The sequence below is a fragment of the Acanthochromis polyacanthus genome, chromosome 10, assembly GCF_021347895.1.
Source record: "Acanthochromis polyacanthus isolate Apoly-LR-REF ecotype Palm Island chromosome 10, KAUST_Apoly_ChrSc, whole genome shotgun sequence".
Classification (NCBI taxonomy): domain Eukaryota; kingdom Metazoa; phylum Chordata; class Actinopteri; family Pomacentridae; genus Acanthochromis; species Acanthochromis polyacanthus.
In genome coordinates, this window is record NC_067122.1 from 11,622,723 (window position 1) to 11,683,670 (window position 60,948).

The 60,948-nt window shown below is 39.7% G+C and overlaps 4 protein-coding genes and 1 long non-coding RNA gene across 7 annotated transcripts; 3 read left to right on the forward strand and 2 right to left on the reverse strand.

Annotated features, from left to right (window-relative positions):
* The first annotated feature begins 4,084 nt into the window (after nucleotides 1-4,084).
* On the forward strand, nucleotides 4,085-5,174 carry LOC127535767 (uncharacterized). The gene is made up of 2 exons (XM_051954464.1): nucleotides 4,085-4,534; nucleotides 4,743-5,174. The coding sequence occupies exons 1-2, from the start codon at nucleotides 4,183-4,185 to the stop codon at nucleotides 5,138-5,140; spliced, it is 750 nt and encodes a 249-aa protein (XP_051810424.1). The 5' UTR covers nucleotides 4,085-4,182; the 3' UTR covers nucleotides 5,141-5,174.
* LOC127535769 (uncharacterized) lies at nucleotides 5,174-6,242 on the forward strand. The gene is made up of 3 exons (XR_007944606.1): nucleotides 5,174-5,298; nucleotides 5,454-5,509; nucleotides 5,877-6,242. It is a non-coding gene; the product is annotated as an uncharacterized LOC127535769 (long non-coding RNA).
* Nucleotides 6,243-7,743: 1,501 nt separating this feature from the next.
* On the reverse strand, nucleotides 7,744-14,785 carry LOC110963369 (uncharacterized). Of its 2 annotated transcripts, XR_007944605.1 has the most exons (7): nucleotides 14,714-14,785; nucleotides 14,209-14,553; nucleotides 13,770-14,114; nucleotides 12,208-12,324; nucleotides 11,597-11,661; nucleotides 9,702-9,893; nucleotides 7,744-8,593 (listed from the first exon to the last, which is right to left on the reverse strand). XR_007944605.1 is itself a non-coding variant. In XM_051954457.1 (6 exons), exons 1-6 carry the CDS (start codon nucleotides 14,754-14,756, stop codon nucleotides 10,029-10,031), a joined length of 942 nt encoding a protein of 313 aa, XP_051810417.1. In that variant the 5' UTR covers nucleotides 14,757-14,785; the 3' UTR covers nucleotides 9,760-10,028. The 2 variants fall into 2 exon arrangements, 1 of the variants encoding a protein (XP_051810417.1); XM_051954457.1 differs by lacking the exon at nucleotides 7,744-8,593 and having other exon boundaries at nucleotides 9,760-10,055.
* An 11,505-nt stretch (nucleotides 14,786-26,290) lies between these two features.
* Nucleotides 26,291-44,488, forward strand: LOC110963370 (integrin alpha-6-like). The gene is made up of 26 exons (XM_051954455.1): nucleotides 26,291-26,466; nucleotides 26,548-26,669; nucleotides 27,242-27,321; nucleotides 27,407-27,677; nucleotides 28,353-28,472; nucleotides 31,159-31,372; nucleotides 33,147-33,343; nucleotides 35,159-35,247; nucleotides 35,320-35,438; nucleotides 35,579-35,587; nucleotides 35,893-35,982; nucleotides 36,066-36,130; nucleotides 36,426-36,565; nucleotides 37,222-37,368; nucleotides 38,524-38,645; nucleotides 38,726-38,882; nucleotides 39,017-39,100; nucleotides 39,176-39,255; nucleotides 39,350-39,424; nucleotides 39,988-40,090; nucleotides 40,354-40,530; nucleotides 40,624-40,725; nucleotides 40,932-41,042; nucleotides 42,198-42,302; nucleotides 42,497-42,622; nucleotides 44,219-44,488. The coding sequence occupies exons 1-26, from the start codon at nucleotides 26,291-26,293 to the stop codon at nucleotides 44,303-44,305; spliced, it is 3,168 nt and encodes a 1,055-aa protein (XP_051810415.1). The 3' UTR covers nucleotides 44,306-44,488.
* Nucleotides 44,489-45,351: 863 nt separating this feature from the next.
* Nucleotides 45,352-60,651, reverse strand: gpc2 (glypican 2). Of its 2 annotated transcripts, none has more exons than XM_022211713.2 (11): nucleotides 60,123-60,651; nucleotides 58,225-58,383; nucleotides 56,464-56,598; nucleotides 54,953-55,128; nucleotides 54,767-54,847; nucleotides 53,848-54,013; nucleotides 52,940-53,070; nucleotides 51,613-51,759; nucleotides 49,901-50,037; nucleotides 48,742-48,914; nucleotides 45,352-47,298 (listed from the first exon to the last, which is right to left on the reverse strand). In XM_022211713.2, the coding sequence occupies exons 1-11, from the start codon at nucleotides 60,298-60,300 to the stop codon at nucleotides 47,021-47,023; spliced, it is 1,761 nt and encodes a 586-aa protein (XP_022067405.1). In that variant the 5' UTR covers nucleotides 60,301-60,651; the 3' UTR covers nucleotides 45,352-47,020. The 2 variants fall into 2 exon arrangements, with proteins under 2 accessions (XP_022067405.1, XP_051810597.1); XM_051954637.1 differs by lacking the exon at nucleotides 60,123-60,651 and adding an exon at nucleotides 59,733-59,883.
* Between the last annotated feature and the right edge of the window lie 297 nt (nucleotides 60,652-60,948).

The following is a 60,948-nucleotide window of genomic DNA, read 5'->3' on the forward strand; positions in this document are numbered from 1 at the left end:
TCAACCATTGAAATACTAAAATCAGGTTACTGGAACCGTGCTGCATGTGAAGCACTTCTATGCTTCGGGATTTCCTCTCTCTTTGTTGATCCTACATGCACTCCACGTCAGATGATGGTATCATTGACCTCATTAGGTGCTTCAAAAAGGTGGTAAGGATCAAACAGACACATCATTTGGCAACACAGCACTTCAAGTCACTGTTTAACCTGAATGGTGGAATTGAAGATAGAAGGAGAAGGTAGGTTGAGTACGATAAGTTAATGTCTGGGGGCTGTCTGTGTGCTCTTGTCAGGGAGTTTGTAGTCCGTGAAGATGATTACTTGCAAAGTGCCAGTTAGCCTTGGTGGATGTTTATGGGGCCCATTTCTGTCTCGGATACCCTAACAATTGGTTTTCATTCATTTGAGGGGAGCCTTATGGTTTCTATTTGCTGGATTTGACCAGTAGCTTTGGAAAAGTGTGATTTTGGGAACACAAAGAAGCAGGGCATCTGTAACACTTAGCAATGGTTTGATTCAGAGGAAGTCATAAAGGTCAGGTAAGCTGTGTAAGTCTGAGTATGAGATAGTGTTGGCAACAGGTTCAGTGAGATAGCCGATGAGCTTAAGTTTGGCAGCATCTGACTTTCAAAGGATGCTATGTTGGATGAGGATATTTGGGGAGACATTTTCAATATTGCTGAAGCTTCTTGCATAGCAGGCACCTGATTTTGATGATGACTGACCACATGAAGTGCGTGGGTTGAATGGGTGGGTGAAACGGATTGGAGTTCCCATGTTTTTCCTGCAGGGCACCTGCTTTGACTGGTGCATCAGTGTGATCACTGAAGATCTTGTCAGATCCTTGAAGGCATGAATGGCCTTTGACTTTTTTCCAGTCAACTTGCCTGGTGTGTCGAGTGACAAGGCTATCGCATGCATGTGTAAGATATTGGTGCTTCACTGATTTGTTGCTGGATGTCTTGGAGACATTTTGTTTCCACGGTGGGAGGTGACGGGTAAAGCTGAGCTGTGCATAGCTTGAATCCTCACAGACTGGCAGTTTATGGATCCCATTTTTGGCTGTGGTTTGGAGGGTGATTAGGACTGCTGCCATTTCAACATATAATGAGATGTGGGGTTATTGGCAGGTGGCATGTTCAAATGATGATCTTTTGTCCTTCACTGTATTTGGAAAAATGTTTTATGGCCCACATTGAACATAGTGATTTTTGACAATCTAAGTATTTGTGTTCTCACGCCAGGAGCTCTTTACTTGCAAGGCAACCACTCTTTTTGTCTTGATAGGTGGTACAGTCTTGTACTGGGGTAATGTTCTGAGAAGCCTGCTTGTAGGTGAAAGTCTTTGTCTGGGTTTGGGTAGGCTAGGCAGGGTGCAGCACACAGGAGCCATTTCTATCATTCATGGCACTTCTTGATCACTTCACCACTGGAAGGGAACCTCCTCATTAGAGAGTGTGGTTAATGATCGGACAAAGTCTTGAATGCACTTGGATTGGAGCTCTGTGCCATTTTGGCCCACTAGAAGGACAACATACACCCCCTGTCAAACGTTTTAGGACACTGTCTCATTCAAATAAAGTAGAACCTGTCCTACAACTTTTGACAGGGGGTGTATTTCATCATATAGATGTGATCAGGGCAGGACTCTGATCATACATGTAAAGTTTCTGTCAGGCCAGCAGCTGCTGGGCCCTGTTAGTTTTGTTTTCCCTGCTCTCTCCCTCTGTCTAGGTTGATCAAGTGGCATGCTTGACAACAGGTGTTCCCTATCGCTGTAATCATTAGCTGGTGCAGGAGCAGCTGGGAGTGCTTAATCAGATCTCCACCTCTCACTATATAAGCAGTGTATAAGCACTATATAAGCAGCCATCTCTCGGTGCCGGATAGTAACAACCTCACCTGTCAAACATCTCTGTCAGTTATCTTGTCTCACTCCAGCCTGTCGGTACTCTAACCTCGCTCTCTGCTCTTTGTCTCAGCTCCTGGCTCCGCTGCTCCTGCTTGGTTCGTATTCCAAACCATCTCCAACCTCTCCGACCGGGTCCAAGTACGCCACCGTCACCTCTGGAAATCCCACCGTCAGACGTTCGTTCCACTCACCTGTTGTCGCCACATCGTACCCATCGCCAGCTTCCCCAAGCCGCAGCCATTCGTTCCGCCAGGCTCGCTGGAACCCAGTTCGAGCATCTCCATTCGTTTTTGTCTTGTTGTACTGAAACCTGATAGCTTAGTTTTGCTGACTAGTGTAGTAGGAGACTTGGTAATAGTTAGATTAAGATTGTACGGTTGCTGGATTATGTGAGTTTCGTTTTTGACTTCCTTGGTAAAGCTGATGGTTTAGCTTCGTTTGTTTAGAGAGCCTCATTGACTTAGTTCTATGTTTTCCTGAGTAGTCTTCCAGTCCTCTAGTGTCGCTGTGGTTCTCGGCCCAAGTGCCAGATTAACTACTTCCTGTTCTGAGTTTGCATTCTGGAAATTGTAGTCTTTGTGGGGAGAAATAAATCTCTTTCATTCTAAACCATCTGTCTGTGTATTCCCTGCACCTGAGCTTCCTTGTAAAACCCTGACAGTTTCAGGCAGATTGGAGCATGTTCAGGGCATTTACACAGCATCTGAAATTTCATGGCAAAGGATCAAAATTCCAGAGGCCACCACGGACACGCCCTTTGACTTTGGAAAAAGATTTTAATAACTTTGGATCATTAAGGCCTCCTGTATGTACTGGCCGAATTTGAGGTGAATTGGATTTTCCCCCTAGGAGGAGTTCGCTCTAGAAAAAAATGAAAAATTGGCAAAATCTGACATTCAACGCAAGATAGCTCACTTCCTGTTGGGTTTGGAATGTGGCTGTCACTGACTTTTTTGTTCAGCCTGATGTGCTGCATATGTGTACCAAATTTGGTAGATACACCCGCTGTCAAAAGTTGTAGGACAGGTTCTACTTCATTTGAATGAGAAAGTGTCCTAAAACTTTTGACAGGGAGTGTAGTTGTGGTGAGTATTCCACAATTGGCCTTTGTAAAGTGCAAACGTAGACATGGATATCATGAGGACTTGGTGTAACGGTGTTTATGTTCCAAGCCATCATATCCATTTTTCTGGAAGTAACTTCTCTTTGCTGTAGGGCCTTTTTCGGGGCACTGGGTGTTTTCGAGGTTTCTTCTTGTGGAGTACTGAAGACCGGTGTCTGGTCGCTGCCTCTGGGGTTCTCCAATCCAGTGGATCACTCCCAGTGCACCGTACAGCTGGTTGTGCCTGGGCAATGCTGTCCTGCTATGTGATGGTAGTGTCACTGACCAGTACCTCAGTCTTTCTTCACCTCATTTGTGATAGGTGTTACTGAGATAGACAAGGCATCTGGTCAAAGAAAGTAAGGCAGAACAAACAAAGGCAAGTAGCTGGAAACCGTGCAGAGCCTGAGGTTTTTGATGTGTCTTTGTCAACAGTCTTGCAGAGAATGAATGTCTGGGCCCATGTTTTATAGAGTAGGTAGGTAACTGGCCACAGGTGAGCCCACAACTGCAGTTGTTTTTTCTTCTGTCGAACACCCACACAAACACCTAAGAGAGGGGGAAGAGTGGGAGGGAGAAACTGTTATCTAGACAGAGATGTAACCACTTGGCTACCAGAGGGTTTCCCAAATTCACTTTAACAATATGCTTGATCAAACTAATGCTTATGCACTCACACTTTCATAGTGGAAACATCACGGTTAGTCTCTGCTGTCTATAGTTGCTGGTTGTGTGATTAGCTGTGCAGCTAAAAGTGAAGGCAGAAGATAGACTTTACATCAAGACAAAGATAAAGAAAAAACATGTAAAATGAAAGAAAAGAGATTTAATGTCAAAATTCAAATGAGTGATTAAATGAATAAGTAGAAGGAAAGATGTCCCTCAAAGGCCTGGGGAAAATACTGTGTGACAGGAAGTGCATTTATAAATCTTTAGTCTGTGACAGCCAATCAGATGTATTTGTCAGTGTGACGCAGAGGGTCTTGGGCAAGTTATATCCCCTCCTACACTCATTTAAACAGCAACAAGGTCCCTGACAGGAGGCAATGTCAAGATGATTGTGTTGTGGATTACACTGCTTGTTCTTCATCAAGGACGTAAGTGCTTTCTAAATTATATATATTTTTGCAAGCTGTATTTCCTATATTAGTGTGATTTACTGTCTTATGTTTTCTTTCAATTCAGATACACTCATTCCAGTGATCCCAGTTCAAATTGGTGAATCTACAATGTTCACATGTGCACTGTTTAATGTTGAACTCAGCCATGCAGAAGTCCACTGGTACAAGCAGAGTGTTGGAGATACTCTGAAACTAATTGTGTCACTGTGGAATTCTGTAACACCTAAATATGGGCCAGAGTTTAATAACTCAAGATGGCAAGTTAATTATGATGGCAATTTTGCCAACCTGACTATTTTAAGGACAATCCAAGAAGACGAGGGAATCTATCACTGTGCAATCGTTGCATTGTATGGCATGAGATCTCAATGGAGTGGGACATATCTGGTAATAAAAGGTAATAACCTATTTTCAGAAGAAGTGCTTCACCTACCAAAGCTGTACTGTGTAAAAGTTTAAGGAGAATTGAGTGTGTTTTGAAAACTTTTTGAAATTCCTCTTTTAATGTAGGATGCATTCCATCCACTTATTTTCAAATTGTGCTTTGAAGTATCATCCTGTTAACAGTTTTTATTATTATTATTATTATTATTATTAATACACAGGAGACAGTCAGAAGACATCAGACTACACTGTTGTTCAGTCCACAGCATCACATTCAGTCCATCCAGGAGAATCACAGACTCTCCAGTGTTCAGTCTTCTCTGACTCTGACAAGAAAACATGTTCAGGAGATCTGAGTGTGTTCTGGTTCAGACCTGGATCAGATAAATCTCATCCAGACATCATCTACACTGATGGAAACAGACCTGATGAATGTGAGAAGAGATCTGACACTCAGAAGAGCTGTGTTTATCGCTCCCCTAAGACCTTCAACTCCTCTGATGCTGGGACTTACTACTGTGCTGTGACCACATGTGGACAGATACTGTTTGGAAATGGAACTACTCTGACTAATGGTATGATTTTATGTTCAGTACTGAAGATATACAAAATATGTTAATAACATCATCAGTAATTATTCTATTTCTCCTTCAGAAACAACACGATCAGAAATGATTGCTCTGGTGGTGTTAATAATCTGCTTGGCCATTTCTGTGATTGTGAATATCATTTTCATCTGTTACCGAATTCCAAGAGCAGCAGAAGAACAATTCACAGGTAAATGTTGTTTATTGAGTATAGCATTAAATATTGCTGTAATTTTAGCCTAAACATTTCAAACATCTGGTCTAATTTAATAGATCTGTGTACATAAATAATGTTAAGTAATTCTAGGACATAATATTCTTATTTTTATCTGTCATTTGGAATAGAATTCACCTCTTCACAAACAGGACAAGACAATGTAAACCAACTAGCGGTTGATGTGGTAAGTAATAATCCCAAATCATACTATTTTTAATTATGACATGAATAGTTCCCAACAGTTCAATATAACAATTTGATCATGGAAATATGTAAATAACATGTGTATGCACAGATACACATTCACGCTTTGATGCACAATACACATCCATATTCCCACACAATTGCACTCCTGCATAATGCACACTGCACTTTAATATCAAAACCTTTACCTCATGATTTATAATATTGGTACTTTATTTTCTATTTTTCAATTGTTTTTAAAGAATGCTCTTTTATATCTTATTGTTATTGCACGGCCTCGGGAAACAGTCATTTTGCATTCAATCTTGAACCCCTTAACTTAATAAGGACTCTTTTTGTTTGCACAGACTGAAGGTGGACATGATCTGAACTATGCTGCACTGCATCTCTCTGGAAGGAAAGCTTCACGAGGAAAGAAGAAGACGGAGTTGACGCCTGAAGAAAGTGTTTATTCTCAAGTTAAATACCAAATGTGAATATATCTATGAAAAACTGATAATTTACTTATAGTACTGAGCTCTTAAATTGAAAAAATAATAATACACATCACTGATTACAGTCTTATTTTATTAAAAGCAACCTGTTAAATGGCAAAAGACAAAATCTCCTCCATTCTGTCTGTGATGAAGCCTCACTTGTCGAGGTTTGGTTTGCTTTACTTACAGTTTTATTTTTTTAAAAAGGATCCTTGTCACTGGGTGTCTCTAGCTAGTTAACTTCCTCCCTTTGTATATTTTCCATCCTCTTTTTAATTGGCCTCATTAGTTACATCCATGTCTTGTTTTCCTAATCAGTTATCTGTGTATAAAAAGTCCTGTGTCTTCCTGTCTTTTGTCAGTTTGTCCTGTCTCCAGTCCTGTTTGTTTACCACTTGTTCACCTGCCTGGTTCCTGCCAGATGGATTTTGCTTCGTTGTATTACCCTCTTCATTTATGCATGCATTTCTCCCCGGAGTACAAACTTCCTTTCATTTGTTCACATATAACCTTCCAGTAAGTTTCTTTATTAAAGTTGGTCATTTTGTCACAACCTGCAAGCACCCTGCTGTGTGTGTGTCTGCATTTTGTTTTGTTCCTGACATACTCTGACAATGTACACTTTTTTTTTTTTTTTTCCAAAATACAGTAAATGCTATGGGATCCAATGTGCAATAAGTAGGATAAAAACACCCGCCATCAGCTACAAAATTCTGAAAGGAGATCCATTAATCTGTCAAATCCAGAGTAAGGTTTTCTCCACTGTTCTGTCGTTTGCATTGTCATTGCAGTGCACTTCCACTGCAGCTTTTCAATTCACAATGCTGCAGATCAGAGTGGCAACGCTGTCTACTAGAAATGTAGTTAATGCAACAACAAATGTGTTTTGAAGAAAAGATAACATTGACTGTAAGACTTTTGGCAGTTATATTAGAAAAGCAATGATGAAGGCAGAATTGATGACAGAAAGTGTGCTTTCTCACGATTCATGCCAAATCTAAAAGTGTCTATGAAAAAGTGAAGCTCACTGCGCTGAGCTCTGAGGTTGAAAAAATAAATAACAGAAGACTTAGAAGACTTATCTAAACTTCATTTGACTTAGAGATGCTAAGCTGCATGTTGGTCAGCTGTTTTCCCTAAGATGTTTACTTACAGTAGTTTTGTAGCATTTTTGCTGATATCAACCTGCTGATCAGGTCCACCTGTCTGTCAGAAACGCTCCACTTCAGCAGTCAAACCAGAATTCACTCCCTGTTCATTTCCACGGTGAATAAGATTAAATGCATTCACCTCTGACTATAATTTGACTTGTCACCTTCACTTTGAAGACGGTTCAGTCCAATTGAACTGTGACTCACAAAATGATGAGGATCTCCAATATTCAGCTTGTTAGAGAGAGGCGGTCTGACTGACCTGTCAGTCACAAAATGTTTAAATTCTCATTTTGCAGCTGCTTAGCAGAATATTGTGCGCAGCAGGATGCGGTTTGGTTGTCGTGAATATAAGACTTACAATAGAGGTTTAAGACCAGAAGTAGTTTGATAAAATGCTGCAGAACCTCTAATTTTGTGGGCTGCTGTTGGTAGGCCTACCTACGATATTTTACTGGAAAAAATGGGGCCCTTTATGAAAAAAATGACAGCAATAATCCTCCTGGAATGTCACAAAAAATGTTGTGAAGCTAATTTTGTACTTAAAGCTATGCATGTCAGCCAAAATTGACAGAATCAGTCACCTGTATATTGAAATAAACTCCACACATTATTTATTTAATAGGTACAGGAAACTGGGGGGCTGCACAGTGGCTTGGTGGTTAGGAACTTTCATCTTGCAGCTAGAAGATCCCGGTTTGCGTTTCAGCCTTCCCAGGATGTTTCTGCATGGGGTTTGCATGTTCTCCTTGAGCATGCATGGGTTCTTTCTGGGTACTCCAGCTTCCTCCCACAGTCCAAAAATATGCTGAGGTTAACTGATTATTCTCAATTGTCCATTGGTGTGAATGTGAGAGTGATTGTCTGTATATGTAGCCCTGCGACAGACTGGTGACCTGTCCAGGGTGTCCCTGCCTTCGCCCAAGTCAGCTGGGATAGGCTCCAGCACCTCCGTGACCCAAGTGAGGATAAAGCAGTGTATAGAGAATGGATGGATGGATAGATGGATGGATAGGAAACTGGACTCATACATTGAGCCAACAGTTTATTTATGACAGGGTGAGTTTTGTAATTTTACTTTATTAATTTCACTAGCAAGGACCACACCATTAATCTGAAGCTTGAATGCAAAATAAAAGCAAATGGATGCTATATTGCTGACGACTTGGTTGAGCTGTGAGCAGTGCTTTGGAAGCATTCATCAGGGATCTGTGGTGGCTCCCAAAAAGCTGCCTTTAAGAATGGAAAGAAGACTTGGTGTGATGTAGGTCTTGATATGCTTACGACGACCAACAGCCCATGGCCTTGACTATGTGATGCGGAACCTCTTGGCTGGAAACTGCGTAAATATGGAAAGAGTGGCCAGCAAGTAGACGGGATTGTGGATGCTGTCATGCTCGAAGAGGAACCAGGATCAGGTCAATACTTGATGAGTCTCTGTAATAAACAGAGGGTGGAAAGGGGAAGCATTCTGAGATTTAATGTTCTCTATTCAATGTATTAAAGGTTTGTAAGGGCTTAGACATGAGTCCCGTTTGAAGTACACAATAGGAACTGGATTCCCTGTTTAATTGGTTTTGCTTCATTTGAGTGACTTGATAAGACGATCTTCAGAGATGGAGAAAGGTTGAATGCTTAATACGGTAGCGGTACAGTAGGATGGCAGTGCAGATCAAACTTGGTCAACATTGCAGTGAATTCTATGTACTGTAGGAAACCAAAGAAAGTCGGCAGAAACATGGATTCTCAAGTGTGGGCTAGAGGTTGGGACTTAGGATGTTGGAAGGTTTTGATGCAGCAGAACAGGAGGTCAGACGTCAGTATAAAATGACCATAAAATAATAAATCATGCTGCCAGTGTATTCTGGGTATTTTTTAATACCAGATTGAGGTGAGCAAATGAGATGAAGCTGGATAACGTAGTTACATAATGTCGACAATGTAGACAGTCCATTAGAATAATTCACTATTTCACCAAAGCCTGAAAATGTGAATTAATTTACTAGCCATGTGTTCTTTGTTGCAACCTAGTTGTACTATACCTTCTGTCTGAGGATACCTCAAATTTGGATTTACCATCACATCTTGATCACTGCCAAAATTTAGGTTCACAAACTAGGAATAGGGGAAACAAAAGCAGAACCCATGACATGGAGCCACTCTCACCAACACCCTACCTTGGATAACCCCAACTGATTCATGTTACACATTAAAATAAATATTCACTAAACAGCTTAATACAATATGAAGAAACAAGAATGTGTGTTTTCTTTTTAATGACAGTAAATTAATTTCTTGCATTAAACATATGTATTTCAGTTTGGAATGGATAGTAAAATCTGATCAGACATAACAGTAGTAAATACATACAAATAGTAGCAAACTCCTAGCACATGTTTTAGCTTCAATGAACAGCATGTGGAAAAACAAGCACTGTCACTATCCAAATCTATGATAAATGGCTACTTGCAATAATATTGCTGCAAAAATCTTATCTGTGCATACATTATATTTTCTGTCACACGTTTCATGTCTGTTCCTTTACCTCAGCAGGAATCACGTGGTGCATGTTCATATTATGTTGATGTTCATTCTTCTTCTGGACTGCACTTCAGTGGTATTCTCTCATGCCAGAGTACATACAGTCCTCTGGTAAATCCCGCTTATTCTTCCATCTTTTAGCTTTTCTTGATGAGAAATCCAGTGCCACGTAGTTTATTTCGACCTCCTCACCATCCTCCAAAGGAACAGTTGTAGAGTTGTAATATTATCACCAATTCATTTTGTAACATTCTTCCAATATATAGTAAATGCTATGGGATCCAGAGTGCAATAAGTAGGGTACAAACACACAGAACGCAACCTTCATCAACTACAAATCCCTCCGGCATTCACCCACCTGTAATGAGATCCATTGAGCTGTTAATTCAAATCCACTGTATGGTTTTCTTCTACTGCTATATAGTCTTTATGACTTATGTCTGCTGTTGTAAAAGAGCCACAAAGTGTGAGGACTGATAGTACACACATCTGATGCCTGTCTGCAGGTCAAAAAAGATGCCTTTGTGCCCCAAAACTATTACAAATCACAATGTCAAGAGTGTCAACAGAAAGAAAATTAAATTTCACTATTTGGTTCTTGAAGACATTTAAACACACATCCAAGACACTAAATGACTGATGGGGAGTTCCAGATATGTATATTGTCACCTCCCAGATCATGTGGTTAATGGCTTGTTAACGGCTTAAGACTTGTATGCGTCATAGAGTGAATGGCAGTGAAACTGTCAGGTGAGGGCTGACTCATGATGTTAATGGTGGTGAAACTTTCTGGGGAAAGGTTTCAAGACTGCATTGCATGTGTCTGATAAGCGGTGTTGTAGACCCCCTTTACTGCTAACAGGAAGTTGTTTCATTTTAACGTAGATTTCTTCTATCACTGCTGTCTTAAACCATCTGCCTTCCCTGTCCTGAATGTGAACATTGTCTTTAAAAGATCGTCTCTTGCGCTTGAGATACACATAGACAGCTGGGTCTTATCCTGAGAAGGTGGATTTCCTGTGTTTCGTGGAGCAGTTGTTTAGTTGTCTTTTACTCAAGTTCTTATGATTACTATGACCTGGATGACTGAGAACTAGACAGACACCATCTTATTATCTAATTCAGGTTAAGTTTTGATTAGGTTTAAGGAAACGTGCAATTCCAGTGAATCATTATGGTTGCATCAGGAAAAATAAAGCAATGTTAATTGCTGATTGCAAACCAGAAACAAACAGATGTCTCCTTCTGTTCAACTTCCATGTTTTGTTGACCCATCGATGCAACCCAGCTTTCTCGGTAAAGGGTTTCTGTTTCTCTTTAACTGACTTCCTAAGTTGCTCACAAAAAAAAGAGAAAAAATCCCTACCATGGCAGTTGATGATGGTGATGTTGTTCTTGTTATTACTCCAATCTTGATGAAGTCAGTCCCTTAATCCTAACAAGGCAGACATTTAACCCTAAACACTGACAGTTTGTGAGCCCCACCAAAGTTGTTTTTCAGCCTACCTCTAGGAAAATCTGTACCATAGCTGTCTAAAACAAGGAAACACTTAGCTGTATTGCTATGGAGGAAACCAACAATGTAATTGTAAGGGCGTATTGGATAGATGTCAAATGTGATTGTTACCACACCAGAATCAGTTGAGAAGTAATTTCTTTGTTTTCACTCTCTGCACCTGTACCTGCCCGTGTTTCACCAAAAGGTAACTCATCATCCTCCTGTTAGGAGACTACATGTCTCTCATGCAAAATGTGCAGCTTGTCAGTTCTGTGTGTTTCAACCCCTGAAAATCAACATTCACCTCGTCACCCATGATATTTTTTCAATGTATCATAGTCCCATATCGTATTGTGTCTGAAGTCTAGTCGTGCATTCAATGATATTTGTATTATATTTACCACATTGTTCCGTTGATCCTCAGCTGATCGATCCAGTTCAACACGATTGGAAGCTGTAACTTCTCCTGTTCATAAAAATAAGAACGTCAGTAAAACCAGTGACTGTCATTTCATTTTAACATCTACTGAAGACTGACAACTTCCTCATTCTAATACTGAGAAGCGCCTCCCTTTGTTCTCCAAGCAGCCTGTTTCTGTTTTTAGCTCTGCCGCTGTAGTTTGTTCTCCTTTATGCTGAGCATATTGTGCTTTCTAAGATGCTTTTTGGCTTACCAAAGTTGCAAATATTGGTGTTTTGAGTTGCTGTAGCTATTCTGTCGGCTCCAGCCAGTCTGGTTGGCCGCGAAAATCCTGTTAGATCAGCAGTTTAATATGTAGTCAAATCAGCCTCGTTGACACCAACAACATGCCACATTGATAGTCTTATTTTCTGCACTATACTCTTTGGTGTGAACATTAACTAAAGCTCTTTACCTCTGTCTGCATGATTTTATGCATGGCACTGCTGTCACATGACTGACAGATTGAACAAATGCATAAATAAGCGAGCAGGTGATCTTGATAATGTGCTTGTGAATATATCGACTGTATGTTGTACACAGTAAACCTACCTTTGCAATGTTCGCAGGCTTGCTTTGGTTTTCTGGTGAAAAACAGGGCACAATTCACAAGCAGGGAGCAGGCCAGCAGTGTCCCAATGACAATCACAAGCAGATGCTGTTCTTTTCCTGTAATCACAAAACATTCCAAAGAGACACTTAAAATGTTAATTGCTTTCATAGAGTTTCTTGAAGATAGTTTTAATTTGATTATACTTATTTTATTGGCCAGTTCATGCTTTTTGTATCCGTTGCCCCTCATATCGGATGCAGACACCCGTGGATGTTGACTTTACACTCTTTGAAGGATATAGTAGCTAATAATTATAGACTGAGCTGTAGCACCAAGTCAAAAAGATAATTCCTGAGGTGTGTCGAGTGAAGTGGGAAGAAAAAGCACAGGATTTCTGGACAATTTAGAGCTGCCCTCTGTGTTTTGCAATGCACAAATCGAAGCACGTCTAAAATTCGGCAAGGCTACCTCACTTACAACTCTTACTCCTATGATGATGAATTATAAAGGTTTGGATGAATCTTCTTGGACAGCGTCTTCTCATATAAGGCATTGGTTTTAAGCAGCGTTTGTTTTCCTGGCATATGTGCATTTGGAAAGTTTGTAGTCTGGACAATGGCGCAGTCACAAATTTTGTGGCGCTCATGGACGTCTAACAAGAGGTGAATGACAACACGCAATTCACATGTACCTTTTCAGAGCCTTAAGAAATGAACGCAGGCATTCTTTTAAAAAATTGCTAAGAGTGAAACCATTTTGGATTGCAAATATCATAACTGTCACTTGAACTTTCTGAGCACATTTTTACTCTTCTTTTCTACTTTCATTTAAAAAGAAATGCACACACTAAAATAATAATTGAGTCATAACTGACCAGGGGGTTTCAAAATACGTTGTCCCCTTAACAAAAAGTTGCAAATCCACTGAATTCAACATTGCTTTTGTATATTTCTAACACAATAAAAATTCAGTTCTCAATAATGTGCTAGAAGCTTGTGGATTCAGTTTTAATGTATTGTTAAAGTGTAGTTTGTTTCATATTCACATTAGACTGCATTATCTACAAAGGCCACATGTTAGTAAGACCTCACAACAAAACTTACTGTATAAATTGCACAAGAGAACATGAATGGAAGCAGAGGCCTCAGTGTGACAAAGGGCACTGCAGAAAAGGTCAAGACAATACAAACAAAAGAACACAAAGAACAAAGGGAGGAAAGATAGTGGAGGCGGCAGACAAGAAACCTCCTTATGCAACCTGTAAATTGCATAAACTAGTTCACTGCTTTCCAGCTATTATGATTTGCGGCCCTTTTAAATAACACAAAGCTGAATTACAGCCTTAGTTTGCAGGTTATATAGAATGTTTATAACTGTAAACACTTTGAGCAAATCTCATTTTTGAAGACTTGAAGAGATCTTTTTCTTTTTTAAATGTAGAAAAGAAATGAGATGTTTATTTTTTTCTCTCGGCTTGTTAAACATCTTATACCCTCTTATACTCACAAAACTAAAAAATCAGTGTACATCAACAATGATTCAAAAAATTTTTAAATCATACTTGTCTCCACTTTAGTTCCTTGACCAAACAGGATCTGTCCACACATGGCCACAGCACAGTAATAAGTTCCCGCATCAGAGTCCTCTCTTATGGTTTTGGACAGACTGTAGACGCAGCTCCTTTCCTCCGGTTTATCACTACAGGTGCTGTCAGTGTAAATGATGCCTGGATCGGATTCTGATCCAGCTCTGAACCAGTGCACACGGTGTTCTCCTGGACACCGACTTGTGTTTTCTTTGTTCTTGTAGAGAAGTGAACACCTCAGAGTCACTGAGTTTCCCAGTGGGACCAACTCCTCATCTGGACTTTGTTCCACGCGGACAAATTTCTGCTGATGTTTGGGATCTGTGTGATTCAAATAAAGGCATGAAGAAAAGAACGATAATTGTTTTGGTATTGATGCAGATTCAAAAAACAAAATAAAAGGAATATAGTTTACCATTTACAGCCAGAAGTGTGCCATTGAAATATGCCATTGTGTATGAAGATCCTCCTTGACAGAGATATGTTGCCTCATCTTCTTTGCTTATATTTCTTATAGTGAGAGAAAACACATCACCCGCTTTCGTGACACTGAATCTTGAGCTGTCGAAGGGACCTTCAAGTGCTGGGTAGTCCAGGTATCCTACAGCAACCCTTTGGAACATATTTCCAAAACTCAGCTTATACCAGTACAATAACCTGGGTTGCTCCCCAGAGACTGAACATGTCAGATTCAAGTTATCCCCAAGTTCAGCCACAATCAAAGAGATTTGCTGAGGAACCTCGTGACTCTGAATCAGAGCTGAAGAAAAGAAACAGACAATAACAGAGTTACAACACGACAGTGCGAAACACTTTTGAAAAGCCAAAAGTAAATCTAAAAATGTTACACAGTCAAGCACATTTTGTTAAAAATTGTTCATAGCTGTTCTCATCTTACAACACACAAAAAGTAAACTCACACAGAAAATTTAAAAAGGTCAAAGCAACAAATCTTCCGATCATTGTGGCACATCACTCTTCTGTTGCACAACTGATGTCTCACATGGAAAATCTGATCACAAGGGTTTCAAGGTTTACAAAGAGGAAATCACAGTGATTGGCTGAAACACTGAAAATGTGTTTCCTGTGAAATTTTCTATACCAGTAGCCCATTTTCAGTAAATCTGAGCTCTACTGTAATTTGTTTTTACATTGATCGATGAAGATCCCTAAGCAACATTTGACCAACAAATTGAATGAATAACTGTATTCTTTGTAGGTGATTATACAGTACAGTTCTCCGTTTCTACAAAAACACACTTGTATAAACGTGTATTAAAACTGGAGTTTAAGTTCTTTAAGAAGTTTTAGATCCAATGCAAGTCAATCAGTAACAGATGTGGTTTATTAAAGACAAGTAGTCTGGAGTTGTAGTCACAGATAAGAGATATCTGCTTTTATTAATATCGTATTCAGGCAAAATAATAATTACTTATTTTTGCAACTTTACAAAGTAATTTCACATCAAAGACAGCACAGAAATAAATTTAAAATCAGAATACATTAAAATGAAGATTTTGTTGGTGCTTCTTAGAATTTCACTTCTTGATAATGTTTATTTTTTAATTTCATGGGCTCAATACCTCCTGATTTGGACGCTGTACCACTCAGTTGGTTCGTATCCACACTGAGCACGACCAGATTCTTGAACAGACATTATTCTGAGTCCTATTCTGGAGCCATTTTTTGACATAAAACTCATAATTTTTCACTTGTTGTTTGGTTAAGTTTGGGCACCAAAATTACTTGATTATATTAAGAAAAGGATCCTGATTTGGTTTAAAATAAACATTGTCTCTACATTTAAATGTCTTACCAAGCTCCATTTTCATATGTTTTCAGGGTGACGACTGGACAAGAGATTTTAGATGCACGTAGTCACACAACTGCAAAAGGTTGGCTACGTTATCTGGGTTACTTTCTGTTTATCAATGATCAGAATTAATGATGACACGTTTCTGAGCAAACTAGGCGGTAATGGACATCCCTATTGACCCATGTGTATGGGAATGATGAGCGTTGATATGGGGCAAAACTGGACTGATGGTATCTAAATTGGGTGAACACAGCTTTATTGCACATTGCATTCATGAATACAGCTATTACAGGGGATCCTCAGCTTACGTTGGAGTTCCATTCCTATGAATTGATGTAAGTTGATTTTCGTCAAAAATCGGAACTCTGGCGAAAATATAAGCAAAGCCATTATGTGCATCATGTTATCGATCAGTTCTTTGGAAAAGTCATGAATACTAACGACTCTCATGCATGCATGAGTCTTTTCACAAGACGACAGTAGAATGTTGTAATGGACTGATATTGTCGTTGATGTTGAAGTTTCAATGTTTATCGTTCAGTTCGAAGTGTACCTAATGTCAGTGAACGTCTCATGTTTAGTTATCTCACCTCTGATTGGCTGAGAGTCAGCAGTTGTATGTGTGTGTGTCAAATGAGAGAGCTGGGAATGGGGGCTAATTCTGGTAAGTTATACTTATTAGGTTACAGGATTTTGTAGTTATTTTTGGTATTGGCTACAGCCCATAGTAGCCTGTGTGAAAGTTCAATAAATGTCACAAAGGGTCGCTACAATATGTTGCACTGTTTTTAAAACTTTTCCGATGTTTGTTGGTGTTTCGCCCCATTCTGAGCGGTCTATTATATGTAATTTCACTTCCATGGAGATAGCTTTCCTTTTCTTCAAAGCACAGCCAATCAGAAGAGTCTGACTTAAGCTTGGGCGTCATAATGAGGGCCAAAAGTTAGCGAATGTAGCACAATCCAAGGTGGCATACAGCCTACGAATGCAAACAAAGCTGTCACATAACGACGTATTCATCTGCTCTGCTTGCCAACTCGTTCCACATAACCAGTTCCAACGTAACGATGAAATGCCGTAGGTTGAGGACGTCATAAATTGAGGACCTCCTGTACAGCCAATAAAGTAGCTCATAGTCTCTTGCATCTTACTCTTTTCAGATCGGACAGTTGCTTTCTGATGCAGCCACCATGCTTCACATTAGGAAGGTGTTGCACACTTTGTGTCCCAAACTAACTTTGTTCTCTGTCTTTTTTTTATTATTTTGGTATGTGTTGCTGAATCCATGTCAGCACAACAATGATGGGTTGACCAGGTGTCCCACTATATCCAGGATTGTAGAGTTTTCATCCTTTGTTCTGCATCCCACATAATTAGATGATATTGACTTTATCAAGACAGTATCATCTGATTTGACACTTAGATTGACACTTTTCTGAAATGTGGCTGTGAAGAAATCAGTGAAGGTTGTCATTCCACAGCTGTGTTTGATGTCTATCTGTGTATACGTGAGTCACATGCAGGTTAACTGCCATTGCTGCCTACGTGCCACCCAACTAGGAAAATTGTGACTCACCACAAAGTCACAAGCTATTCCGCTTTCAGATAATGGAAAGCAGGCAAATTTATTAATGTAGTACCAAATCATACATGGAGGTTAGGCAACGTACGTTACAGGCAAGGTATAAAAAAAAAACAAATAAAGCATGCAACAGATAAAATACAGTAAAATCTTCATTAATTCAGTTAGGTAACTCTAAAACAGTGCAGACAAGGTGAACATTAGATTTTTAGAATAATAAAAACTGATTGACTAAAATGACCAGAAAAGAGAAAGGATACAAAAAAAAACATTGAAAAGATAAAGTGAAATAAAATTAAATGACAAAGTGCAAGTTTAATTACCACACAGTTCAGTTACTAGTAGAAAGAAAATAAACACAGCTTCAACAAAAACTGAGAAACACCTTCTGAGTGAATCAGGTGGAAGGTGGTTTTAAAAAGTGAAAGTTATTTTTTGCTTTTTAAATTTCACACACAGGGAAGAATCGATTGTAAATGTGGGTTCATCAAAGTTGGGAATTTTTTTTAAGTATAAAATATATACAGTCTTCCACATGCTAAAGCCCTAAAATGGAACCTGTGTAGTCTATGGTGTGCATTCGTTTTTAGTTAAAGAGACACTATATCAAGATAAAAACTACACTTGACCAGACAAACATACTATTCGCCTCCCATTTGGTTTGTTGTGATCTAGTCACCTCTGATCAATCTGCATTCATTTTACAGAGTGGAGTAGTAAACAGTTCTGCCATCCTGTGTTTTCGTGTCTGTGGAGGTCACGAGTTCAAGCAGAGATCATTTGCATGAAGCTGAGCCTTTCTAATCTTTCTCTTAGTGGCACTTCCTGTTACTCCACGTCTCATTCACACTGCAACATGGCTGATCACTCTCCCAACATTTGCCCCCATTGTGTGACAATTCTGTGTTATTGCTCAACACCCCCCTGGATAAATTAGATTTGTTTTTGAATTTCATCTCGTTTTTATCATTTTGTTTATGTCTTGGTGTGTAATTGTGGAATCATTACTTATCATGCCAAAATGAGCACTTCGGGGAAGCATAAAAGCTGCGCCACATATCACCGAAATATCAATTTATCCTTGTAGAAGTCAATCACAAAGATTCTTTCTGCAGAGGATTCCTTTTGAAACGGTGAGAAATGAGCACAAACAGGCGCGATACTCGTAACTTCCTCAGACCAAAAAGCACAACAGGTGGCCAACCGTGTGCTTTGGTGGTGAAAGCTCGCTGTAAGCACGCTTACTGGTCGGCCTCACCACTTCAGAGCACATATCGTCTCATCTCAGGAACTAAGACAGAGGCAATACGCTGCCTGCGCGTTACATAACAGAACCAGCCTGAAAAATAAAACCGTAGCACAGGTGTGCAGTGATTAAGCCAATATTTTCTATGTCTTAATTTACTGTGGAAGATCAGAGAGAAAACTCCAATCTGGAATTTCAAATTACACTTCCAGTTTAGTATCTACAGAAAGTGGCAATTGAGTTTTAAGTAGTTAATATAAAAACTTGTCACTTGGGTGAAAATATAACTTACTTCGACTTAGACCTCAGATCTAGATGAATTTATTAATCCCTGGAGGGAAAATAAGTTGTAGCAGCAGCATGGATATTCAATAAAGGGGTAAACAATAAGACAACACAGAATATTATGATATAAAGTGAAGGTAAGATAAAATAAAATAAAAATTAAGTGAAATAAGATTTTTTTAAAATATATTTAAAAATATATATAATATAGAAAAATCAGCAGAGAGTGCTAGCATTTTATTTATTTATTTATTTATTCATTCATTCATTCATTCATTCATTCATTCATTCATTTGGAGTATACAGAAATGTACAAATGAACCGGAAGAGTAAAATGTTAAGTTGCTACTGTGAGTATTCAACCAAATTCAAACTGGTGACTCTCAGAAGCCAGCAAAAAATGTAACATAAAAGCAAAACCTATATGCAGAAGTAGCTCCTTTTATCTACATTTAATATATAAAGGACACTTGGATGAGGCAGTTAAAGGGGAACAGTACAAAGAATGCAATTTAAAAGGTAATGCACAATGAATTAGATGGTTTTGCTGCATAAATGCAGAATAAAAACAATTCAGAAGCATGTAAACATAGAAGCAGCATCATTCATATATGTGTAAATATATCAGTGCAGTTAAAAATGGAATGCACAGTAAATTGTAGCATTAATGTAATGACTTTATATTGTGAAATTCATACACATTTTATGTGATAAAGTGTTGGAGGGTTTTAGGAGCAGCAGAGGGGAGGCGTGGGAACTTAGTCATTAACAGCCACTGTATGGGGAGGAGGTGTGTGCGTGTCTGATGGGGAGGGTGTGATGGACGCTACAGCTTTATCTGTGCTTTAATCATACAAACTATTTGAATACTGCACTAGTTTTTGCAAATGTGTGAAATAGCAGTTAAAACAACATGCAAAGAGGATGAAATTGTTTCTCTTCAGACATGCGAAAAATAGATAATTGTCATGCACCTGTGCAAAAACCGTTTGATTGAACCAGCGAAGGTCATTTTCATAGCGAAGCTCTGTGGTATTTGTACGTCACTGCCTGTGAAACAACAAGCAAAGCCACGTAGATAGCAGTTGAGCCATGAGATGCAGGCTGTGGCTGGCCATTTCTCTGCTTCTGACAGACCGCGAAGCATCTTTACTCAGAAAGTACATCACTTTGGGCATCAACAGGATATGTCGCTAGTTCACAAGAAGCGTCCACAGGCTAAATTTAGCAGAAACAGTTAACCTGACAGCCTTCCTGGAGACGGACTTGTTTAGTACAAAACAATGTACTGAATTAAACCACCCATGTTTAACCGCTTAGCAACCGTATCTGTTTTCAACAGTGAGCTGTAAATCAATCTATTACCATTTTAATAAAGTTTATGAAGTGACCTCTGATTGTTACATATATAACATTTAAAGTATATATTATAAAAGTTGTAATTTGGAGGTCAGGTTAAACTTCATTCGTCTCAGCACCAGCTTTGCAGACCACCACACGTTTGACTTGTGTGTAACTGAGCAGATAAAAGCAGCGACAAGATAAACACACCCCTAGCAATGGTTGAGTGTTAGCTACTCACTGCTCAGGTTGGTTTGGCGGACTAAAAACAATCTCCAAACCAACCAGCCACACCTCTGGTTAACGTGAACACACTTTGACTTCTATTTGCACTCTTTTCAAGTGAACTCAGGTTTGTTTATATAGTTTATATAGTTAGTCTGTAATGCGCTTGGACAAGGTTGCATCTGTTTCTAAGATATTGGCAGATGTTGTTGCAGACTGTTGACACTGTAGGGGAGCAAATGAGAGGCACTGTTCAAAGCCCCCCAGGAGTGACAATAAACCTCACATCCTTTGGATTTTAATGGAAAAATCTTCCCAAATCCTTTATGTAGAAACTAGTCAACAGATTGTTACAGGCATCTGAGGAACTTGCAGATGGTGTAGTAGATTTTAGATTGAGACTATTGTTATATTTGGTAACATTAATTTTAGAAAATAACCAAAATTCGAAAGACTAGCGAGGTTGGCTGATGGGGAACCTAAAGGTCAGAAAGGTCAAAAGATCTCAGACAGACAAACTCAGCATCCATCCATCTATTATTTATACACCACTTAATCCTCTGTAGGGTCACGGGGGGCTGGAGTCTATCTCAGCTGACTTAGGACGAAGGCAGGGGAGACCCTGCCTTCGGTCACCAGTCTATAGCAGGGCTACACATAGAGAAACAAACAACCAAGCACGCTCATTATTCACACTTCACACACCAATTGACCTCAGCATGTATTTGGACTGGGCTGCACTGTGGTGCGGTGGTTAGCATTGTTGCGTTGCAGCTAGAAGATCCCTGGATTGTGTCCCGGTCTGGGCCTGGCATCTTTCTGCATAGAGTTTGGATGGTCTCTCTGTGCATGAATGGTTCTCTCTGTGCATGGGAGGAAGCCGGGTACTCCCGTCCAAAAACATGCTGAGGTTAACTGGTGACTCTAAATTGTCCGTAGGTGTGAATGTGTGCTTGTTTGTCTCTATATGGCTATGTTCACACTGCAGGCTAAAGTGACCCAAATCCGATTTTTTTTGCCCCTATGCGACCTGTATCTGATCTTTTCACGACAGTCTGAACGACAGATCCGATTTTTTTAAATGCGACCCAGGCCACTTGGATATGTGGTCCTAATTCCGATACATATCGGATCTTTTGCCATGTGACTTCAGTCTGAACGGCCAGGTCACATTTATCAAACCTATGCGTCATTGGTACACGACAAACATCACTATTCTGCGTCTTCGGGCTGCCGAAGACGTGTCTTGCCGTGAGAGTGTTAAAAAGAGGCGCTCACATATGTACGTAAAGGTTGCCCTTGTCATTCGAAACTTCTGAATGAAGTCTGCATCTGTGAAGCCTCTCACATCACTATCCCACCACTCCTGGCTGCGACTTCGCACCCACACAGTTCTCTGGACAGACGTTGCTGCCACTGCCCCACAAAACGCCAGGGCCAAAATCCTGGCTCTCTTCCTTCTTGACCTTCTCCTTAAAACAATGAAGTTATAAATATGCTGGCTCCAGCTGGACCACAACTTTAAAATGGCCAGACATGCTCTACTGTTAGCGTCCATGTTTACTTCCGTAAACACTGAACACGCTCTCTGTGTGTGTCGTTGTTGTGTCCTCTTCTGCGCATGTGGGACACTTTTGGGTCATGTGAGGTTCACACAGGAGATCATATACAAGTTGCATTTAATTGGAAATGTGAACGAACTCGCAAAAAAATCGAATTTCACAAAAAAATCGGAATTGAGCATTAAGCCCTGCAGTCTGAACGTAGCCTATGTAGCCCTGTGATGGACTGGTGACATGTCCAGGTGTCCCCTGCCTTCGCCCCAAGTCACCTGAGATAGACTCCAGCTCCCCCGCGACCCAAGTGAGGATTAATTACAGATAATGGATGGATGTTTTTGACTGTGGGAGGAAGCCGGAGGGCCTAGTTAAAACATGCAATCTCTACACAGAAAGATCTCAGACCCAGGTCAGGACGCAAACCTGGGAGCTTCTTGCTGTGAGGCGACTATGCTAGCAACTGACCCAAACTCAGAATCATCTATTCAGTTTCTTTTTAGATTTCACTTTCTGTCACATCCAGCTCATCTGTCATCTTGCCATTGCCCCACCCCCTTTTTGAGATCTCTCTCTTTTCTGTTTCCTTTTTGTTTGCTTTCACTCTTTCCACGTTTATGGTTCTCTTGGTTTTTTGGTCATCTCTTACCTGCTCCTCGTACTTTTGGTTTCTCTCCATTGATGTTTTGTATCAGCTTTGATTAAAGCTCACTTTTTATTTGTTTTACTCCACTTGTCTGTGTCTGCATTTTGGGTCAGTTACTTGCTGTTTTTCACATGATGCTTTAAATGTTCAAAATTGTTCAGTTGTTAATATAAATTATATTATCTTGTTTATATCCTCAGTTCTGACTCTTATTGCTTTTATTATATCTTTTTATCATAAAGTACTTTTTAACTATATCTTTGAATGGTGCAACATAAAGAAAGTTTATTGATCTTTACTAATAAAAACTGACCTGTGAGGGGCAGCTTAATAAGTTTAGCACCTTGACTAACACATGGCTGCCTAAGCAGCACTTTTCCCTTTCCAAAAAACTAATGAAGAAGACGACCACGTCCCTGATTACAGTAACGGAAACCCCCAAAGCACAACCGTGTGTCTATTTTTGTAAAGTGTTACTGCAAAAATAAAAATGCAATTTTTTTTGTCACTTGTCTTGCTGGAAAAGGCTAGAAAAGGTGTTAGCCCGCTGCCCTGAAACTAAGACTTGAAAGTAAGATAGAAAAAAACTACCCCCGTAGACTCACACCTCATTTCAACCACGCGACCACACTGCAGCTGAATTTTCCATGCGTCACTGTTTGCTTCTCACACTTTGTGAAGCATCAGCAAAAGAATCTCACGAGAATTACTTCATTATTTTGCTTCTATTAAATTACTCAACCTAAACAGTCATATAGAGCATAAAATCTAGAACGTGAGATTATTGTGATGTTTTGCTAATAACGACTGCAGGGAGACGTGAAGCTGAACAGTGTTGATGTGATGCAGCAGAAAGTATGAGACAAACTCAAACCAACATATGTGTCATAAGTCTAAGCCCACTGACTCCCCTGAAATAAACCCATTTGTCATTCAGTTTCATTATAAATAACTTGTCTGTGTTGTTTTTTTATGGTCGGCTGTGACTTTTTTTTCTACTTTCCAGGGTTAAAACACACCTGTAACACCACAACTAGTGTCATTATAGCGACTGCAGATGATGACTGGTGTAACTCGCTGCTTTCTAATAAAATCACAACTGAATTCATCCAACTAAAACGATCATTTAGTTGCTGTTTCATCGAGCATAGCCGCTCTGGTGTCTCAACATGTGGAACCAGCAGTAACAAAGACTCTGATGCCACCTAGTGATTGGTTGTTAATAACCTGTATTGCAACATCTGTGTTCTTGTATAGAAATTGCCACTACATGATGTGTTGCATGAAAATTGTCATTTTTACTGTAGCCTTTGTGTTTTCTACAAGTGAGCAGCAGCGTTAATGGGCCATCTAAAGGATCAGTCCACCTTAAACCTGATGAGGCTGAATAGGCAGCAGGTGTAGCTCCTTATGCCTTCTGTTCACCAGGTGATAATAAAGACCTTGCGTCTCTTCCTTTGGGTCTGTGGAGAAGTTTATGTATTTATGGAGGTCTGGAAACCAACATCACCACAGTAAAAACAAAACCATGTGAATGGGTGGTCAAAAGGTCAAACTCAGTCTTCTTTTAACTGCCTTTGACGCTGGATATTTGATGTTTCAGATTTATTTATGTCTTTATAGTTGCAATCTATGTAAACTGGATGCTGCAGGTTTGGAAATAACCCGTCCAGGTTTCTCTGCTGATGCCTGAAGAGATGATCTGACCAACTATGAAGTTAAGTTATATTTAATGTTCCTTGATTAAGATTCATGGTAAATAATCATAGGCTGCTGTCCCTGTTCTGCATTCTTATAGATGCCTTCCTTGTGAGGATCTTTTGCGTTTTTGCTTAAAATGAAATCTTTTCCTCCTGCAGTATACTGAAACATTGCTGGTTTTAAAGATGATAATGCACACTTTTAAAATGCAGTGTTAAACTTCCTGCATTTTTGCCAAGGAAATTTGAATCTGACTTTTGTTTTCATGACAGTGAGGAACTGAGTAACTAACCTGGATGTACAGAAACACAGGGATGACTTTGTTCTTCCATTGCAACACAATGGTTGATTGATTGGCTTATTTAATGCTGTTGTCCCTTGACTTCCAGCTCATTAACTCCAATATTTTGTGGCTGATGATAAAGGTATTTAGCATGTGCTGCAGTTTGGTAAAGAAGCTGCTTCAGTCAACGATGCAGTTTGTTTCTGTAGATGTATATGACGGCTCCTGCCCTGCTGATTCAGCACTTTTAGTTACTGCTGAGACTATTTTTCAAGAAACTTGTTGCTTGCTATTTTAATTTGTGTGTTTTAAGACCAGTTTTCTGCAGACAGCTAAATATTTTGAAATTTGCAACTTTGTTTTTTATCCCTTGGAAACCTTGTCTCTGCTGATCCTTTCTTTTGGATTTAAATAATATTGTCTGGGATGTTTCAGTCTCCAACCTCATAACTTGTGTCACTGGGAGGCTTTTCGTGTGCTGTAAAACATGGCTTTAAAATGGAATGAAGACTCTAAATTCAAGCTCATCAGAGAGGGGTGTGTATATATATATATATATATATATATATATATATATGGAGCTGACATCGTGTATCTTATTTGGTAAAAGCTTAAACTGAAAGCAAATTTTCTGGTATGGAAGATTGTTTATGAATGAACTGTATATTCTAAGAAATGAATCATTTTAGGCTTTGACCTATACCTTAAATGAACTTCCAAAAAAAGACATGAAGCTACAACACAGAAGAAATATAATGGTATCTAAGCTCTGTGTGTCTAAACCACTGAGACATTTTACTGTTTTATGGGCAATTCACTGCCTAGGACCACACCCTCGATTTGAAGCTTCATTGTTTATTGGATGCAAATGAGTTGAGCTGATGCGGTGTGGGGACAAGTTTAGTTGGGGATCGGCAGAAGTCCTTTGCCGACGGACCCCCGAGGAAAAGTACAACACAGGATGAGGAGGCAGAAATAAAGGGAGAGAGGGTGGGGAACCAGAAATGTGAACAAATTAGTGGGAAGGGCAGAGTGGCTGAGGTGTGGTCCTGCTCCTGAACCTCAGCTAAAAATGTTATCTCCATTTAGATAAAATTGTCTGGGATGGTTTAGTCTCCAACCTAGTAACTTGTGTCAATGGGAGGCCTTTCATGTGCCGTAAAACATCACTTTAGAGAGGGGAGTGTGTATATACGGAGCTGACATCGTATCTTTTTTTAGTAAAAGTTTAAACTTAAAGAAAACTTTCTAGCATGGAAGATTGTTTATTTTTCAACTGTATCCTCAAAGTAGTGAATCATTTGAGCTTTAATGTGACTCCTCTGTGTCTAAACCACTGAGATATTTTTACGTTTTACTAATTTTACAATGTGTTCAGCTGCAAGGTCCAGTGTGGCCAGCAAACCTATCAGAGGAGCAACAAGCAAACATTCTCAGATCTAAAGCTCTATTTACTCCTTTTATTGTTTTCTGTAGAGTCAGTGAAAGGAGCAAGATGAACTCAAATATTTTAAATATTGGCACAATCCCAGCCGAGAAGACTTTTGCTCAGTGGGTGTGTCTCTCATTTAGCTTTCATCAGGACAAAAAGTGGTTAATATTAACTGACTTTATCAGCCATAAAGCTGAACAGTGCAGCATTGTCACCGTAAAGATAAATGTCTTGCCGCCACACCTTGTTTGTCTGCGTCCACAGTCAACCGCTCAGCACCTGCTCAGACCAACCTCTTTCCTATGAGGCTTTACACTTCCTCTGTGCTGTCCGAGAGCACACTGTGAGAACGAGCAGATTTTTCATTTTTTTAAGCAGAAAACCATGGCAAGGCAGTGGCACTTGGCGTGTCTGTGGATTGTCTGGCATTTTCACAACCCTCACGTTGCACCTTTCAACCTGGACACCCAGAATGTACTGCAGAGAAGTGGAGATCCAGGCAGCCTGTTTGGATTTTCTGTTGCTTTCCACCAGCAGCTGAATCCTGCCAGAAAGAACCTGTAAGTGACAGCAATCGATGTTTTAGTTTGATTGAAATTTTTGTCTTATCACGTGTTTTTTTTTTTCCTCCCCCCCATCAGGTTGCTGGTAGGAGCTCCACGTGCCACACATCAGAGCCAGGTGAATGTTACAGGCGTTGTTTATCAGTGTGATCTGGCTTCAACATCTGAGCACTGTCAGCCAATTGAGTTCGATGACGAAGGTTTGTTTACCTAAAGCTTTATTAGCTCTTGTTGTGTGTTTAATGGGTGGTAATCCTTTTACTACAATAGAAATTGAGTGTATTCCCAGGGTCTTTTATCAGATATCTCTGTATTCAAATTTTTCTGTTCTTATATAGCATTTCAAATAAATGTTATTTCACAAAAATGCAAAAGTTATGGGAAAAAAACTAATGCCAATTTGTGTTGAAACGCTTAGCTTTTTCCTTCCTTGCCATTATTCATCTTACATGCCCTCAGATTTATGACTTTTAGGAGTGGCCCACCCCTCTAGAATGCAAACATTAGGCTAAACTACCAAACTGTAGGTAAAGTAGTTAAAATTAGCTTCACTTCAACCAGCTACAACAATAAAATGTTGTTTAGATACATCACTAATAATATAACAATGCATGTTCATTTATCAGTCACTTGGCATTATTTGGCATTTTGTACATTAGGTATTCAAGCATTTTAAAGTATTTCTGAATAGTAATTTTATAATCTGGTGTTTCTGAATGTAATTTTACCACTATTGCAGCGACACAGTCAGTTTATCTTGTTGATGTTTTAGAGTTCCTCGACAGCAGGGGAATAAACAACCAGTGGATGGGGGTTCGAGTCACAAGTCAAGGTCCTGGTAAAAATGTAATGGTAAGGAAAAGCCCTCCATATTTTCAAGAAATGCATTTAAAAAGCAATCCACAGCTTTTGTCAATGTATCATCCTTCCTTTTCAGTCTTGTGCGCATCGATATCAGCAGTGGATCCCGAGTCCGAGCCCTCAAATCCCTCACCTGCTAACGGGTCAGTGTTACCTCTTACGTGACGATCTGCAGGTCGGGAAGGAAGACAGGAAGTGGCGAAGGGTAGTTTGCGATAATGAACATCTAACAAGACGTCAAAAAGACCAGGAGTGGTTTGCGTACTGCCAACAGGGCCACGGAGCATCTTTTGCCAAAGACAACAGATCCCTGATATTTGGAGCACCTGGAGCTTATCAGTGGAGAGGTAAAATACAACCCTGCAGGAAAGACACACGGATTTTTACAATTAGTGGCAGACAAAATAATTAGGTTTAGGCTGCCTTTAATGCATTTTGAGGAACAGACATATTCAAGGTTTTAAATTGTGTAAAATGCACTTTCACGTGTAAAATCTTAAAGACAGTGTTGGTGATATTGTATGTTGCCAAGACAGGACTAAAGACTGTTTTCTAAAGCTGCAAAATGTTCTTAAACATCTGCCAGCTTTAACAGTATTCAAACAGGACAATGTATTTGTTTTGTTGGGACTACTTATAATTGAAGATTAATGCATACTTTGTCATACTATTAGAAGAATCCATTTGTTCATAATTTTGATTTTTTTTTTCCATGGGATTTGTTGCCAAAAAATATCACCAATCCTTTATTCTTTTACAAATATATATGTGACACGTGGTAATGAAAAGCATAATGGTAGATAAAAATTATTTATACATACATATATATATATATATATGTGTGCGTGTGTGTATATATATTCCCTCATTAAATCCTTGTTTTTTCACTCATCTCTTGATCATTTTGGCCCATAGTGACCTTCATTTTGATTCTTTTTACATGTTAAAACATTAAATTATGTTTATTTTCCAACCTAAAATGTTTCATGTTGTTGTATGTTCTCGCATGCTGCTGCTCAAAGGAATTGTACGAATGGAGCCCTTGGACAACCTGGATATGAACAGTGAAGACAGTCGTGAGACCGGAGACGGAGACCAGTTCAACCCGAAGCTCATCCCTTTCCAGAGAAGCAGCTACCTGGGTCAGTTTATTCTCTGCTCAGAGTCAGTTTTGAGTTTTGTAGTTTCACCTTGTTTCATAAATCAAATGGCTAATTAACCCTTTTAAACAAGCAAGCAAGCAAAACAGTTCCTGCGTATATTTGGCCCCTGTCATATTTCTATTGACTGTGTTATTTTGTTAAAATCTTGTAACAACCATTGTTAGAGATAGGGAGAACTATAAAATACCTGTGCAGTAGACAAATGTTATGAGAAGTTATATCAACAATATAAAAGTTGCATTTCTTTGATTATTTATTTTACAAAAATTGGAAAAATCTGCCATCAACATATACACACGTGGACAAAATTGTTGGTACCCCTCAGTTAAAGAAGGAAAAACCCACAATTCTCACTGAAATCACTTGAAACTCACAAAAGTAACAATAAATAAAAATTTATTGAAAATTAAATAATCAAAATCAGCCATTACTTTTGAATTGTTGATTAACATAATTATTTAAAAAAAACAAACTAATGAAATAGGGCTGGACAAAAATGATGGTACCCATAACTTAATATTTTGTTGCACAACCTTTTGAGGCAATCACTGCAATTAAACGATTTCTGTATTTGTCAATGAGCGTTCTGCAGCTGTCAACAGGTATTTTGGCCCACTCCTCATGAGCAAACAGCTCCAGTTGTCTCAGGTTTGATGGGTGTCTTCTCCAAATGGCATGTTTCAGCTCCTTCCACATATGTTCAATGGGATTCAGATCTGGGCTCATAGAAGGCCACTTTAGAATAGTCCAACGCTTTTCTCTCAGCCATTCTTGGGTGTTTTTGGCTGTGTGTTTTGGATCGTTGTCCTGTTGGAAGACCCATGACCTGCGACTGAGACCAAGCTTTCTGACACTAGGCAGCACATTTCTCTCCAGAATGCCTTGATAGTCTTCAGATTTCATCGTACCTTGCACACTTTCAAGACACCCTGTGCCAGATGCAGCAAAGCAGCCCCAAAACATTACTGAGCCTCCTCCATGTTTCACCGTAGGGACAGTGTTCTTTTCTTCGTATGCTTGGTTTTTGAGTCTATGAACATAGAGTTGATGTGCCTTACCAAAAAGCTCCAGTTTGGTCTCATCTGTCCAAAGGACATTCTCCCAGAAGCTTTGTGGCTTGTCAACATGCATTTTTGCAAATTCCAGTCTGGCTTTTTTATGAGTTTTTTTCAGCAGTGGTGTCCTCCTTGGTCGTCTCCCATGAAGTCCACTTTGGCTCAAACAACGACGAATGGTGCGATCTGACACTGATGTACCTTGGCCTTGGAGTTCACCTTTAATTGCTTTGGAGGTTGCTCTGGGCTCTTTGGATACAATTCCAACGATCCGTCTCTTCAATTTGTCATCAATTTTCCTCTTGCGGCCACGTCCAGGGAGGTTGGCTACTGTCCCGTGGGTCTTGAACTTCTGAATAATATGAGCCACTGTTGTCACAGGAACTTCAAGCTGTTTAGAGATGGTCTTATAGCCTTTACCTTTAAGATGTTTGTCTATAATTTTTTTTCGGATGTCCTGGGACAATTCTCTCCTTCGCTTTCTGTTGTCCATGTTCAGTGTGGTACACACCTTTTCACCAAACAGCAGGGTGACTACTTGTCTCCCTTTAAATAGGCAGACTGACTGATTATGAGTTTGGAAACACCTGTGATGTCAATTAAATGACACACCTGAGTTAATCATGTCACTCTGGTCAAATAGTTTTCAATCTTTTATAGAGGTACCATCATTTTTGTCCAGGCCTGTTTCATTGGTTTGTTTTTTAAAATAATTATGTTAATCAACAATTCAAAAGTAATGGCTGTTTTTGATTATTTAATTTTCAATAAATTTTTATTTATTGTTACTTTTGTGAGTTTCAAGTGATTTCAGTGAGAATTGTGGGTTTTTCCTTCTTTAACTGAGGGGTACCAACAATTTTGTCCACGTGTGTACAAGTGCCACATAAGCTACCAAAGCTGAAATAATAATGTCTGTACATCCTGAAAATATTTTACCATTTACTTTTTTAAAGCTAGCTTTTGTCTCCTACCTGCTCTGTGTGAACACTGCCTCCAGTTCTGCCAAAAATTCTTAGAATTTTTATCAGTTAACTCAGTCAGGGCTCCCTGGTTGTGCTGAAAAGTAGGGTTAAAAAAAATAAAATAAAACTTTCTATTTGTTTTTTTTAACCCTAGCTTAATATCATTGAGCAAATTTTTAGAGGAGACACAGAATAACGACATTTTAAAGTAATATCACAATTATAAAACACGTCACACATGAGTTATTCAAGGACTTTCAAAGTTGTTTTTTTTTTTATCTTTCTGTTTGTTCTTTCTGGCTCTGATAATATAATTTAAACCTTTTTTAATGACAGTCAAACCCACCAGTGGGTTTAAGGCTTCAGAGGGTTAAATTATAATAATTTTGATTTGATTTATTAGTAAACAATAAGTAATGTAGCCGCAAGGGGACACAAGCCAGTGTCTTATTGTGCCGGTCCCAAGCCCGGATAAATACAGAGGGTTGTGGCAGGAAGGGCATCCGACGTAAAACTTTGGCCAAATCAAAAATGCGAAGAAGAAGAAGTAGAATTAAAATGAGGATGTGATTTTTCATCTGTAATGATTAATACAACTTTATTTTTATGTCATTACAAACTGCAACTTGATTTCGTGTCATCCAGGATTCTCTCTCGACTCTGGATTCGCTCTCCTCAGTAAGAGTGAGCTGACGATCGTATCCGGAGCCCCTCGGGGAGGTTACAGTGGTCAGGTGGCGTTTCTGAAGGCCGACCCCAAGGCTCAGCGAAATCTGTCTGTGGAGCTGGTTATCTCCGGGCCGGGCCTGGTCTCCTCCTTTGGATATGATGTGGCAGTGGTGGACCTCGACGGTGATGGGTAGGTTCAGTTTAGAGCCATTGAAACTGAGAGACAGCAGGTCCGATTTGTGGCACTGGCAGCGAGCAGTGACACTTTTTGTGGCACCGCCGCGGTGCCACGGTTAATGCCACTGTGCAGTGACACTTTTTGTGGCACCACGCCGGATGCCACGGTTAATGCCACTGTGCAGTGACACTTTTTGTGGCACCGCCGCGGTGCCACGGTTAATGCCACTGTTTGGACGAGATGCCACTGCCGCAGCGGCATTTCCAGTGGCCTCTGGAGATGCCAGCAGAGATGCCACGGTTAATGCCACTGTTTAGGGAACATGCCACGGTTAATACCAGTAACTTTTACCCAGGGGTGAAAGTAGTTTTAAATTCTTGCCGGAACTATTAGTAATATTTCCGGACCGTTCCGGCTTACTTTTACCCCATTTCGTCGATGCTAACCATTGTAAATCCTGTTGAAAGTTTTTCAGCCAATCAGAAGAACGTGTGGAATTTCAGGTGTAATTTATTGCTTGCCCCAGTGCAATAAATCAAGCGCACCTATTTGCTATTGGCTGCTACTGACCATAACAATCGCTGTGTTACGGAAGTAGACACGCATGCGCACTCACGTACTGCTGAGTGAACTCCGGTCGATATCTATGGATAGCAGACAGGCCGGGCGGCGTACCGGCGTACCCATAGGTAACGGTGGAAGAGCGGCGTACCGCCAGCAGATCTTTTCACGGAACTGCGTTCCGCCACCAGATCTTTTGCCAGTACGCAGTTCCGGACCGTCCCGGCTTACTTTCACCCCTGGTGGCATCTCCCTCAGACAGCGGAATAAACCATGGCATCTCGCCCAAACAGCGGTAAAAGTACTGGTATTAACCGTGACATGTTCCCTAAACAGTGGCATTAACCGCGGAATCTCTGCTGGCATCTCCAGAGGCCACTGGAAATGCCGCTGCGGCGGTGGCATCTCGTCCAAACAGTGGCATTAACTGTGGCATCCACAAAAAGTGTCACTGCTAGCTGCCAGTGCCACAAATCGGTCTTGCCCCTACTGTGAAAACTTTACCTGAGATGTTTGTTCCAAGTATTTAATTTGCTTTTGTATGGCTTCAGTAGGTAAACTTGAGTATATTGGTCACTGTCTGAAAAATGTCATAATTGCTGTTTCTGACTTTTTTTTGGTCTTATCTTATGTTTAAAATGATGTCCATAGATGTTTCCTTTGTGACTTTCATGAGTGTAGACATTTAAAAAATCTGCATTTGACAGCGTTTTGGTTCAAAGTCTATAATGAAGAGTCAGATTTCAAAGAGTAGCTGAAGATTTAATGATTCTTATTCTGTCTTTATAATGTTGCTGTGACTCCATACCTTTCTGTGTAGCATATTTATTTGTGGTCATTTACTCATAGAAAATAACCAAACCTAATAGCAGAATTACAAAAAAAAAGTCATCTTAGAGCCAGTTTGCAGTTTAAGCCATGAGCTTTCCTCCTCTGCGATCATTTTAGATTTTAAGCTATGTTATCAGGGCCTTAATAACATAAATTCATCTAAACAAAACTTAATCTAATAATGTTACTGAGTCTTTCTTCATGTTCTCTTTTGATTTGTTCATGGAATGAACTTTACCTCCCTTGTGTAGCCACCGTGCACAGTAACAGTGGTTTGTCATGCTGAATCTGTGACTTTTACATAAAGGTACACAATCTGCATCATATAATCTGACGTACTCCGCTGGATCCCTATTTATTACATTAATTTTACTTGCTGTTGCTGTGTGTGCAGATGGGAGGACCTTGCCGTTGGAGCACCACAGTACTTTGTTAAAGATGGCGTGGTTGGAGGAGCAGTCTTTCTCTACATCAACAACAAGGGAAAAAACTGGGAGAAGATTGTTCCAGTCAAACTTCTTGGACAGAAAGATTCCATGTTTGGTCTTGCAGTGGAAAATATAGGAGACGTCAATCAAGACGGTTATGAAGGTTGGGGCTTTTTAGTATCTTGCTTCTAAAAATCATGTTCAAATGACAGCTTAACATATTTAGCAGTCAAGGAATCTGGTTATTTAGAAAGTCAAGTTTAGTTTGAGATGTGATCATGAAAAGTCATATTCAGTGAAGGTAAATGGGATTTATTTGTGCTGCAGATACAACACATTACTAACTAGCACTGAGACAACTCAGCTGCAATAAGTCTTTCCAGAAAAGGTCTTCATGTCAATCTGAACAATCCCTAGAACACAATGTGAACAGTCTTAATGAGAACTACTTTCTACTGTTGAAATATTTCCCATTTTATAGTGTCTGCAGTCTGATCTACGAGCGCTAATGTGACAGTATAAGAAACCCCCTCCTCACAAATCAATTTAACTCCTGGACATGTTCAAGACGAGTCCAGAGGTTCCACAGTAACAGCTGGATTCATCACTAAGGGCCATTTGTGATTCAATGGAAATTTTATAAAAATCTTTTACAGCAATACAGTCATTTTTCAACCAATATATAAATATTCAACCACCTTTACTGAAATTAACAACTGATCTGACGGTGAACAGTTCTGAGGGGATGCAGTTTATGTGACTTAAGGGGATCTGAATCTGAAATAGACCAAATGTATAGATTTTAACTTCAACCTGTGATGATTCACTGACCGGATTTATCCTAACAAGTAGTTCATGGGTCAAATTGTCAAATGCATTCTGCCTGATCATCTCTGATTTACCTAAAGATTTTACAGCATAAAATATAGATATATTTAAAGAGGTCTGATTTATTTATTTTTTGTCTAATATCTCAAATACTTGCTGAGATGTTCCGATGACAATTTCTCAGGAATTATTCAACATTTAAAAAATATTCTTAAAATTCCAGAAGCCTGTTCTGTTTAGATTAGACTATCTCACAATATTTTTCTTTTTGTGGTACAACCTGTCATCCCTGCTCATTCAGTTACAAAAGTTTAGCAAAAACATACTTATATATGCCGTATGTATTTATGAGCAAGTTTTTCATCTTAAAAAGGATTCTACATGTTTTGTTTTGTGACTTGCAACTACATGAGGTGAGGAAAATAAAACTGGTTTAATTCTGCTTGATCGATTTTTTTTTTTTTTTTTTTTTTTTTTTTTTTTTTTTTTTTTTTTGCTGAGTCAGTTCAAAGATGTAACTTTTCATAATGGTTTCAAATTGCTTTTCAAAATTTGTACCCCAAATTCAATTTCTGAATCAATATGAGGAGAAATTACAGTGACACTTGCAGGCTTTTATGTTTTAATGTTCCTGAGAGGTTATCCCTACACCCTCCTAACATAACCTCAAATTTAAAAGCACAAAAAAAATGAAATCAAACATGTTCGAGCAGAGAGCCCTCAATGATTTGAAATAGAAATTGTTGGCTATAAAGCTGCATCCATATGTAGTTTATATTGGACAGGATTAGCCAACATAAGCTACCGGCCATACCAGACCCATTAAGGCCATAGTAGCCAAAAGCTCTGAGTAATGGAACACTAACATGCAATAAACTCACTCTTGAGTAAAGCAAGAGTTTTAATTTATTACGAGAAGGACGTTGTATTTTTTCTCAAAGCTTTAGTAGTTTTAGAAAAACATCAGAAGGGAAAAGAGACACATAAATGCTACATACCGTCATGTAATTGTTATGTTTTGAAACTTTTAAATCCCAAAAAGGCATATTTGCAGTTTTATTCCAATTAGGACTTTGTTTGCTGCACTAAACTGCTGCCTCTGATTTTTGTTACTCAACTTTATCTCATTATTGTTCACCTTTGCTGCCAGATATTGCTGTTGGTGCTCCATACGACAGATCTGGTCGAGTTTTCCTTTTCTATGGTTCATCAGGTCGCATAAACACAAATCCAGCACAGGTGAGTGATTGGAAATATTTAGGCTGCAAAACAAGACTTTGGAGTTGCATTTTCTTTCTTTTTTTTCTTCAGATACTCTCATCAGGATCCAAAACAATGAAACTGTTTGGATATTCTCTGACCGGGAACTTGGACGTGGATGACAATCAGTACCCTGATGTGGCTGTAGGATCTCTGTCAGACTCTATTTTGTGTTCAGGTAATGTTATAGTTACAGCATGAACTTTTAAAGCTTAGAAAAAAATCCAGATATTTGAAGGGGTTGCTGCATTGCTGAAACTGCCTAATTCTGTTGGAGTTGTTTTAATAAATACTGATATTATACTGTCAGTGTATGGAAGTTGACTCAAACATAACCTCATGTAACTTCATATATTGACCCCCAAAATCAGCATTTTTTTGAAAAGGATATCACATTTTATAGTTTTGTTTTTCCTGATTTGGTGATGACCTGGTTTCTTGATTATCTTTTTTATCCTGTTTTTCTATTTTAAAGTATGCATATAGTATATCCATATATGAAGTAGCTCATTTATGTACAGTTCTCACAAATCACTGCATGTTTGTTTTTCCTGTTTCGTGTTTTTTTTTTTAACCACTGATTCTCATTTTTGTCCACTGTGATTTATGTTTCCTCTGTTACAGAGCGAGGCCCGTAGTCAGTGTCAGCACCTCTTTTATTATAACACCAAATGAGATCAACATTGAAAGGGGAGGGTGTGATAAACGGATGTGGTAGGATGTGCGAAGCCACAAATAAGAAAATGATCCATTGGCATGTTTGTTTGTTTTTTAATCCACCTTGTCTATATGTCAAGTGATCTTTCAGGTCAGGCGTGCTTCACTTACACGGCACACAGAGCAACGTTCAACTATAAACTGAGTAAGTTTCCTTACTGCCAGTTCAGTATTCTTTACACTGAATCTGTTTAAGGTTTTTCTCTCCTTTATAGTTAAGTGATGTGTAACACAAACTTAAATGTAGTTTTTGCAGTCATTTTACCAGAAGCTGCTAAAGTAGTGGCAGTAAGAGCAAGTAGTAGTACATGTATGTAAATAGATAATACAGATATGTAACAGAGGGCCTCTATCCCCATGTTTAGCAGTATTCTAGTATATCAATGGCCTCTAGTGGTGCTCCATAGCAGTAATCATAAACTTGTATATATACTTCACAGTGCTCAGTTACACCTTTGAGGCTGATTCTGTGAGCAGAAAAACGAGGCCCAGAGTCGACATTCTGCTGTCATCTCAAGGGAAACTGGAGCTACCAGGACAAGGCAGAGAAATCTGTACCAGCATTAAGATGCAACTTCGGGTATTGTTTGAGTGAAAATGAAACTCAATTTTTACAGCGTTTTCTTCAATGTTTGAAGCGCCATAACTTGAGAAATAATCTAGCTACGTAGAGTCCTAAAATTTTGCAGCCTTGTGATCTTTAACAGGCCATCCTTCTTTTATAGAACAATACAAACCCAGTTGTATAATGGGGCAAATTTGGTCAAATTTTTTTTTTTTTTTTAAATCCTAATATTCCATCAACTATAAAACCTTAATTTTTTCACCCCAAGTGACAGATTGTTTGTTTTTTTGTAATTGGCACTAGTAAGAGCTTTAAAGATGTAGACTATGGTGCCAGTCAGAGTCTTATTTTATGAGAAACAAAATATAAAAATTATGTTTTTGCATTTCAGTATTTGAACTTGCATTGAGTGGATATGATGGTGAAATGAGTCTTCGTGTTTCAAGTAATTTTATGAAAACTGGTACCAGAACCAATCACATGAATGTCAGACATATAATTTTTTTTTTGCTTTATTTTGTTTTTTTTCTCAAAGATCTGTTTTAAATCATTATAACCTCATTAACAAAAAGTTAGTCACAGACAAATGTTGTGTTGGGAAAGTTGGTAGCAATAATACATGGTTTTATGGTTGGTAAAACACTGACCTTTTCTTTTTCTTTGTGTTTTAGCGGGACATCAAAGACAAACTGAGTAGGATCCCCATCTCTGTCTCTGTGTCTCTGCTTAGCTCCAGTGAGACAACCATGACGAGTGTAGATCAGTCCGACCTCACTCCTGTCCTCAACCTCTACCAGAAGAACACTACTATCTCAGAGGTACAAATGTGTCCGTCTGTAGTGGAAATCCAAAATGTTTTACCCTGTTGAGTATGTAAGAATTTACAAAATGAAGATTTTCTTATCAGCCAGAATTACAAAGTATACTTGTATGAGCTGAGTGATAAAATGATAATAAAAATATGAAATTATATCCAGATATTGTTGTAATACAGCAATGCCAGCACCTTTAAATTACTTCCCAGTATGTCAGCTAGAAAAATTGTTGGAAAATGCAATCAAGCTCTTTGGAAACTCTATTTGGAAAAACTGAGGGTAACGGAAAGAATATTTTATTGTTTTCCAAGAGACATGGTAGCATCAGACATTTCAAAACAACTGAAGAAAAAAAGTATTATGCCAAAGAGCTACAGGAGGACCTGTGAAGTTTAAAGAACATTAGAAGAGCACCAAACAATGAGCCAACAAGAAATATGGCAAAAAACACATAAAAGTTGTCTTGCATACTATAAAAGTTTTGTTTTGTTTTTTTTAAAAAAAAAAGCCTGTAGAGTTCTGGGAGTCTATATTGACAAAAACTGAAATAGCAAAGACTCATGGATCAATCTATTTGGCAATAGAAGGGGTCTGAGAAGAGAAACACTTTTGTTGCTATAGCAACCAGTAAAGCTGACTATGTGACTGACATCATGGATTATTTGAAATAAAGAAACATTTTGATTGGAATCACTGAACATTCCGCCTTAAGACAGTGAATTCAAGGATCAACCAAAATGTGGTTCAGGAACAATCCTGGAGTGGGCACTTGTATCTGTGGGTGTGAAACCCTTTGAAAATGAGTAACACATTTATTTAAATGGGTTTTTGGACATGACGATTAAACTAAAATGTGAAAAGAAAATTCATAAACCTGTGAGAAACTACTTGAAATGTTAACTTGAGGCTGTAAAGGTCAAAAGAACAAAAGAAGCTCAAAAAAATTATAGCATTTGAGACATAAATTTGGCTTTTTTAAATTTAGTATTTTTAAGGATCACTTACACACACCATTAAACCTCTACCAAGGGCATTTAAATTTTCTTCATATCGCTACAAAGTCTTGCAGATGAAGGATTGAATGATTTTGACTGCAAATGTATAGATGTTTCTGACGATATCTGTCTGTATCTCATTGAAACTTTTTTTTTTTTACAGGTTAAGTTAATAAACGAGCGCTGTGGCAGCGACAACATTTGCCAAAGTAACCTTCAGTTGCAGTACAAGTTCTGCTCCAAAAAAACACAAAATGGTCAAGACGTTTTCAAATCACTTGCCAGGTAAACCAAAATATCTCAAAGGAAACTTAACCCCTTCAGCCCAAACTGTATACTCATGTGGAGTTCTGTCACATCTCCAGGGAGGACGGAGATGCAGTCATCACTCCGTCTGATGAAGACATCGCTCTGGAGATCACTGTGACCAACAGAGACGGAGATGATGCACACCAGAGTCATGCAGTCGTTACGCTCCCAGATACACTGCGTTACTCAACTGTTGTCCAGACAGAAGCAGCAGTAAGTATAGAAACAGCACAGCAGCTTGGTTTGTTTGTTTTATTATAAAATATCATTTAATAGCAAAACTGGTAAAAAAAAAAAAAAAAAAAAAAAAGTTCATGTAATGTCTGTTTTTCTGCTTGTATCCCCAGGAAACACGAGTGAGTTGCACAGTCAACGACAAAGGAACACTAATAAACTGTGAACTGGGGAATCCATTTAAAAGAGATGCTGAAGTGAGTAGTAATCTGCAGTTTCACCCATGTGGATGTTAGATTTTCATTCTATGACGCTTATTTTGTTCCCCTCAGGTTACATTTTATGTTTTACTCTCGACTTCTGGCATCTCGCTGAGTACAAAAAATGTCAACGTCACCCTGCAGCTTGAAACGTAAGTATGTTGGCCAGAATGGAAACTAGGACCAGCTGTAAATCTGTGGACTGTAATTAAGTAGAAATCAAGATGTTGTGTCTTTGTGATGTAGGACAAGTGTACAGACCATACAGCCAGTGGAGGCATTGGCCAAAGTGGTTTTTGAGCTGGAGTTGCGAGTTTATGGGTACGTCCTGCTTGTTTTTGTCATTCCTTCTGCAAATATTAGTTGTTTTCTTGTCATTTCAACAGAGATAACTCCTGGTTTTGTTGTTCTGTTATTCTAAAAATACATTACAATAAATTTGACCTTAAAAATGCATGGAAGTATTTGATTTAAAAAAAAGATAAAAATCCATCTATCCATTATCTATATACCACTTAATCCTCATTGGTGTCACAGGGGGATGGAGTCCATCCCAGCTAACTTATAGGGTGAAGGTAGGAGACGCCCTGGACAGGTTGCCAATCTATCACAGGGCTACATATACAGACAAACATTCACACCTAACAACAATTTTCAATAAACCTCAGCATGTTTTTGGACTGTGAGAAGAAGTCAGAGTACCAGGAGAAAACCAACACATGCACAGAGATGACATGCAAACGCCATGCAGAAAGATCCTGGGAAGGCCGGGACGCCAACTGCAGATCTTGTAGCTGCAAGGCTAAAGTTCCACCAAGCCACTATGCAGCCCAAGATTAAGAATTACTAATAACACAACATAATGGTGTGTGTTTCTTCATCAGCCTCGCCAGGCCTTCCCAAGTGTCACTTGGTGAAAATGTGATGGGTGAAAGTGCCATAAAATCACTGGATCAAATAGGAACTTCAATTCAGTTTGAATTCAGGGTGAGATGATATTTCCTGCTTTCTTACCACAAAATGCACTTATTTTGCATTTATTTATTATCACACTTGAACTTGTTTTTTTCACACTTGAACTTGTTTCATGGACCTTATCCAAGTTATTTTCTCGTGACTAGTTCCTTCCTTGTGTTGTATCTACTCTCAGATGTACTTCGCTTTGGATAAAAGCGTCTGCTAAATGGCATTGTACAATTGTGTTTACTTTAATGCATTTTTTTTCACCCGGTGTATTGTTTCTCGAACAGATAACAAATTTGGGCAGACCACTAAAATCTTTCGCAAATGCATCACTGAACATCTATTGGCCAAAGGAGAACTCTGTAGGAAAGTGGATTCTGTACTTGACTCACATCAGCAGTAAAGGTGTACAATCTGTCCCCTGCTCACCTGCAAACGAGGTCAATCCACTTAAAGATGTGAAGGTAATTAAAGGCTCCACCTTTTCTGTTGCTGTTCACAAACCTTAAGCCAGAAATGTAGTGCATATTTCTAACCTGATCGTGTCCGATATGAAGGGCTGGCAGGCTCCATCAAGGCACAGACGTGAAGCTGAACATGAAGCCCTCTCTACTGATGGACTCGCATTTCTTCTACCAAGAAGAAAATACGAAACACTGGTAAGAAGTAATTATTAAGGAGTCAGAGACTGTGGCTGTAGGAAATTTTAGTTTACTTTCACTGATGTGAACTGAAGCTTCTTTTGATGCACTTTTGCTTTACTAAAGGATATGGCATGAAAGTTAGAATAGTTAAGTGGAAACTTCTTATCTGTCAGTAATTTCAAGTCAAATGTCTCATAAATACATGATGTCCTCACTGATAGAGCTGCTCTGATGGACTCCAGTGTGTGGAGATACGCTGCCCTCTGCTGGGCCTGGACAGTTCTGCACTCCTGGTTCTGCATTCCCACCTTTGGAACGCAACTTTGGCAGAGGTGCATCATTTCTGTAAAACGCCGTTTTCTTATATGAAATCCACGTCTTTAAAATACCCATAGCTTATATTTGTATATCATTAACAGTGTATGAAATGACAGTGTTAAAGTGGTCACTTGTTGCGATTATTCTTTCGAATCTCTGGCCAACTTTGTGAAGCTTTACATTGAGTGCGAGCTCATGGTTTAGTTGTTCAGCAGCTTTACTGTTTGGGTTCATTCTCACTGCTCTCATAGTTTTGCTTAAAGCCACAGCAATCAAATGTTTTCCGCAGAGAATCACAAAATACGAAATTTGCACAACACCAAACAGCAGGCTGGCAAAACTAGCCACCAACTGCAGAACATAACGGAGCATTTAGCAGCTATAAAGTCAGATTGAGGAGAGGTAGTAGGGCCCAAAACTGTTATTTCTATAAGTAGTTTGCTTCTCTCGTGTACTTGCACGAGGACAAATGTGAATGTGCCCTTAAGTGCTGTTCAAATTCCTGCCCATGTTTTCACTCTGTATTCGGGTGAGATTAAGGTTCTAGAGAACCCTGCAACTAAAGGAAACATGAATAGACAAAGAAATATCAGTTTTACATCGTCTCACAGGTGTTGCAGTTCACAGGCACATTTTAGTCCTTGAAGTCCTTGGCTATTAAAGTTTTCAGTCGACCTAAAAAACATTTCCAAATTTAATCACTTACAGCTGCAAAACCATGAAGTTAAACTGAAAAAATAAAGCTCCTGGGATTCTATGGATTAAAGACATTCGTCAGCTGTGAAGTCTCCTTGTCCCATCACCAGACCCAAGTACGATTTAAGAAAGTCCAGTAGAAATGTACATTTTTACTTCTGTCTGATCTAAATTAGAATAAATAACAACCATTAACCAGTAAATCAGCAGACACTGTTACTGAGCGTGTTCACACATTTTCAGCTGCAATTTAATGTAGCAGAAATGAAGTGTAACAAATGAAACGGGGTTAAGAGTTTGTGAATGTCGTGTTCACAGCTTGTTTCTAACTGCCACCATGTAGCCAAAACATCTGTTCCTGCAGGTTTAGGTTCTTATTTCCAAGAAATCTTTTCAGCTTTAGTTTTAGTACTTTTTGCTTCTGTCAGTGGAAACCTTCCAGCACTCACTCGTTTAGTTTTCCTCCCATTTAGGACTACAGCTCTTTGAACTACCTTGATATTGTCGTGGATGCTTCTCTGAGTCTAACAGGCTCTCCAGCGAACATTGGACTTAACGCAGAGAATCTTGGGACAAAGGTAAACATCAGTGTTGCAAAGGATTTTTTTTTAATTTCTTTGGCAAATATTTGTAAATTTATTCAACTACCTTTTGGATTTAGACGATGCTATTAATTTAGACTAACATTTGCTACCATCATACTTTATGTTAGTGTAACGTGAGCAAATCTTCCTGAGTGTTTAGTGTGTACATGTGGTTTCTTTGTCCACAGGTAAAACTGACGGTGTTCCTGGAGAGAAAGACTGCATTCTTGGTCAAAGTTGCGTGGTGGATAATCCTCCTGACGGTCATTGCATTGCTGCTGTTCTTGGCAGTTTTTGTCGTCTTGTTGTGGAAGGTAACGACAAAAAAGGGAATATTGTGAGAACTGTTGTGAACCAGTTATGGGAAAACGTTTTTGTAGCATAGTGCTGCTATTTTTCATGTATTCATGGGTCCAAAATCCTTATTTCTTCATTTTATTGATCACATTTCTAAAGTTTTATGCACTCTTGTTATTCCATGACGCTGAATAAAACATTCAGCTCCAAAAATATAAAGTATAAATGGTCAAATGTAATTTGATATGTTATAGTCACAATCAAGTTAGCAGTAACAATTAAGCTGTTTTTCACTCTTAGCATAGTTGATTTACTGAATTATGAATAATCAGAAGACAAAAAGCATGTGAAATACACAATATTGATTACCTCGATGTGAAAGCATTCAGGTGCAGCACAGATAGCAGGGTTTTAACATGCAGTACACAGCAGGGTCACTTAAATGTGAAATGATTTAAGTATTGTATCACCCGTCAATGAGTGCATGAATTATTAGATGAACAGTGGGATAGCTTGTCTTATGTAAAGACGAAAACAATCTAGATACTATATCAAAAGTAGACGCTCTTCAGGAGAAATTCAATGTAACAAAACCCAGTATGCCTTCACTGAGATCTTTATTTTTTATTACTTTGTGGTTTAACAGCAGAGTCAATCCTCCTCAAAATGGATGATACCGAATTTCTGGGGAGAAGTTCTGTCATTCTAACCAGACTTTTTTGTTTTTAGCTGCTCTTTGTTGGAGCGGTTGTGTTGCTTTACTTTTCTCTTTAAAAATACCTCAAAGGTATTCTTTTGGATTCAAGTCAAGCAGCATACTCGGCCAGGTCATAGTTTTTCCCTTGTTCTTCTTTACAAGGTGAGATTTTGGCAGTGTGCTTTGGATTGATATCAGAATATTCTTTGTCTGCCAAGCTTCTGTTGATCATCTTGCCAGCCAGTATTTTGCTGCATCCACAGGCATTCATGGTGCCTTTTGCACTCACACAGCCTCATGTCTTCCCACTCCCACCTCAGTGCTTCACTGTCAGGAACACGTATTCACTGTGGCAGTCCTGAAAAGGTTAACACCAAACATGACAGAACTCATCTGAGTCTATCCATTTTATTTTTGCCTCATTTGACTACAGAATATACTGTCAGTAATCATTAGGCTTCATGGCATGTTCTTTAGCAAAGTCATTCTTGCAGTTTTGCCCCAAAATGGTAAATGGTAAATGGTCTGTATTTATATAGCGCTTTACTATACCTGCAGGGTACCCAAAGAGCAAACAGTTTTTTATTGCTTGCGGTCTACAGTTGTTAATGTCTTTCACGTGGCCTGAGCTGTTATAGCACCAAGTCTGAATCAATTTACCATCTGTATTTTCAATATAGCCATTTAATAGTTTTTGTTTTTGATTGTTCATAAGAAGGAATGCTGAAAATAGTGCAGCTTTTGAGAGGTGATGCAGTTTTTAATCATTTAACAATTAAGTGCCATCTTCTTGTTTACTGTATGTGTTATATATATGGACTGTGTTCTGAGCCATTTGTCACCAGGCTTTCTGAATTAATTTCACATACTGCCCTTGTAAATGTAAGTTTGAGTCTTTTTTTCTTTTCTTTGTCAGCGTGGTTACATCCAACGTCTCGCTCCTACAAAGAAGCTCCCACTTGATGAAGGTCCAAACACAGAGACGGCTCCTCTTAAGGGCTAAAAGTGGAACCAAACGACATCCTGCTGCTTCAGAGGTTTGAGATGGACATCTTGAATTGGTGATGTTGTGGCTTCAGCTGTAGTCAGCTACTCTGGTGTTGCAAACTATCCAGCATTGTTGTAAAATTACATTAGGATACATGTAGAACTTTAATTATTTGGGTAGTGTATGTGTAACTTAAGTAAAGGCTCAATTGAGATTTTTACTTTTTTAAAAAGTTTCTATTTTTTTTGCAACTTTTGTCAAAAATAAAATAAGACACATCAAGATACTTTTTTTTTTTTTTTTAATGAAGCAGAAAATATCACTTGTTTGATACCAAAAAACCATTACAACAACATGAAAAAAGTTGTGCTATACTTTCACCATGAAGGAATGTGTGAGTAGTGGGAATGGATGAGAGGTCGGACTAAATAACGACTTTCCTGAAATTCAATGGAAGTATTGCAGCCACTACCGACTAATCTGACTGCTGATCATCGAAAGCGCATATGATTGAAACACTGTTGCTTCTGGAATACCGTGAAACACGTTTTATCATTTGTGTGTGTGCAATAGAACACTGTGTGTGGTGAAGTCTTGAAGGATTCCGTTCCAAACATATCCTCATCCAACTGTCGGCATTAATCACCAATTGGTAGTAATATTAAATTGCATGTTTTTCAATGAGTATTGTCCAAGAGTGCCATTAGAAACAGTTAAAATGGATATGTTTTTGAATGAAACCCTCCTCTAGCATTTCTTTGCATTGTACAGGTGTATTAGTTCATTTTACAAGAAGTGTCATTCAAAGTGGGATTTAATAATTCCTTATTTAAGAGAAGTGTCTTTTCGCAGTATCTATACATTCTTTTATATCCTCAGTGTCCACTCTCTTCTGGGGTAAACTGACTTAGATCATCTGTTCAGAATTCATTTTGGAAAATATATTTTCTCGGAGCTGAAACTGGAGCGAGCAGCTGCCTAAGTTTAGCCTGGAACTCGAGAAACCACTCGTCCGGTTCTGTCTAAAGGTAACATCATAGAGTTCTGCAAAACACAAATGCTATCTCTCTATTGGCAGCATATTTAATACAATACACCCAAACTTTAGACATGGAGTCAATACAGGGGTTATGGCCAGGAGAGTTTCCACAAGTTCACACAGCAACTCTTTCCAGCCAACAAAAAATGGGACATAAAATGACAAATTGTTGTTTTTACACATCAGTTGAAACTGAATCATGTATTAAAGGGTTTGATGCAGATTTTGTTACCTTCAGAGAAAGCCAGGCGAGGTAATTCCAGTTTTTATGCTAAACTAATCAGCTGCTGGATGCATCGTTATATTAATTTTCCTTTAATCAATCTTCTCATCTAACTCTCTGCAGTCCTCAGCATGTGAAGCATGTTTCCCAAAATGCCTAAGTAATCCTTTAAACCCAGTCTCATCTTTCCCTCTGCATGATGACAACCCTTTTACAAGCTTGTTTTCTTTTTCTGTAACTTTTTTCTCATCTTCATCAAAATGTATTCAGCAAATGAAAGTGAAGGACAACTGTCTCCAAGTTCTTAACTTCATTTGTCTTTCTGTAACCATTCAATCATAGCTCCCATCATCTGTTGTTGCTTTTAGGAAAAGTAAGTAGAAAGAGCACAATTAAAAACATTCAACATCTTCTCAACATGACGTCAGAGCTGTAACCTGAAACCAGAACATATCATACAAACATTCACATTCACACACGATGCTCATTAACAATCTCTGGTTAAGACTAAAGACATCTGAAAAAACAACCTACTGAGAGTAATCCTTTTGCTCTTGTTGTGACAATAATATTATAAAATGATTGTTTACCAGAAGGAATTATAAATACAACTTGATTTTTTTTCTTTTTTGTAACCAGAGAAAGTTAAAGACTGAACTTCTTTTAGAAGACCCAACCCTCAACCTTTGCCTTAAAAATAACAAGTCAAACTAAATATATTACAAATAAATTAACCAGCAATATATTACATATAAGCAACCCAAATTAGCTTGAGCTTTTACATTCAAAATCAGTCCCTTGTTTGGTTTCAAGAGCCATACTTTTGCCTTTTTTTTAAAGATTTCTGAGCCAAAATAGGGAAACTCAATTAAGCGAGAATTAAATCTTACTACTTATACAAGATGAAAAATGAACATAATGAACCACATCCAAACCAAAACTGAATGAAACTAATTAACTGAATTTCATGAGACAGTCAGCCAACAAATGCACTCAGATCAAATCAACTGCTCACTGAAACAACACGGTAATTACTGGAATGACTAATCTCTACCTTGCAGACCACCAAACCATCAGCTCCATCACCCAACAAGCTGCTAATTCACTTGATGTTAAAAAAAAAACATCTGTTCCTTTGTTCCCCTCCAGACTTTCAGCACAGCACATCATTCAGCGTCAGACTCCAATGGGTCAAACATCTCACAAATGGCACTAAAAAATGGCAGTATTTATTAACTTTTGTTTGTAATTATCAATGCCTGGTGGTGTCTTCTTTTATTACTTGGGGAGTAGGAAAAATATTCACCTATTTATTTTGTGCTGTAAACAGGTTTTTGATTATTGCTAAATTAGCCTGTTTTGTTGTTTTTCTGCTGGTGTAACCAAATGGAATGGCGTTTTTTCTTCTTCATAATGTGCTTAAGACTCCAGCATGACAGAAATATTCCCTCCAGACTGTAATAACCAGCTATCTCCACATGGAGGCAACAGTGACCATGACAGGCAGAGACAACAAAGGAACCAAGGAGAAGGAGAGCAGACTGGCTGCAGATCGGACCCTTCCATGGCCGTTGTTTCTGTTCCACTTGGACCCGTTTCTGTCTCGGCTTCGAGGAGGCTTCGCGGGGTTGGATGCTGGGTTACGTGGAGGTTTGCTGTAAGGTGGAGAGTAAGGCCCATAACCTGGCCAGTCATCGTTGTACCTTTCTCCATGATCACTGCCCCCGGAACCACTGCCCTCCTCACCTAAAACAAGGAAAACATGTTCAACTGATTTATAAAGTGAAAATAACAAAATGCTAATTGATCAGCTGCAACGTTGGAGCCATCTATATACTAATGTGTGGGTTCATGTCAGGACATGAAGGTGTCCTGTGGTACCAGACACCAAGACTTTAGCTGAAGGTCCTTTAAGTTCTGTAAGTTGCTACATGAGGCCTCCATCAATCCCACTTGTTTGAAGGCTAGCTCATATTCCCCAAACCATTTCTGAACATTTTTTTGTCATGCTATCCTGCTGAAAGAGGTCAGTGCAATCGGAGAATATTGTTGCCACGAAGGGGTGTGTGTGTTCTGCAGCAATGTTTAGCTACTTGGAGTCTGTGTAGATTCTCAGTCATCCAGGAGAAATCAACTGGACTTCTCTTGTAGGTTCTTAAAGATCACCTCTCATCCAAGAGACTTCTTCAGTTCTATGGCTAGTGATCTGAACATGTGAGCTGGAGTGACTATAAATTCTGTCACTCCCACTAAAAGAACCCTCGTGGATGAGAGGTGAAACGTCTTCAAGAACCTACAAGAGAAGCCCAGCTAATATCTACTGAAGCTCCTATGATTCGGTAATTGATATGTGTCAAAGCTACATTCATGTCAATGCATAGCCCAAGGTTTCCCAGTAGACTCTTGCCTAGAGCATTCTACAGCCTCTGTTGGCTTGCTTTGTTTCCATAGTGCATCCTGCTACCATCTCCCATCCATGTAAACAACACATACACACTGAGTTATCCACATTAGGTCTAAGAAAACAAGATTAATCAGACCAGGCAACCTACTTCCATTGTTCATTTCTAAAGCCCACATGAACATTGTAGGTGCTTTTGGCGATAGACAGGATTCAGCATGGACACCGAGTAGTCTGCAGCTAGACATCCCCACCCACAGGAAGCTGTGACTCACTGTATGTTTTGACACCTTTCTCTTATTGGTATTCAGCATTCAGGTTTTCAGCAACTTGTGCTGCAGTTGCTCTTCAGTGGGATCAGACCACACGGGCCGACTTTCTCTGCTCGGATACATCAGTGAGCCTTGGGACACATGAACCTGTGTGACCAGTTCATCGGTTGTCTTTCCTTGGACCACATTTTGTAGGTACTAACCACTGCAAACTGGAACCACCCAACAAAACCTTTCTGTAGATGCTTTGACTCAGTCGTCCAGTAATACAGTGTGGGCTTTCTCTAAGTCACTCCTTGCGCTGCACATTATTCCTGTTTCCAGCACATTAGCTGTTGTCTAATTTGTCCTGTCCCTGAGAGAAAATCATTCTAATGACATTGCACCTGCGCCTATCAGTGGTTTTAATGCTGTGGCTGATTGATGTGTATTGATAAGGATCACACACTGTATGTCCCACAAAATTATTTTTTTAGATATGCACTTGTAAACATTTTGACTGTCAGGAACACTCACTGTCTACGAAGTCTGTGTCCTGTCCGCTCTGAGCATGCCTCAGTTTGTTGGTCACCACCCTCAGCTCCATGATCAGCTGCCTGGTCCGAACATCTGGACGGGCGATGTCCACCTCCACCTCAGGGTTGTTGATCTGGCTGACCAGCCCGTCCCCCGTCACATCCGGAAGGTACCTGAAAGTGCACGTATGGAGGAATTCACATGTGAAGTATATTTTCGTAGTTACTGTCATCTCTGCAATAACTGGCGGTGTTCATAAGGGGAAGCGACTTATTGTCTGCTGTTTAACCACAGAAGTATAACACAAGGGCTATAGGTTTATTAATCTCAAAGCACACAGCGATAGCTTTTGGTACTGTGAACAAATCTATATTTGTAACTGTGTGCTGTTTCTAGTTCACACTGGTTCCAGAGATAATCCAGACTGAAATATCATAACAGCAATCTGATGAATTGCCATGACATTTTGAACACACTCATGGCCCCCTGAGAAGGAATCCTAATGGCTCTGGTGATTGCCTGACTTTTCCTGTAACACCAACAGAGGGTTGGCATTTTGTCTGAGCAGCTATTGGATGGTTTTATCTGAAATTTTGCAATACTTGTAAGAGCTTCAGGTTAAAATGTTTAGTGGTTTCCTTAAAACTATAAACTATAATGGCTAAAGGACATTTTCACAACTAATTTATAAACACTACGTCTAAAAAGATGATTTGGATTAATCAATTCATTTACATCTCTCTATTCTAGCCTACTTTAGCAAAGAATACTGATGAGCAATGTGTGATATGTTATTATTTTTGGATAATTAAAGCCGTGTACAATTTGATACCAGCACATGTCTGGCTGCAGTCCCACTTTGTGATTAAAGCTGTTAAGGTGGGTGTACTTTTATATCAGTTGTTGCCAAATGCAGCTGGAACACACAGGACTTCACGGTGCCTCTAAATCTGCTCTGATACGTACACGGTGTTCGGCTGTGTCTGTGTGCATAAAAGCAAGCAGGCCCACGCAGGGAGCATGTGGGTGACTGGTGGTGGCAAAATTAAATAAACTCCGTTCCATCTGTTGCATCCTTCCACCTCTGCACGATCACTCACTCCTCCTCCGCCTATGCCGAACCCCCCTCTCTCCAGCCCTTTGCTCTGATCTTGCTCACCTCCCCCGGGTCTGCCCGTTCCAGCAGCGGTCCTCATTAGTGACGTCAGCGGCCATCTTCTCGTCGTTGCAGATGGTGTGTGGGAGGGACACCCAGAAGCCCCGCATGGGCCGCAGTCGCTCCTTCAGCTCGGTAACCTGCGTGGAGGTGGAAGGAAATTGGTTCTGACTCAGACCTGGTTTCAAAGTATCCTTGTTTGGTATGGCTGGCTGGAGGAAGCGTATGGAAGCTGTAGTGCTGATGCTGGGCAAAGTGAGAAACTGTCATGACACTGCTTCGAGGCCAGTTCCTCCATCAAATGTCTTTTCTCTCTGAGAAATAGGTATAAATAACTCCACAATTCATTTCCACCACTCTTGATTTCAAAGATTCTTCAAGCACTTCAATCTTGCAAGACCCCTCTGATAACAAGAATGCTGTTTGGGCTCTGACCTCTGCTCTTTCAGCTATTAGTTGCACGTACCAAGCTTGGACCTATTCAAGTTGTCTTTTTTCCCTCTCTTTGCTTTCTGCCAAGCTGCTATCTGAACCCTGATGGACATACAGTCCATGTTTGACATATTAAAGTCCCACTTCAGTCAAGAAACTAACCTGAACAAAAATATTTCACCTCCCTAAACCTCAAGCAGTTTCTTGCTCCTGTCCTATTTTTACTCACTGAAAAGAGCAAATTGTGGCTAGAAGTATGAAGAAATCCAAAATGTATTTTGTGCACTAAGCGACAGTCTTTAATAAATTATAGGAAATGAAACTTAAAGTGGGATTTTTGGGATTCTTTGTTTTACAAAGATGTTAAAAACCTGGAATCAACTTGTACAGCAAATGTCCACATGTGTTACCAAAAGTGCTGTCTTGGAGTCAAATAATGTGCTATTTACATTTCAGATTTGTGTCAAGTCTTGTCTCTGTTTGCTGTGTATAAACACAGCCTGCAGTTCAGCCCATTTTATCCAGAAACTCCCTGAATTTTTGTTGCAGGACTGTTGGTAGCAGCCGAGTCACTAGTTGGTTCAGGTTTGCCCTGGGAAGTGCAATTTCTTTGTTTTTTTTTTTTACAGAATGTGGTTACAATATCTAATTTATTTAGTTGAATTTTTAATAAAACATGTAGAATAAAGTGATTTTGATTAAATATTTACACTTTTCAGCTTTGAATTAGTCCATTTTCCTGATGGAACCACACAAATAGTACAATTCTGTTTGCAGTTTATGGTTAAAAGGCATAATACTAATAACATGCCTTTCAAACCCACTGGCAGGTTTGGGCGTTCACAAGGTTAAACTGATTATTTATGAACAGGGCAAAGCAGTGAAAATCAACATTTTTTTTATATCAGCAATATGTGAAACAATATGTGTTTGTTTTTATGGACCAAGGACTACAGATGGAAATTAGCATGATGCTAAATCTGGTGCAGCCATCTTTTTAATGTAACTGCACGCTGTCCTTTTTCAAATAAACAGAAAAAAAAACTCCTCATTACATTATTTGAAGTGTCACTTGTGATGAACCCGCAGATAATTATCACCCGACAGCATGAAGTGAGAGAGTTTTGCTGAACTCTTGCTTCTCTCTGTAGTGCCATTTTTAGTACAAATGCACAGAAAATGCAATTTATGCTACCAGACCAGCACCAGACAGCAAAGTTAGCTATTAGCTGGTGAACCTAGCATTGAAAGCTTAACTGACTGTTCAGCTGTTTCTTCCTCACCAGTCGGTCCAGGTTGGTGCCTGCAGCAGTGGTGGGTTTCTCTTCAGGTGTGTAGGTGCGGAACGGCCTCCTGTTGCCCCCCGACTCTTTGGGTGAACGTTTGGACCTCGCTGGAGCTGGCCGGGGGTTTCCACAACCTTGGAATACCTGCGGTAAACAACAACACCAGAGTAAACAGTGTAACAAACATTTTTTAATTTCTTTCTCATCTCAGATTTTTATTTTACCTTGACTATCCTGGTCATACAGTTTTCTGAACAGGGAATGTTTTTCATGTCTTTTTTCCACTTCCTTCATCCATTTATATGCGCGAGAATGTGTGAGAATGTAAAGAAAGTGGATATTCTTACACAGATTTCTGTAGGATTTAGGACATATCTTGCCATAAAGTGTTGTAAAAACCTTTTTTATTGCATACATTCTCAATCTGCAGTACAAGCTTCTGCCTCATTTAGCAGTAGTGTGAAACACCAACAAGGCTTAAGGTTTTGAGGCCATACAATGACCTTTGTTAATGCCATACCTCTCTCAATGAAAATCAGTAAGGTATACAAATACCTCTTTAAAAAATACATTTATAATTTCTATGGATGGCCCCTGACATCACCCCACAACCAAATGCAAAGAAGGTTTTGCTCTTTTTGAGAGAATATATGGATTTATATCATGATATTGCATTTTATGGGGAAAAAAACAAACTCAAGAGTATGTGCTGCTTTTGAAGCTACTTTAAATCAAAGCTGAGAGAGTCGGTCGAGTTTCTGAATCATAACTGAGCAACTCAAAAAACCAGAGGCTTTACTCAAAGCATTGCAACGGAACTGTAAACGTAACAATAAAATGCTGCTGAAAAGGTTCTCCAAACCTCAATAGTCAGATTTGTTAGTGAAAGGCTGCAATCACCCAAAGCTGGGCTGTAAAGCAGAAAGCTGCCTGTTCCTTAAAGCACTCCCACCACAAATCAGGAGATTTTCTGTCTCTAAGAAGATGTGGGTGTCTCTCTGGTGGATTGGCTGCTGGGATGTCTGCCATGTTTTAATCATACTGTGAGGCTGTCATGCTCTCTGTGTTATAATTCCTGTCATTTTTACTGCATGCTGTCTCATTAAGAAGATTAAAATTTAAAAAATAAAATTATAGCTTTGACTTTTAAGAGGAGATTAATGCAGACAGTAGATGGCAATTTTTATGCGCTCTCAAATATTCAGTTAAACATTTTTGATGAACAGCTCAATTGCAAAATTCAGGGAAAGCATTAAAAATGCTTCAGCATTCATTTTATTTTCCTTTTTATGTTCCCATCCTCAGCTGGTGCCATCTTTCTTACCTTACTGGAGATGCTGACACTGTTTTCCTGCATGTGCATAATGGCCTCTGACACTTTCACAGAGATGGAGTCGGCTGCCAGCTCCATGTTGAACGGCCCCTCCAACTTCTCCGACACCTGGTACAGAGCATCTGATACATGACAGAGAGGAAGAGAAGGTGGGGTGTTTTCTGTGACTCCAATAGCAAAGTTCTTGTTGTCAGGTGAAACAGGCAAAGAAAGACTCTCTGTAGGTGGCCTATTGTAGACCCTAATAAATGTCAAGACAGTGGTTCGTGGGCCTGGAATCTCTCCGTGGCTAACCAGCTGAAAGGGTCTGATTTACATCTCTTCAGGAGGTGTTCAGTAAGACGAGAAAAAAGCCCTCATCATATAAAGAGAAGTGTGAAAGAGGGAGAAGAATGGTGGTTGGAGAAAAGGGCGTATGTGGCTAGAATGGGTTTGAGTGAGGTAGACATGGATGGAGTGATGAAAGGTAAGAGGAAGCACTTCACATGAGAAGGAAAAAAATGGAAGGAATGTATGAGTTTGATGAAAGGGGAAAGGAAACACAGGGAGACACATCAATTGTGAAGGAGCAGAGAGGCATGAATGATTAATGGAGGAGGAATTCATTAGGGGAAACGGAAGTGAAAGTAAATGAGTGACAGGGGCGCAATAAAGGGATTCCAGTTTCATGTATGCTCAGTTTAATGATGCTAATAATTCAAAATGCTGTTAAAAGTAATTTGGCTGCTGACATTTTTTAGGCTGTCAGGACGTAAAATCAGTGAAAATGAATGTTTGCGGGTGCTTCAGCTGAAATACTTAAAATGCATCATGCACCTGACCCCTCACAAACATATATGAGCAACATGGCCAGACATCTTGTTCCATTTTCCCAAAGCCCACCTCTACCTCTCACCCACCAATGAAATTGTTCCATTCGGTGTCCAGGTCAGCCTGATTGGCCAAGCAGCCCTTCATCACGTTAAGGCACAGGGAGTGGCAGGGCCTCAGGGAGGGCATGCCTCGACACAGAGGGCAGTACCACTGTCTCATCAGGCCACGCACACACTCTGAATCTGCAGTCAGCTGAAAAACAAAGCAGTGGATGAGAGTCTAAATAAGTAAACATCTGAACTTCACATGTTTTCAGCTCATTTTTAAAGCTCTTTAAGCTTTTATGCTTAAAAAAATGAGCATTGAGGGCAGAAGATAATGTTGAGATATTAAAAAGTAGAAAGCAAACTGAAGACTTACCTTTTTAGTCTTGCTTTTAATTGATTTTATTGATCTGTTTTTACATTTCAGTCATTTTTATGCTTTTAGCTTTCTATTCTGAACTTCTTATTTATAACATGTCCGGTGTGTCTTTTTTGTTAGCGTTTGTCTTTCATTTACAGTATAATTATTAATGGGGGATTGAGGACATAGTTTCTGAAGTTTTTCTCCAGACTGATGGATTGATTAATTGACTGATATAAATAATCCACTGAGCGATCAGTTGATACCATAGAGACAACTAATGAGTCTGGATTCAATTGCTGCTGGTTACGAGATAATTTCCATTTGCCCCTAGGTTTTGATTTTCCATTTGAAATGCAGATAACTACACTGATAAATGGATACAGAGAACGAGGATTAATTTGCAGGGTCTCAACAGTGCTTAATGTTTTTTTGGTGTGTGGGGATATACATACATCAGTGTATAAAAGCAACTGCACCACATAAGTTGAGGATTAACGTTGATGAGGGTGCTTTATTTTACTTTTTGTACATCAAACTTGCCAGTGCGCTTTAAATGGCAGAATAATACCATCTTGGATAAAGAATGTTACCACTAACCTTTGTTGCTTTGTTCACAATATCCCGACCAGTAGCCAAACCCTGAGACAGTGCTCTGGCTGCAATAAAGGCCCTCGACACCTAAATATGAAACCAAATATAACAAAATAAGATCAGTCACAAAGTACGGCCCAGTGTCATTCCACTGAACTAGGTGCATGTAAATACTTGATTTAATGTACACACTTGCACACGGAGTTTGCGTGGCACATCTCCAAATGGCTGCAGCTGTTCAGCGTGTTTGCTGACACACTCCAGGTAGTCCTCACTGAACTGATACTGAGGGTTGACCAGAGAAAAGACCCGCTCCACCAGACGGGACCAGAAATCTGAGAGAACCTCAGTCAGACTTACACTGCCGCCTGTGGACAAAAGAGTAACTGACCGTTAGAATCCAGGTTTTCTCCTCTGAAAAAAAAAAAAAGTGTTTCTGCATTGATTTCTGAAAAGAGAAAATGTAATTAAGCGGTCAGATCATTTGTGCTTCTTACTTTTGCATTACTAGTGAAGAGTGTGAATGTAATCTGAACATTTGTCAGGGAGGAAAATTCAGAACTCTAATTTGGCAAATAACTGACCATTGTACTAAAGTTTTCTTTGCTTGGCTAAACACAGTCCAAGCTGTTTGGATAAATCTGATGGACACTGTTTCAGTCCACTGAATACACTGCTAATACTATGGGGAAATAGCCCTGTTCAACTGAATAATAAGGGAGCAGAATGAGATGTAGTTAACTATGGACACTACTCTACAAATTGTTGACAACTTCTGAAAAGATAATACCATTTTTTGGATGAACTATTCCTTTATCTGAAAATGTGCCGTCCTTGGTGCAATCAAATGAAATGAAATTGGATTAAATATAATAGCCACAGAGTACTCACGAGAAAACACAAAAACCAGAAATATAACAGAAATTGTTTGTTGCTTCTCTGATTTCCCCAATTTGTGAATTAAGCACAACACAACAATATGGCATGATATGTTGTCAAGCACCGCACTATTTTTTCCTCATTCTCTCCTTTAAATGTGTTTGGGTGCTTGTCAGTGTCTGTGCGGAGCAAGTGACTCTCCAATCTGTAGTCTACTATACAGCCTCAAATTAGCCATACATGCTGTTTGGCAGACAAAGACAGGTTGACTAAGCAGCAACAGCCCGCAGATGGACTCGCCAGCGAGCGGCTGTCATGCCAAAACAGAGTGATCCGGAACAGAAATAGAAACGGTCTGGCATCCGTGGGAATCCAATTCTCTTTCTCTTTTTTTTCCTCCAATTCTTCTTGGCATTTCGCTACTCTTCAAAAAACAATGCTGCCTCTTTGCTGCTGCCCAGAGCTGCAGCGGATTTACTACGACAGGGACACAGAGTGATACACTGAACTATCAGTGCAGTTCAGGAATTGTTGCAGACTGCTTTACGTCCTCTAACCAGGTTTTTAATCATTTCTCTGCAGTTATTCTTTGCACCTGATGGTGCTGGATTCAGGCTGAATGAATGTGTCCTGAAATTTGTTTTCCATTTTAACTGAATCCAATAAGACATGTCAGGGATTTGTTTTATTTGGATGACCACTAAAAGCACCAGGACACCCCTAATCTCTTTGTTTTACAAGGCAGATCCAACCCAGCTGGTATCGCTTCAGAAAGACCATCTGAAATACGTGGCGAGGTGGACAAAGAAGTGTTCAAAACCAACCAGAATAATATCTGCGAAGCTCCACGAACAGCTCCTGGAAGACATGCGCGTTCTGAGTGAAGAGCCGGCCGTAGGTCTTGGTAAACATCTGGTTCATGGACTTCTCTGAGAGGTCTATGAGCTCTCTGAAAAACTCTGCACAGACAGGAGAGGCAGAGATTAGACATGAGTCGGTCACCCACCTTCTATTCTTCTAATATCTCAGCCAGGTTCCTACGTAGGCGCTCCATCACCCCCCTCCCCTCGCCTGAAGATTAACAGCTCCTAAGGACAGTTACATCAGATCTGCACACTGCTAAATGAGTGTAACAACATGCACTCTATTTAAAATCCATCTTTAAGACTCATATGCAGTCTCCCACTCCTTAAGCGTCTTTACATGACTCATCACACACATTATATAAAAGTATGAGGAGGGGAAAAAAAGGTGATAGCAGTGCACTGCAGGTAGGAGGAGGAAGTGTAAATTCAGCTCTGTGCTGTGGCTGCTACAAACCTGCAGGCTTCACATGCTGAATGTAAGACGAGGGCTGAGTTCTCTCAAACACAGACAGTGATTAAAGCAGTTTAGACTCTTCTAACACGAACAGTGAGGGGCTCACAGCTACTTTCACACAGGATGCTCAGTTTACAGCCCACAGTTAGAAACACTGTGAAACAAAAAGTCTCTGGCTCACGGTCAATTCAGCCGGTCTGCAGGAGATTACAAATCAGGGCCAAAGAAATGGTTTTTAAAAATATGCATAAAATATACCCGGAAAACTATAATATTGCCATATTTGTAGATATATAGATATTGTATCTTATCCAGACAAAGAAATTATTTCTCATCTGTTCTTTGAATGTGAAAAATCCCAGAAGTATTGGACAGAACTGAGCTCTCACTTTTTTGAAGCTGCTAACTTTAAACTCGACCCTTAAAGATATTTTTTGTTAATACGATGATCCAAATGGCTCTCAGTTAATTCCTTGGTTTATATGCTAAATCACTCTACTGAAATAGCTCAGTTTACTAAACACCAAAAAGTAATAAGCAGATTGAATATGTTCTGCATGTAACCCTTTAATTACTTCTATTTGACGTTCTCTATTCTTATGTGTTACTGATGTTTACCTGGACATTTGTACATCACTATTTGGCTAATTTTTTTGGGAGATTACACACTGTTAACATGAAGTCACCAGTAAAGGTGTGATGTTTGAACAATGAGATTATTCAGTGGGGTCATAAGGGTCCAGTTAAATACAATGTTGAGTTGCATTGTGGGAGATGTAGGCTTCAGTGTGTCTGGAGCTTAGACCATACCAGAGACAAAAGTCAAGATATATTTGCTGCTATGAATGCTATTTTTATAACCAGCCCCTTGTGATTTTCCGACTTTATGAAACTGCAGTGCTGAAATTTCTGGAATTGAACTTAAAAAAACAACCATGCTGGAGTGTCTAAAATATATATTAACTGCTGCGCTTTCAGTGTCTTGAAGTCAGCCTTGTGGTTCAGATCTCTGACTCATATATTTGAGAGGAACTGTGCAGTCTGAGTTCCTAAATTAGTTTTTAATCAGCTGTCACTCAGTGCTTTTAACTCAGGAGATAGCGAGGGTGAGGCGAGGAGAAGCCGAGTGCAGTTTGTGCTCCTTTTTTCTCCTCAAATCTTCTGACTGCGACTTCAAGAAGAATAATTATTTTTTTAATCAATTTCAAACCAAATCATGTTCCCATTAAAAACGTGATTAGCGAGTGTATGCGTCAGCCTCTCACCATCAAACCTGCGGTGTCTCTGGGTGAAGGTGGTCAGGAGGAACTGGCTGTTGTCTTCGATGGCTTTGAGAAAGTCCCTCTCACTCTGAAGGGCCAGCGTCTCCTCCATCTGACTGGAGCAGCAGGTGTAGTCCTGAGGACAGAGCCGCAGGTGTTCACCTAAAACCAGGCCGGAGGAGAAATCAAGGTTAGGAGGATTGAACACACATGTAGAAACTTGTGAGGAGAAACAAGTTTTGGTTTAACCGTGGCAACATATTTTGCTTTGAATCTGCGCAGAAATCCTGGTTTTGTGAGGCTGTTTGGAATTCATTTCTGGCTAAAAGGTTATTATCAGTGCCTCAACAAAGACCGAGGCCTGTTCTCAGTCCTGTCAGGTCTATTATCAGGTCAGAGCAGATATTTTTAGTGAGAAAGTCAATTTGTCCACTCATCACTCTGTGCAGTGGGGAAATCTTATCAAAGATAACGGTGTGATAGAAAATTGTAATTTCCCTGCATGAATTATTCAGCTTCAATCTGCCTTTCTTTGTCAGCTCAGGTTGGCTCTTTGATATGTCTGAGGTAATGATATATGCAAACGACAGCCAGGAGGAGGAGGAGGGGAGTAAACACGCAGCACTCCAATGTGGGAAAGGGTTTGGATTCTTTGTTTCTGTAATTTTACATCCGATGTGAATATTGCAGCTCTTAATACGGCGCAAAGTCTCGTTCCCAACTCCACCCTGGCCGATGTTCCTCTCTGCCTCTTTTGTTCTCTCCGTGTCTCTCACTATTAGCCCTCTCTCATCCCTCTATTTCCATTTCTAAACTGCCTCCCTTCATCCTTCACTCTCCCAGCCATCTGCTCCCCTGGCCCACGGGACAGTGAGCCAAGACTCAGGCAGTGATAGCCCAACACACACACACACACACATATATATACAAAATCAATCAATCCTGCAGTTGTCTCGCACCCTGAGCTGAATTACCATGAAATAAATGTCTGCAAACATACAATTTACTCCCAATCACTTTTAATCGCATCTCCATGGCATCTCTGTCTGGGATAGCAAACACTTTTCACATTGATTTACAAGGAAATCAAGAAGCAGGCAACATATTTAGACATTTGCTGCCTTATATTCAGACATTTTAACAGTTTAACAGTCCCATCCAAAATTTACTCCCCCTCCTCCTCCTCCTCCTCATCCATCCCACCTCTTCATCAAAACTTCAAATTATCCAAAAACCCAACTGTTTGTAATCCACATGACATCTTTTCATTCTGCAGATAAGATTATCACCAGTGAGCAGAGCCTGTGGGGTATATATGCAGGGATTTAGCAGTGGGCCAGTAGGCAAAGACTAATTAGGGGCGAGGTTCTTTGTTGCACCGGTGTTGGCAATTTGCTCATCCCCTTAATCATCCTATTTGAGGCGCACAGAGGGGTGGAGGGGGCGGGTGTAATTTGTTTTAAACCACACTGCATTGTTTCTCTGGAGGAAAAAGAAGAAAAAAAACTCACCATGATGCTCCTCTACAGTCTCTCCGGGGCGTTTTAGTGAGTTTAGAGACGCATTGTACTTTCTCGTATCACTTTCCTGCAGTGGTTTGTTGCTGTGAGATAAACCTGCCATGTTGCTGTAATGTTCCCATAAAGATTTATTGCGCGGGGCTTGATGAGCAGTGAGTTTACACTGACCCTAATGTGCGTAACGTTATTTTTATCCCTGCTGAGGCCAACTGGAGCATGCTGACGCGCCTGCATTTGTGCTGCGACACCTAATCCTGAGTTTTATTCTGAAAATAGCTGTGGATTTCATAACACGGCGGTGGGACTGTTCTGCAGGACTCCCCAAAATGCTGTGTGATGCTTTAATTTATCCCCGCCGCGGGCTATATGTAAAGGTCTTACCGGAGATTTGAGTCAGCGGAGCGGTGCCGGTGCTGTAGCCCTTCTCCGAGTACACCTGCCGGGTGTCAGAGCAGCTCCTCCCCGCGGCAGCAGCGGGACTCCGGGTCCCCGACAGGGCAGCGACCGCGCAGAGCAGCACCAGCAGCCGGTACCTGGAGAAAGACAGCCGGGCATCCATCCTCACCGCAGAAGTCAGAAAGCAGTGAAAGAGGTGGTGGGTGGCTTCGGATAAAATCAGACTGGGTGCAGCAGCTTGGAAAGGAATTTAGGACTGGCCGGTTTAAGGTGCGCGCAAAAGTGGAGAAAGAGTAACAGGATCCCAAATCATCAGTCGTTGGAAACAGTCATAGTTTTCCAGTTTGGTGCAGTGAGCATCCAGGAAGGGTTTCTACATCACACACATGCTTCCATCGGCCGCGTCCACTTAGTCTGTCCTTCCTGGGAGACCCGCTGCTGTGCGTAAACAGAAAGGGAGTGTGAAAGAGGCACTCCCGGCCCTCAGCATCATCCGACACTCCGACTGCGTCAAACTCACGGCACGTAGCCATGGTGACACCGGAGCAGTGCTGGGTTCAAAATAAAAGACATCCAGACGCGTTATTTGTACCGCAATAAGACCGTTCAAAGATCCCCAAGGGAAACCTTTAGGGAACGTTCTCCGGTGGTTTGGGTTTGTGAAATTATTTTTACAAGAAACTGCATTTTGTTGTAAACACAGCCCTGGAAAAGAAGAAACCTTCAGGGAATGTTCCAGGAACCTTCAAGGAACATTCACAGCTTCCTGGGTTGAGATGTTTACCAAACACAAGGACATATACTGAACACA

What these genes read in the sequence shown, in the direction of transcription:
- LOC110963370 (XM_051954455.1), top strand. Translation starts at nt 26,291, where the DNA reads ATGGCAAGGCAGTGGCACTTGGCGTGTCTGTGGATTGTCTGGCATTTT. An exon ending in CAATCAAGACGGTTATGAAG is followed by an intron (nt 33,344 to 35,158) that starts GTTGGGGCTTTT and finishes CTTTGCTGCCAG; the next exon opens with ATATTGCTGTTGGTGCTCCA. An exon ending in GTCACCCTGCAGCTTGAAAC is followed by an intron (nt 39,256 to 39,349) that starts GTAAGTATGTTG and finishes TTTGTGATGTAG; the next exon opens with GACAAGTGTACAGACCATAC.
- LOC127535767 (XM_051954464.1), top strand. Translation starts at nt 4,183, where the DNA reads ATGTTTTCTTTCAATTCAGATACACTCATTCCAGTGATCCCAGTTCAA. An exon ending in GACATATCTGGTAATAAAAG is followed by an intron (nt 4,535 to 4,742) that starts GTAATAACCTAT and finishes ATTAATACACAG; the next exon opens with GAGACAGTCAGAAGACATCA.
- LOC110963369 (XM_051954457.1), bottom strand. Translation starts at nt 14,756, where the DNA reads ATGATCGGAAGATTTGTTGCTTTGACCTTTTTAAATTTTCTGT. An exon ending in GACCTTTTTAAATTTTCTGT is followed by an intron (nt 14,554 to 14,713) that starts GTGAGTTTACTT and finishes TCTTTTCTTCAG; the next exon opens with CTCTGATTCAGAGTCACGAG. An exon ending in AGGATCAACGGAACAATGTG is followed by an intron (nt 10,056 to 11,596) that starts GTAAATATAATA and finishes ATCTCATTACAG; the next exon opens with GTGGGTGAATGCCGGAGGGA.
- gpc2 (XM_022211713.2), bottom strand. Translation starts at nt 60,300, where the DNA reads ATGGATGCCCGGCTGTCTTTCTCCAGGTACCGGCTGCTGGTGCTGCTC. An exon ending in CACGCAAACTCCGTGTGCAA is followed by an intron (nt 54,848 to 54,952) that starts GTGTGTACATTA and finishes TTTCATATTTAG; the next exon opens with GTGTCGAGGGCCTTTATTGC. An exon ending in GCACCAACCTGGACCGACTG is followed by an intron (nt 50,038 to 51,612) that starts GTGAGGAAGAAA and finishes ACCTCCACGCAG; the next exon opens with GTTACCGAGCTGAAGGAGCG.